This window comes from Anomaloglossus baeobatrachus, chromosome 6 (assembly GCF_048569485.1).
Source record: "Anomaloglossus baeobatrachus isolate aAnoBae1 chromosome 6, aAnoBae1.hap1, whole genome shotgun sequence".
NCBI lineage: Eukaryota > Metazoa > Chordata > Amphibia > Anura > Aromobatidae > Anomaloglossus > Anomaloglossus baeobatrachus.
Window position 1 is genome coordinate 278,754,583 of NC_134358.1, and position 72,089 is coordinate 278,826,671.

Here is a 72,089-nt window from a genome sequence, read left to right on the forward strand (position 1 = left end):
CACGAGTACAGCATGAGTATCGCGAAATTACTCGGTACCCGCCGAGTAGCCCGAGTACAGTGATACTCGTGCGAGTAGTGACAAGCGTACTCGCTCATCACTACTTGTTAGAAACATCAGCAGCAGTAGTAACAACAGCCACAAAAGCCACAACAAAGATGTCATAGACAGCAATAATACGAGATCAATGCAGCACACTGAAAACTACACCATCGCCTAGTCTTCACAGTCTGTGACTGGGGTGGAAAACTCATTGAAGATCCATGACTTGTTCATCTTGATGAAAAATAGGTGGTCTACATTCTCAGTAGACAGCTGGATGTGTTTATCCAATAGGTTACCACCAGCAGCTCTAAAGACACTTTCTGAGAGAACGCTGGCTGCCGGGCATGACAAAACTTCCAGGGCATTACTAGCGAGCTCAGGCCACTCTTCCATTTTCGATGAGCAAAATACTAAATAATCAAACCACCCTGATGGCATTGATTTTGAGCTCTAGAGAGTCAGGCACCATCATTCCCAGCTGTTCACTTAGTGTCAGACTTGCACTCTATTCTGCAGGTGCACGGGATGGGCAAACAAATGTGTTCCAAAACTCACAGAAATTGATTCTGCCGCTTAAACTGCTGCAGCAAATGTTTCTGCCATGTCAACTTGACATTCCTGGGGGTCCTAATATTGTGTGCAAGCCTACTTCTATACTACAGCAAGTGCATGTCCCTTTCCAGAGGAAAGCATCTGGCAAAATGTACTCTTTTACCATGGATCTAACAGAGTAGCAACCCAGTAATCAACACAAATTCTAATCATAACAATACAAGCATCATCATGCAGATAGCTAAACAAGACGTTGCTCATTTGTTGAAGGCTTCCTTCAGGTCCAAATCCATGGTGTGTTGGTGGTGGGGTAACACTCAAGCTTGCCTCCTCCATTTGTCCCTCAGCTCCTGCACCTTTACTAACAGTTTGTCTGGTAACATGAGCCCCTCTTGATCACTGTACTCCACTGGACCTTAGAGATATTGGCATGCCTTCTACATCTTCCTCTGCTTCCTCCTTTTCCTCTGGGATACTAACTCCTCCTGCAAACTACTATTTTCTTTTTATTCAATTTTTTTCTGTTTATTTTTTCAGTTTTATATTTTTTTAGTATTTCAACAATCCTTGATTAATATGAAACATTATTAATAAATTATAGTTTTTATTATTTTTACTGATGTTTAAACTGCACTGTCACAGAGTCAATTATCTGCTCACTTTTTTTGAATTTTCTGTAGGCGGTCCTATCATTGACACATGTACATATAGGTGTCCTTTCATGTATGTCCACGCATTGTTGATTTTCTGTGTCCCAAAGAAGGGGACTTTGATCCCTGAAACACATAAATCTATGAAATAATGAAGAATTTTATTAATGACTCGCGCACCCCAGGGCCTTAGGTGAGTCGGTGTCAGGCCGGACTAGTCCGGGATAGTCAGAGGTGGCGAGGCCCGACTCCGTGACCCTGGCGGGGTGAATTAATATGGTGCTTGTGGGGGGTGATGATTATAATAAAGTTTATGAAAGATTCGTGACGCCACCTGTGGTAAATTGCAGCTCTTTAGGGCCGCAGCTGCTGGAAGGGACCTCCAGGGCTGATGTTATAGCAGCTGACATGTTGCTTGCTCTCCACAGCTAGACGAGTACCCCGGGGCAACCTTTGTTACTTTGTAAGTTCTATGGTGTTTGTGGACGAGGTGCAGAATGAATCAGACGATACAGGGCTTGCAGTTAAGGTCTTTTACTCACTGTTTTTGAGTCCAGGTGCTAGCAAACCAGTTGCCCATAGTATGCTGGGATCCACTGTCAGGTGCCTTCGCCGATCCCGGGTAGTTCAGAGGTCAATACCAATGCACACCTCCTGTGTCTCTTTCCTGGCTTACTTCCTAGCCTTGACCGCTGTAGCTGTGCTGGTCTTGGCCTCCACCATAGGGCCTGAACAAAAGTGGCTAACCGCAGTTGTATCTTGCCTCCTTCACAGGGAATCTGTGGCAGGTTGTGGCCCCAGGCACTTGCAACCACCCCCGGGCCTTCGGTGTTACTTTTGAGGAATTGTCTTTCTTCTCTCAGTCTGGGGACCATCCCCAAACGCAGCCAGATTCCTCCACCCGATCTTTCAGTGGAACAGACCACGAGCCAATATGCCCTTCCGTGGCCCTGGGATCCTTTCTTTCTCGGTGTCACCTGGGCCTAACTAGACCCCAAGATCTCCACCAGGAACTTCCTTCTGTCACTTTCCCTTCAGACTTTACTCCTTCGCTCTATTGAGGTAACTACCTCCCTCTCCTTCTCCTTCTGTTTGCTTGTCTAACTCTCTAGACTGACTGAACTTGAACTTCCTAGTTCCTTTTTCTACTCACACTTTATGACTCCTCCCACACACCCACTGACTAGGCCCCACCCACACTATTGGGACCAGGAATGGGACTTACGGCCCCATGAATACATCTATGGGGGTTGCTGCCACTATCCCTGACCCAGTGTATGCCTACCAATTGGTGTGTGCAAGTTTAGTCTGTGGACCGGTAGGTGACCCCATTCTTACCCAGGATGGGATATCACACCTCTGGCTGAGGTGCAATGTCTCTGTGGTGACGGAAGCCTCAGGGGCGCCACATTAACTCAATAGTTTATTTATTTGGCAGCAGCACGGCATTAACCCTGTTCTTCCTCTATATCACTGAAGTTTAGCACACGTGGGGCTTCAGTAGCCACCATTATTTCACGTTTTCATAGGGGTTTTGACTTTCACAACCTTAATAGGTGAGTGTTATTTTATGAACATTTCATCTTAATACCTGATAAGACCCTATTTGCACTTTTTATCCTCAGCTTATAATAGTATGGGAAACCAATAGCTGTGCCACAATAGTGTGGCTCCACTGTTAAACAGTTGAGCTGTTTTAGCAGCTTATGGGGCCCCCTGTTTGTCGAACAGTTCAGTGAACACTGGTGAAGTTGGCGAATACGAACCAAGTCACCTTTGGAGGTTCGCTCATCTTTATTCATCACTGCAATACTCTAGAACACCATCTTGGGAAAAGTATGGAAGGCATTCATTTTGGAATTTAAAACCAGTCCTTAATCATAAGGCCTATGATTAAGGACTGGTTTTAAATGTCCCCCTTTTCTGTCCGAAACGCGTCAAGCCGCATGGCAAGCCACATGGCGTTTTTTCTGGATGACCTGTGACCATTTTAATCTATGAAATAAAGATTCCAAATTTTATTATACAGTATTGGTGCTGAGTCCCATTCCTCTGCTGTTACCTTGGATTGCAGACCTGCCTGTCCGGGGGACTACGGGCATCCACCCCAGTCTAGAGGATATTATATGGGTGAGCTGAAATCTATACATATTATTCATTTTGGAATCCCATGGATCTCTACTCTTTTGGAAGTTTATGGAGTGAGTATTTGTGAAAAAACTGTACGTGATGGACTTTTCTCGATATTTTTACTGAGTTCAGCGATTCAAAGTAGGTAAAAATCACCTTTTACTTTAAAAAAATACCCTTTAAGACTTGTGTAATTAAATGGATTGTCAAAATTGGAATATCTTCCTCTGTCCCAATAGTATATACCACTATATATACTGTATGTCATTAAAAAGCCATTTAAGTTCTTGAGAAAAGCTTAGTTGTTTGTCAGTCATGATGTCGCTTCACATAATGGTCAAATTAAGTCTTTCTTTTCACACACTTGGAGTGTTACCGCTTCTTTGTATATTTCACTCTGTCTGCCTGACTATCTACAGTGTCTAGCTATCTACCTACCTGTCTATCTCTGTCTGTCTGTCTGTCTGTCTGTCTATCTACCTATATATCTACCTAGGTGCACGGAGATGTGTGTTAATCTATGCAGATATTCAGCTATTTCTATTAACTTCTTCATGACCGCCGAAGGTATATAAACTTTGGCTTTTGCTGAGCTTTGTGCAGAGCCGACGTCATCAACGTTCTGCGGTCAGAAGGGGATCATGACAGGTTTCCGGTGCAGAACGATAGTTCTGCCCGGAGACATCACCAGGACCTTACTGGATAAGGTCCTGGGGATGTTAACCCTTTGTGATTGTCTATGTGCTGCGATCAATAATGATTTTTCATCATACTGCAGAAAAAAGTGGAATAAAAAGCAATCAAAAAGTTGAACATAAACAAAAATGGTATTACTGAAAGCTATATCATGTCCCACAAAAAAACAAGCCACCACACAGCAATGAATACAGCAATGCCCAAAAAAATATTTTTTTCTAAAAAATAGTTTTTATTGTATAAAAGCAGCAAAACATTAAAAAAAATACATACAGTAAATGTGGTATCAGTGTTACTGTACTGACCAAAAGAATAAATCTGTGTTGTTACTTTTACCAAAAACAGTGAACGGAATTAAAAAAAATCACAAAAACCAATTCCTGAATTGCTGTTTCATGTTATTCTACCTACTAAAAATGAGAATAAAAAATGATCCAAAAATGTTATGAGATCGTTACAGTCATATGAAAAAGTTTTGGCACCCCTATTAATGTTAACCTTTTTTCTTTAGAACAAATTGGGTTTTTGCAATAGCTATTTCTGTTTCATATATATAATAACTGATGGACTGAGTAATATTTCTGGATTGAAATTAGGTTTATTGTACTAACAGAAAATGTGCAATCCGCATTTAAACAAAATTTGACCGGTGCAAAAGTAAGGCCACCCTTATGAATTTCTTGATTTGAAAACTCATAACTACTTTTTACTGACTTACTAAAGCACTAAATTGGTTTTGTAACCTCATTGGACTTTGAACTTCATAGGCAGGTGTATCCAATCATGAGAAAAGTTATTTAAGGTGGCCACTTGCAAGTTGTTCTCCTATTTGAATCTCCAATGGAGAGTGGCATCATGAGCTCCTCGAAAACAACTCTCAAATGATCTGAAAACAAAGATTATTCAACATAGTTGTTCAAAGGAAGGATACAAAAAGTTGTCTCAGAGATTTAAACTGTCAGTTTCTACTGTCTGTACTGAGGAACATAGTAAGGAAATGGAAGAACACAGGTACTGTTCTTGTTATGCCCAGAAGTGGCAGGCCAAGAATAATATCAGAAAGGCAGAGAAGAAGAATGGTGAGAACAGTCAAGGATAATCCACAGACCACCTCCAAAGACCTGCAGCTTCATCTTGCTGCAGATGGTGTCAATGTGCATCAGTCAACAATACAGCGCACGTTGCACAAGGAGAAGCTGTATGGGAGAGTGATGCGAAAGAAGCCGTTTCTGCAAGCACACCACAAACAGAGTCGCCTGAGGTATGCAAAGGCACATTTGGACAAGCCAGTTACATTTTGGAAGAAGGTCCTGTGAACTGTTAAAGTTGAGGGTCACATGGATTCAACTTAGTATCAGCAGATCGTTGACAATAATGTGCAAAAATCAGTGACGAAATTGAGTTACACAGGGGATGGATATTTCAGCAAGACAATGATCCAAAACACCACTCCAAATCTACTCAGGCATTCATGCAGAGGAACAATTACAATGTTCTGGAATGGCCATCTTAGTCCCCAGACCTGAATATCATTGAAAATCTGTGGGATGATTTGAAGCGTGCTGTCCATGCTCGGTGACCATCAAACAACTGAACTGGAATTGTTTTGTAAACATGAATGGTCAAATATACCTTCATCCAGGATCCAGGAACTCATTAAAAGCTACAGGAAGCGACTAGAGGCTGTTATTTTTGAAAAAAAATCTACAAAATATTAATGTCACTTTTATTTTGAGGTGCCCATACTTTTGCACCGGTCAAATTTTGTTTAAATGCAGATTGCACATTTTCTGTTAGTGCAATAAACCTCATTTCAATCCAGAAATATTACTGAGTCCATCAGTTATTAGATATATGAAACTGAAATAGCTGTTGCAAAAACCCAATTTGTTATAAAGAAAAAAGGTTAACATTAATAGGGGTGCCCAAACTTTTTCATATGACTGTAATAGTACCAAAAGAAACATCAACTCATCCCACAAAAAACAAGACCTCACATGGATGGCTCTCCAAACGCGACATGGCATCCGCTATTTTTTCCAGACAATTGTGCGCTCTAAAATTCAAATGGTGCACCTTCACCTTCCGAGCCCTGCCGTACACACTAAATGTAGATTTCCACCACATATGAGGTATCATTGTATTCAGGAGACATTGCACTATAATTTGTATGGTGCATTTTTTCCTGATACCCTTATGAAAAAAAAGCTTCCTGCTTGAAGTAATAACTTTGTGGTAAAAAATGTATATTTTTTATTTTTATTGTTTAAAGTTATAAACATCTATGAAGCTCCTGTGGGATCAAGGTGCTCACCAAACATCTAGCTATATTTCATGAGGGGTCTAGTTTCTAAAATGGTGTCACTTGTGAGGAAGCTCCATTGTTTAGGTACCTCAGGGGATCTCCAGACGTGAAATGGCATTCGCTCAAGATTTCAGCCAATTTTGCTTTCAAAAATTCAAATGGCACTCCTTTTCTTCCGAGCCCTGCCGTGCGCCCAAACACTTTATTTTTAGGAGTCCAGCATATTATATAGCTCTGCATAACTGCTAGATTTGCAGCAGAGAAAACATTTTACCAACATGACAGCAAACAGCTCAGTAATATTCTGAATTCAACTTAATGGAGATGATATGATAATGGATCCTCCTATAAAAGAGGTTCCCCAATCCAGCAGCTTTTGTCATAAAGAAGCATTCAGGTTGTTGATACATTAGAAGCACTTAGTCGGGCTTTGCACGCTGCGACATCGGTAACAATGTGTTACCGATGCTGCAGCAATAGTCCCGCCCCCGTCGCACGTGCAATAACTAGTGAAAGCTGCCGTAGCGATTATTATCGCTACGGCAGTTTCACACGCACATACCTGCCGTGCGACGTCCCTCTGGCTGGCGACCCACCTCCTTCCTAAGGGGGCGGGTCGTGCGGCGTCACAGCGACGTCACACGGCAGGCGGCCAATTGAAGTGGAGGGGCGGAGATGAGCAGGATGTAAACATCCCGCCCACCTCCATCCTTCTCATTGCAGCCGGCGGCAGGTAAAGTGAAGTTCCTCGCTCCTGCGGCTTTACACACAGCGATGTGTGCTGCCGCAGGAACGAGGAACAACATTGCACCTGTCGCTGCACCGGCATTATGGAAATGTCGGAGGCTGCAGCGATGATATGATAACGACGCTTTTGCGCTCGTTCATCGTATCAAAAAGGATTTGCACGTTGCGATATCGACTGCGACGCCGGATGTGCATCACTTTCGATTTGACCCCATCGACATCGCACCTGCAATGTCGCAACGTGCAAAGCCGCCCTTAGCCTATTGTCCTCACACTACCTTTTGGTGGTTACATATTCTAGTACTGTTGTTTTTTATGAAAGAATGAACATTACTATATACTTATCTGTCTGCGAATACCAAAAGAGATCACATACATAATTTCTGATATTCAATTCCATATATACCCCTGATGAACATATTCTGAGAGGGGAGATGTGTCGGGTTATTTTCTTTCTTGAATTTCTTGGAATGTGTAGTTGAGATGATGGACTCAATTTAATTGACAATTATGTATCTTTGACTGAACTGAGTGACTGACAGACCAGGACAACAGTGTCCATGTTCGATTACTGAAATTGGTTTGATTGTCTCTGCGGGTGAATGTCTGGTGGTGTTAACTTATGATTATCTTGGATATTAGGACATGAGCATAAGTTAGCCAGTATTGTGATATAATTATCTTAATCCAGATATATCACCTACTCGTTTTCTTTTAACCAGCTGTTATTTTCTCCATACCCCCCTCCTTTATGAATAGTGCATTTTCTCTCCTTTGTGTTTTTTTGTTTTTTGTTTTTTTTCATTTTTTTATGTGTTTATCTTTTAATTTTGTACTTTAATAAACTATGTATTTTAGGAGGAAATTTTTTTTCTGTGATTAATTTTTTTGTTTAGTTTCTCCAACGTATCGATTCCTGTGAATATACAGAATATGCTAGACTCCTTGACAGCATGCCAAGTAATCCTCTAAAGATAATCTACTGCTGATTAAACAGTGATTTTATCAGAACGACACTAAGCAGCCCAGTAAGTGGCACATCACTGGAATCAGGATCTCTGTCTCTACATTATGCTGCTCTCAGATTAGGTGGCAAGCCCTGGTGAAAGATTCCCTTTGAATTTTTTATTCTACCTTATGTGACTTGAAATAAATTGCAACACTACAAAACTGTGACTCTCACTTTTTCATTGACTTTCTTAAAAATGTCTATATGGATTGATTTTTACTTTTTTGCAATTTGAAAAGAAAATAATCTATATTTTTTGTTTTCATGGACATAGGCATCCTTATAGTGCCTGACATGCTTTATTTAACAGACAATTCATCTTTCTTATGTTGAGGGCAGTGTCTCACAACAATTGGTATATTATATTGGGCTTCTTAATAGATATCTTTTGCCATGCTTTTTTATTTGATTGATGCTGTATTTTTCAGATGAGTTAGTATATTATTGTCAAGATCATAAATCTTTTTACATTATCAGAAGACTTATCCCATGTGCTGTCCATCAAAATATTGAGATTTAATGTAGTTTAGATGTGTGTTGGGTTTCAGGCGCAGTAAGATGTCTAAAAGATGTACTACACAATTTGAATTAATTTAATTAAACGTAGATTGGATTTTATATGGCATTTGAGCGTGTAAATTGATGGAATAGAGACAAAAGAATTGCTTTTAAGCAAACTGAATTTGCCTCAAATTTTACAAAAAAAATATCAACTGAACCCAAATGATTTTGATTTATCCTACAATTGTGCCAATATTATGCGGTGATCTACTTCTATCTAGTCATTGATGTCTTCTCTTCAAAGGCATTATCAGCAGCTCTCGTACCTGGCATTTTCACCACCTTTGGTGCAGTGTATGACCCACAATGTCATAAAGTTACGTAAGGTCTAGTCCACTCTGGAGTCAATGAAGAGGCTACAAAAATAATCAGACACAAGACAACCAGTCTGTAATGGATTGCATTATGAATCAGGTGATGGACATGTAAAATTAATTACTTAATTTATTTATTTATTTTTTTTGTTTTATTATGTTCAAAAGTTTTGAGAATGACAAAAATTTGGATTTTAGCAAAGTTTTCTGCCTCAATGCTCACTGAACTTTTTTGTTGCACTAGCACTGCTATCTATAGCACAAGTAGTCAAACTATTACAGCTCAGTTTCCCTTAAAGCTTAACTAGTAAGTACAATAATAATAATAATAATAATAATAATAATATTTTTTAATACGTATAAGAAAACAACAAATGTTTGTATCACCCATTTGCCAATTATAAATACTTAAAAAAGTAAAATAAAAATGCACATATTTGGTATTCAGAAATGTCCAATCTATGAAAATATAAAGCAAATTAAACCAATTAGTAAGCATTATAATGAGAAAAAATATCAAAATGCCAGAATTACATTTTTGTGGCTGCTGCAAAATTTCAATAAAATGCAATAAGAGGCAATCTATACATCCTATCTAAACCAAAATGTTATCCGTAAAAACATCAGCTTAGGGCAGAAAAAAAGCCCTGAGATAGAAAATGTTATGGGTAGAGATGAGCCACCCCCCTGGCGTTCGAGTTTGGTTCAGTTCGTCGAACAGAGGCCCCATTCAATGAACGTTCGACGAACTGTTTGACGAACAACTCGAACCCCATTGAAAAAAATGGGAGGCAAACACAAACCCATAAAAACACATTATACATGTACACATACAGTTAATAAACATTGCCATAACAGTTACAGGTCCCCGTGACGCGTCCTTCACTCTGTCTCCCGCTGCTTTTCCTTCCAATAATCGCTGCGTCCTCCTGGTAACCAGCACTGATGATTAGAGATGAGCGAACCGGTCCCGGTTCGGCTCGAGGTCGGTTCGCCAAACGGAGGTCCCGTTTGAGTTCGGCTCGTCGAACGTTCGACGAACCGAACTCGAACTGCATAGGAAACAATGGCAGGCAATCACAAACACAGAAAAACACCTAGAAAACACCCTCAAAGGTGTCCAAAAGGTGACAAACAACTCACAACACATGGGAAAGTGACAAGGACATATACTCATGCGAAAACAAAAGAGCTGGACAAGGAAAAAGAGGAGGACACACAGATATATGAGTATATGCAAGGAAACATCGATTCCATTAATGTGCAACTTGAGCCCTGTTCATTTTAGGCTTCCAATCTGGATAAATTGCCTGAGCTCGCCACGTATGCCTTGGGGATCTTGTCGTGTCCTGCAGCCAGCGTTCTCTCAGAACCTGTCTTCAGTGCTGCTGGGGGTCTGCTGGCAGATAAGCACACGTGTCTGTCCACTGACAATGTGGACATGGCTCTCAGAGGACTTTTCTTCCCCTGGGTCAGCCAGGGGACGGGAAAGGCACGCGTATTTTTGAGAGTGCTTCATGCAAAGCATCTTTTTCTTTTTCAAAAGGGGGCTCAATCGATGCCAGTCAAGTGGGGTGTGTGTGGCCCAATTTGTGGCAACGAGGGAGACTGTGGTTGGAGTCCCCTCGCTGTGTTTCTAAAAGAACCAAGATGAACAAGTCATGGCTCTCAGAGGACTTTTCTTCCCCTGGGTCAGCCAGGGGATGGGAAAGGCACGCGTATTTTTGAGAGTGCTTCATGCAAAGCATCTTTTTCATCTTGAAAATTGGGTCAACTGATGCCAGTCAAGTGGGGTGTGTGTGGCCCATTTAGTGGAAACGAGGGAGACTGTGGTTGGAGTCCCCTCGCTGTGTTTCTAAAAGAACCAAGATGAACAAGTCATGGCTCTCAGAGGACTTTTCTTCCCCTGGGTCAGCCAGGGGACGGGAAAGGCACGCGTATTTTTGAGAGTGCTTCATGCAAAGCATCTTTTTCATCTTGAAAATTGGGTCAACTGATGCCAGTCACGTGGGGTGTGTGTGGCCCATTTAGTGGAAACGAGGGAGACTGTGGTTGGAGTCCCCTCGCTGTGTTTCTAAAAGAACCAAGATGAACAAGTCATGGCTCTCAGAGGACTTTTCTTCCCCTGGGTCAGCCAGGGGACGGGAAAGGCACGCGTATTTTTGAGAGTGCTTCATGCAAAGCATCTTTTTCATCTTGAAAATTGGGTCAACTGATGCCAGTCAAGTGGGGTGTGTGTGGCCCATTTAGTGGAAACGAGGGAGACTGTGATTGGAGTCCCCTCACTGTGTTTCTAAAAGAACCAAGATGAACAAGTCATGGCTCTCAGAGGACTTTTCTTCCCCTGGGTCAGCCAGGGGACGGGAAAGGCACGCGTATTTTTGAGAGTGCTTCATGCAAAGCATCTTTTTCTTCTTGAAAATTTGGTCAACTGATGCCAGTCAAGTGGGGTGTGTGTGGCCCATTTAGTGGAAACGAGGGAGACTGTGGTTGGAGTCCCCTCGCTGTGTTTCTAAAAGAACCAAGATGAACAAGTCATGGCTCTCAGAGGACTTTTCTTCCCCTGGGTCAGCCAGGGGACGGGAAAGGCACGCATATTTTTGAGAGTGCTTCATGCAAAGCATCTTTTTCATCTTGAAAATTGGGTCAACTGATGCCAGTCAAGTGGGGTGTGTGTGGCCCATTTAGTGGAAACGAGGGAGACTGTGGTTGGAGTCCCCTCGCTGTGTTTCTAAAAGAACCAAGATGAACAAGTCATGGCTCTCAGAGGACTTTTCTTCCCCTGGGTCAGCCAGGGGACGGGAAAGGCATGCGTATTTTTGAGAGTGCTTCATGCAAAGCATCTTTTTCATTTTGAAAAGGGGCATCAACTGATGTCAGTCAAGTGGGGTGTGTGTGGCCCAATTAGTGGAAACGAGTGAGACTGTGGTTGGAGTCCCCTCGCTGTGTTGCTAAAAGAACCAAGAAGAACAAGTCATGGCTCTCAGAGGACTTTTCTTCCCCTGGGTCAGCCAGGGGACGGGAAAGGCACGCGTATTTTTGAGAGTGCTTCATGCAAAGCATCTTTTTCATCTTGAAAATTGGGTCAACTGATGCCAGTCAAGTGGGGTGTGTGTGGCCCATTTAGTGGAAACGAGGGAGACTGTGGTTGGAGTCCCCTCGCTGTGTTTCTAAAAGAACCAAGATGAACAAGTCATGGCTCTCAGAGGACTTTTCTTCCCCTGGGTCAGCCAGGGGACAGGAAAGGCACGCGTATTTTTGAGAGTGCTTCATGCAAAGCATCTTTTTCATTTTGAAAAGGGGCATCAACTGATGTCAGTCAAGTGGGGTGTGTGTGGCCCATTTAGTGGAAACGAGGGAGACTGTGGTTGGAGTCCCCCCGCTGTGTTTCTAAAAGAACCAAGATGAACAAGTCATGGCTCTCAGAGGACTTTTCTTCCCCTGGGTCAGCCAGGGGACGGGAAAGGCACGCGCATTTTTGAGAGTGCTTCATGAAAAGCATCTTTTTCTTTTTCAAAAGGGGGCTCAACCGATCCCAGGCAAGTGGGGTGTGTGTGGCCCAGTTAGTGGAAACGAGGGAGACTGTGGTTGCAGTCCCCTCGCTGTGTTTTACATGCTTTTAGAAGGGCATGACATGGCTTGGAGGTTGACTTTCAGCATCTGCAAACTGTTGGCTACCAAAATGCTGCCTTTCCAACACCTGTGGTTATAGACAATGAGGAACATACTGATGAAGATGAGACGCAGATACCCGATTGGGATGACAACTTAAATATTCGGTCAGGGCAAGAAGAGGCTCGGTGTGAGGGGGAGGGGAGTGCAAACACAACAATTGATGATGAAGTTCTAGATCCCACCTACTGTCAACCCACAGTCAGACACTCGAGGAGGTCAACAGAGGCGGTGGAGGAGGATGCAACCGACGACAAAGTTACCTTGCGCCTTCCTGGACACAGTCGGAGCACTGGTAGCACGTCTACAACTGCATCCTCAGCCACCACTCTGCCTCTGAGCATTATTCGGGGTGGATCAACAGGTCGCATGGCCTCTAAGCCTTGCCTAGCCTGGTCCTTTTTTGACATAGAAAAAGATCGCCCAAATTATGTGATCTGTGAAATTTGTCATGGTTCTCTTAGTAGAGGTCAAAACCTCAGCAGTTTGACAACTTCTTCCATGAATCATCACATGAATAAATATCATATGGCCTGGTGGGAAGTTCACCGTGCTGCAATGCGGCCTAGCGGAGCGAACCATCCACCGCCTGCCCCTTCCAGTGCATCCGCGCGCTCGTCATCTTCTAGGACTGTGGGGACAGCTGTCACACCTGTTTTTCCACCCACAACTTCCATCACTGTAACCGCAACAGGCAGTTTGCTTGGTAGGTCGTCAGTTGGTTTGGAAGGGGAAACAAGTGAGTGTGTACAGCTCTCTCAAACATCGATAGCACCAACGTTGGATGAAGGCAACATCATGTCTCCGCCTGCACTTTCCTCACAAACCTGCATTTTTCCAGGGACACCCTACTCAACACCGTCTACACACAGCAGCCAGATCTCTGTCCCTCAGATGTGGTCAAATAAAAGGCCACTTCCTGCGACCCATGACAAAGCTAAGAGGTTGACTCTATCCCTCTGTAAGCTGTTGGCTACCGAAATGCTGCCTTTCCGCCTAGTGGACACACAGGATTTTAGAGACCTTATGTCTGTCGCTGTGCCCCAGTACCAGATGCCCAATCACCACTGCTTTTCCAAGAAAAGCATGCCCGCGCTACACCAGCATGTCGCACACAACATCACCACTTCCTTGAGAAACTCTGTGTGTGACAGGGTGCATTTCAACACAGATACTTGGACCAGTAAGCATAGACAGGGTCATTACATGTCACTGACTGGGCAGTGGCAAACTATGGTGAGAGATGGAGAAGGGTCTGCTGTACAAGTCTTGCCGTCCCCACGAGTTGTTTCAATCCTTCTTCTGTATGTAGAAGTTAATACATTGCTTCTGCCTCTTCAACCTCGTGTGAGTCCTCCACCTTGGCGCAAACCCTGTGTGGTCAGGCCACCCTTCCTTGTAACTGCGCACAAGGACTACCACACACCTCCTTACTATGCTGGCAGCAGAGCTCAATGCCATCAGGCGGTCAAAGTTTTACTTTGAAATGTATGGGAAATGTGAGTCACACCGCTGAGAAGTTGTGGACGGTTAGCTCTGGATACCGAGTTTCATCAATGGTTGTATCCACTCATCCAGCAGCCAGGGAAGGCCGGGTGCGACAATGATGCAAACATGGGTGCGGCCCTTCGCTGTGACAATGTGACACACATGCCTTGTGTGGTTCACGTGTTAAACCTGGTTGTCCAGCAATTTTTAAAGCACTATCCTGGCCCACATGGCCTTCTGCAGAGAGCACGGTGTAATGCCTTCCTTGATCCACACACTCAGATGGGCTGTTAATGATAGGCTAGAGGGAAGCCACTCACCAAGCAGGACCCCTAGAACCCTGAAACCCTTTAACCCGTATACAGGGATTAGGAATTGCACAGGGCCCAAGGTGATTAATACCTGTGGAAGGCTGCAGTTCCAGAGAATAGTAGTCAGGCAGGGTCAAAACATTAATTGAGGAACAGGAACAGAATGGGACGGCCAGGACTTAATCAGAAAACAAGCAGAGGTGAAATGCGGATCGGCCAACAAGGTACATAAACAGCAAGCAGGAAAAGTAGTCAGGTAACAAGCACACAAAATCATAAAACTGAACTGGGGGTAAAATTAACCAGAGGTTCATAGCTATGTCTGGCAGTGGTCTGCAGACAGGATGGGCATAAAAAAGGGTGTGGTGTCTTCCCATTGGTTGTAGCTGAATGATGGTATTTCATCTGTGAGATACCCACCAGCTACATTCAGCCAGAGATTCTGCATCTGTCAAGGTAATGCAGCCCAGTGGGTGAGCATAACCTGCGTCCACCTGCGCCGCTGGCATCGACTCCTCTCCCATCATTAGCACTATGCATGAAAGGAACACGTTGTCACCTGGCGACCGGAGTACAAATTGACGGAGCGGACTCTGTTGGTGACTTAATAGCCGTTTGCGGCAATGATGCAAACCTGGCTGCGGGCCATCGTCAGGGCAATGTGACACACGTGCCTTGTATGGCTCACGTGTTGAACCTAATTCTCCAGCAATTTTTAAAACACCATCACGGCCTACATGGCCTTTTGCAGCGTGCATGCTCGCTATGTGCTCACTTCCATCGTGCGCACACAGCAGCTCAACAACTTTCGTCGCTACAGAAGTCTTTAGGTCTGGTGGTTAAACGCCTGAAATGCGATGTGCCCACACGCAGGAATTTGAATCTGCACATGTTGCAGCGTTTGTGGCAGCACCGCCGAACCCTGCTGCAATACGTTATGACATATAGCCTGGGATAACTTGATCCAGAGGTGGTGCAGATCACGCTGCTGGAGTGGTGTCAGATCAAGGACCTATGCACCCTGCTACACAGTTTTGAAATGTCGACGAAGATGTTTAGCACTGGCAATGTCATTCTCAGCGTGACAATTCTGGTCATCTACATGATGGAGCACACTGTAATTATTATTCGGAGTCAGGTGTTGGGACAAGAGGAATGGGAGGAAGTACAGGAGGAGTCATATGCGGAAGGGATAACAAGATCTACGAGGTCCAGATGGTCAGCGGCACCTATGCGGCAGTCATGGTGAGGGAGAGGGATTAACAAGGGCGCATAGTATCAGCAAAAAGTGTTGAGGGAGGTGCAGGAGCCCATGAAGAAATGGAGGACGAACTGGCGATGGGCATGGAAGACTCAGCAGATGAGTGAGCGCTTGCTCACATTTCGGTTGTGTGAGGTTGTGGGGAGAGGGCAGAGGAAGGAGGCACGATTCTCACCTCTCTGCCACCAACACACCAAGGACTTGGTCCTCCTGGATGCACAAGACACATGAGCGGCTTCTTGCTGCACTACCTACAACATGACCCTCGGATTGTACGAATTCAAAGTAATCCAGAATACTGGGTTGCCACACTGTTACATCCCCGGTACAAGACAAAATTTGGCAAAATAATTCCTGCCATAGAAATGGACGCACGTATACAGGAGTATCTGCAGAATGTGGTACGCAATCTTAGATCTACTTTTCCACTAAACACCAGTGCTGCACAGAGTGAATCTCAACGCTTTGTCATGGATAGGAGGAAATGGTCTTTTACTTGTCCACATCTGAGGGACTGAGGGCTGGCTGCTGTGCTGAGATGGCGTTGAGTACGGTGTCCCTGCACAGTTGCACTTTTGGTCATATACCAAAATGAGTTGAAAAAGGACAGATGCTGGTGGAAAGGTGAACAGATGTGTTGGAAAGGGGAAAAAAGTTTTGGTCCGTGGATTTGGTGGTTAAGCAACAGTAACATTTGCTGAAGAAACACCATCTGTTACAGTGGGACTGGCAGATTTGGATAAAGTGGTATATACTATGTTACCGCTATATAACGAAAATTAATAAGAAAAGAAAGAGAAAGGTATATATCCCCATCAGCAGTCAGCGTCCACCGTGCTCCCAGTTGGAAAAGGAGAGGTTGGCAACTGGAAGGTTTGGTGGAGGATACAGAGCTGTGTGGCTATGAAACTCATAGTAGCCTGAACCGAGTTAGACGCCATTCGGATCTGGAGACTGTGAGCCCTGTTGCGTCACAGGGTCCACATGCCCACCCAACCCAGGAACTCCCTGTTAACAACACAGGGGCCATTGAGTACGCTGACCGTGTGCGTAGGGGCCACACCTGTGGACAGCAGGCGCATCAGCAGCAGCAGGCCTGTTAATGCCACTGGGCTGCACAAGCAGGACTGGTAGGACAGGAGCTGGTCTTAACCGTTCTGCGTTACCAACTGTGGTGGTGGCCTGCATCGACACCCTATCCTTGCCTACCTCTGGCCTAAAGCCGCAATGGGTTCAACACATGGAGGTGTGCTCTTTCGGAGCATAATAGAAGACTGCGCACCTCCTTGTTGGCTCCAGCCCCTTTTATAACCTGGGTCCGCCCCAAACCAGGGTGAACCACAATACACCTCCTGGAGACAAAAGTAGAGTGACACGTCATGAGTGGCATAACTAGCGTCCTATTTGGAACCGCAACTTCAATGATGACCTCATGGCTGCCATGACCCAACCACCTCACCAGTCATCGTCTGACCATCAATAATGCGGTGACAAGTCATAGGGGTGGCCCTCTGCAAGCCATTTGGGAGGACACCTGATGCTTTCTGGTCTATATGTGCCCCCCCCACATCAGGGGCAGGGCCAAAGAGTTCATTACCGGACCTAGTCTCTGATGCAGTAAGTGCCTGAGCATTCTCAGTAGCATGAAATACAGTATCTGAAAAAAGACTATCAGCTTTAGCATGGTGTCTAGGCACAAAACAGGACTTAGACCCGGCACGTAATGCAAGCACCTGTGCAAAGAGGGTTTTCACACTTAGTGTGGGAGCATGCGCTGTATCCCAAAATGAAGACTTAGCGTCAGGAATAGCACAGTCAGGCTGAGCATACTCACTAGGCGAAACACTGTAATTAGGCTGCAGCTGGGGTAAATCGGCACACGCATGCGCGCTAGCTGCCTCTCCACACTTAGACGTGGAGGGGAAATTGCTCTTGGAGATGCTGTCTATGAACAGAAGGAAAAGCTAAAGGAAGCCTGACTTTCTATCCCTCCGAATTATCAAATGCAGCAATGAATTCCATGAGTTTGCTATAACATTAGCGTAGCAAAATGTGCATGAGGGTGTCATGTAGAGGTGCTAGAAATAGCTTGGCACCAGTGGGGCACTAATGGAATACAACAGCCAGTTCTATGATGCCACTAAATGGCAGTATTTTTTGCTATCATTATAGCTTATTAAAAACAGAGCAGGAGGGTGTCATGCAGAGGTGCTAGAAATAGCTTGGCACCAGTGGGGCACTAATGGAATACAACAGCCAGTTCTATGATGCCACTAAATGGCAGTATTTTTTGCTATCATTATAGCTTATTAAAAACAGAGCAGGAGGGTGTCATGCAGAGGTGCTGCACATAGATTTGCACTAGTGTGACTAGACAAAAGTCCAATAGCCACGTTTAGGATGCCACTAGGTACACTGACTGTTTGCTAGTATAATGGCTTAGTTAAAAAGAGTTGGAGTGTGCAATGCAGGCAGACGTGCTGCAAATATCTTTACAATAGTGTGAATAGACAAAAGTACAATAGCCACGTTTAGGATGCCACTAGGTACACTGACTGTTTGCTAGTATAATGGCTTAGTTAAAAAGAGTTTGAGTGTGCAATGCAGGCAGACGTGCTGCAAATATCTTTAAAATAGTGTGAATAGACAAAAGTACAATAGCCACGTTTAGGATGCCACTAGGTACACTGACTGTTTGCTAGTATAATGGCTTAGTTAAAAAAAGTTTGAGTGTGCAATGCAGGCAGACGTGCTGCAAATATCTTTACAATAGTGTGAATAGACAAAAGTACAATAGCCACGTTTAGGATGCCACTAGGTACACTGACTGTTTGCTAGTATAATAGCTTAGTTAAAAAGAGTTGGAGTGTGCAATGCAGGCAGACGTGCTGCAAATATCTTTACAATAGTGTGAATAGACAAAAGTACAATAGCCACGTTTAGGATGCCACTAGGTACACTGACTGTTTGCTAGTATAATGGCTTAGTTAAAAAGAGTTGGAGTGTGCAATGCAGGCAGACGTGCTGCAAATATCTTTGCACTACTGTGACTACACAAAAGTCCAATAGCCACGTTTAGGATGCCACTAGGTACACTGACTGTTTGCTAGCATAATGGCTTAGTTAAAAAGAGTTGGAGTGTGCAATGCAGGCAGACGTGATGCAAATATCTTTGCACTACTGTGACTACACAAAAGTCCAATAGCCACGTTTAGGATGCCACTAGGTACACTAACTGTTTGCTAGCATAATGGCTTAGTTAAAAACAGTTGGAGTGTGCAATGCAGGCAGACGTGATGCAAATATCTTTGCAATAGTGTGACTAGACAAAAGTACAATAGCCACGTTTAGGATGCCACTAGGTACACTCACTGTTTGCTAGTATAATGGCTTAGTTAAAAAGAGTTGGAGTGTGCAATGCAGGCAGACGTGCTGCAAATATCTTTGCACTACTGTGACTACACAAAAGTCCAATAGCCAGGTTTAGGATGCCACTAGGTACACTGACTGTTTGCTAGTATAATGGCTTAGTTAAAAAGAGTTGGAGTGTGCAATGCAGGCAGACGTGCTGTAAATATCTTTGCAACAGTGTGACTAGACAAAAGTACAATAGCCACGTTTAGGATGCCACTAGGTACACTGACTGTTTGCTAGTATAATGGCTTAGTTAAAAAAAGTTTGAGTGTGCAATGCAGGGAGACGTGCTGCAAATTTCTTTACAATAGTGTGAATAGACAAAAGTACAATAGCCACGTTTAGGATGCCACTAGGTACATTGACTGTTTGCTAGTATAATGGCTTAGTTAAAAAAAGTTTGAGTGTGCTATGCAGGCAGACGTGCTGCAAATATCTTTAAAATACTGTGAATAGACAAAAGTACAATAGCCACGTTTAGGATGCCACTAGGTACACTGACTGTTTGCTAGTATAATGGCTTAGTTAAAAAGAGTTTGAGTGTGCAATGCAGGCAGACGTGATGCAAATATCTTTGCAATAGTGTGAATAGACAAAAGTACAATAGCCACGTTTAGTATGCCACTAGGTACACTGATTGTTTGCTAGTATAATGGCTTAGTTAAAAAGAGATGGAGTGTGCAATGCAGGCAGACGTGCTGCAAATATCTTTGCACTACTGTGACTACACAAAAGTCCAATAGCCACGTTTAGGATGCCACTAGGTACACTTACTGTTTGCTAGCATAATGGCTTAGTTAAAAAGAGTTGGAGTGTGCAATGCAGGCAGACGTGCTGCAAGTATCTTTACAATAGTGTGAATAGACAAAAGTACAATAGCCACGTTTAGGATGCCACTAGGTACACTGACTGTTTGCTAGTATAATGGCTTAGTTAAAAAGAGTTTGAGTGTGCAATGCAGACAGACGTGCTGCAAATATCTTTGCACTACTGTGACTACACAAAAGTCCAATAGCCACGTTTAGGATGCCACTAGGTACACTGACTGTTTGCTAGCATAATGGCTTAATTAAAAAGAGTTGGAGTGTGCAATGCAGGCAGACGTGATGCAAATATCTTTGCAATAGTGTGACTAGACAAAAGTACAATAGCCACGTTTAGGATGCCACTAGGTACACTGACTGTTTGCTAGTATAATGGCTTAGTTAAAAAGAGTTTGAGTGTGCAATGCAGGCAGACGTGATGCAAATATCTTTGCAATAGTGTGAATAGACAAAAGTACAATAGCCACGTTTAGGATGCCACTAGGTACACTGACTGTTTGCTAGTATAATGGCTTAGTTAAAAAGAGTTGGAGTGTGCAATGCAGGCAGACGTGCTGCAAATATCTTTGCACTACTGTGACTACACAAAAGTCCAATAGCCACGTTTAGGATGCCACTAGGTACACTGACTGTTTGCTAGCATAATGGCTTAGTTAAAAAGAGTTGGAGTGTGCAATGCAGGCAGACGTGATGCAAATATCTTTGCAATAGTGTGACTAGACAAAAGTACAATAGCCACGTTTAGGATGCCACTAGGTACACTGACTGTTTGCTAGGATAATGGCTTAGTTAAAAAGAGTTGGAGTGTGCAATGCAGGCAGACGTGCTGCAAATATCTTTGCACTACTGTGACTACACAAAAGTCCAATAGCCACGTTTAGGATGCCACTAGGTACACTGACTGTTTGCTAGTATAATGGCTTAGTTAAAAAGAGTTGGAGTGTGCAATGCAGGCAGACGTGATGCAAATATCTTTGCAATAGTGTGACTAGACAAAAGTACAATAGCCACGTTTAGGATGCCACTAGGTACACTGACTGTTTGCTAGTATAATGGCTTAGTTAAAAAAAGTTTGAGTGTGCAATGCAGGCAGACGTGCTGCATATATCTTTACAATAGTGTGAATAGAAAAAAAGTACAATAGCCACGTTTAGGTTGCCACTAGGTACACTGACTGTTTGCTAGTATAATGGCTTAGTTAAAAAAAGTTTGAGTGTGCAATGCAGGCAGACGTGCTGCAAATATCTTTACAATAGTGTGAATAGACAAAAGTACAATAGCCACGTTTAGGATGCCACTAGGTACACTGACTGTTTGCTAGTATAATGGCTTAGTTAAAAAGAGTTTGAGTGTGCAATGCAGGCAGACGTGATGCAAATATCTTTGCAATAGTGTGAATAGACAAAAGTACAATAGCCACGTTTAGGATGCCACTAGGTACACTGACTGTTTGCTAGTATAATTGGCTTAGTTAAAAAGAGTTGGAGTGTGCAATACAGGCAGACGTGCTTCAAATATCTTTGCACTACTGTGACTACACAAAAGTCCAATAGCCACGTTTAGGATGCCACTAGGTACACTGACTGTTTGCTAGCATAATGGCTTAGTTAAAAAGAGTTGGAGTGTGCAATGCAGGCAGACGTGATGCAAATATCTTTGCAATAGTAGGACTAGACAAAAGTACAATAGCCACGTTTAGGATGCCACTAGGTACACTGACTGTTTGCTAGTATAATGGCTTAGTTAAAAAAAGTTTGAGTGTGCAATGCAGGCAGACGTGCTGCAAATATCTTTACAATAGTGTGAATAGACAAAAGTACAATAGCCACGTTTAGGATGCCACTAGGTACACTGACTGTTTGCTAGTATAATGGCTTAGTTAAAAAGAGTTTGAGTGTGCAATGCAGGCAGACGTGATGCAAATATCTTTGCAATAGTGTGAATAGACAAAAGTACAATAGCCACGTTTAGTATGCCACTAGGTACACTGACTGTTTGCTAGTATAATGGCTTAGTTAAAAAGAGATGAAGTGTGCAATGCAGGCAGACGTGCTGCAAATATCTTTGCACTACTGTGACTACACAAAAGTCCAATAGCCACGTTTAGGATGCCACTAGGTACACTGACTGTTTGCTAGCATAATGGCTTAATTAAAAAGAGTTGGAGTGTGCAATGCAGGCAGACGTGATGCAAATATCTTTGCAATAGTGTGACTAGACAAAAGTACAATAGCCACGTTTAGGATGCCACTAGGTACACTGACTGTTTGCTAGTATAATGGCTTAGTTAAAAAGAGTTTGAGTGTGCAATGCAGGTAGACGTGATGCAAATATCTTTGCAATAGTGTGAATAGACAAAAGTACAATAGCCACGTTTAGGATGCCACTAGGTACACTGACTGTTTGCTAGTATAATGGCTTAGTTAAAAAGAGTTGGAGTGTGCAATGCAGGCAGACGTGCTGCAAATATCTTTGCACTACTGTGACTACACAAAAGTCCAATAGCCACGTTTAGGATGCCACTAGGTACACTGACTGTTTGCTAGCATAATGGCTTAGTTAAAAAGAGTTGGAGTGTGCAATGCAGGCAGACGTGATGCAAATATCTTTGCAATAGTGTGACTAGACAAAAGTACAATAGCCACGTTTAGGATGCCACTAGGTACACTGACTGTTTGCTAGGATAATGGCTTAGTTAAAAAGAGTTGGAGTGTGCAATGCAGGCAGACGTGCTGCAAATATCTTTGCACTACTGTGACTACACAAAAGTCCAATAGCCACGTTTAGGATGCCACTAGGTACACTGACTGTTTGCTAGTATAATGGCTTAGTTAAAAAGAGTTGGAGTGTGCAATGCAGGCAGACGTGATGCAAATATCTTTGCAATAGTGTGACTAGACAAAAGTACAATAGCCACCTTTAGGATGCCACTAGGTACACTGACTGTTTGCTAGTATAATGGCTTAGTTAAAAAAAGTTTGAGTGTGCAATGCAGGCAGACGTGCTGCAAATATCTTTACAATAGTGTGAATAGAAAAAAAGTACAATAGCCACGTTTAGGATGCCACTAGGTACACTGACTGTTTGCTAGTATAATGGCTTAGTTAAAAAAAGTTTGAGTGTGCAATGCAGGCAGACGTGCTGCAAATATCTTTACAATAGTGTGAATAGACAAAAGTACAATAGCCACGTTTAGGATGCCACTAGGTACACTGACTGTTTGCTAGTATAATGGCTTAGTTAAAAAGAGTTTGAGTGTGCAATGCATGCAGACGTGATGCAAATATCTTTGCAATAGTGTGAATAGACAAAAGTACAATAGCCACGTTTAGGATGCCACTAGGTACACTGACTGTTTGCTAGTATAATGGCTTAGTTAAAAAGAGTTGGAGTGTGCAATACAGGCAGACGTGCTTCAAATATCTTTGTACTACTGTGACTACACAAAAGTCCAATAGCCACGTTTAGGATGCCACTAGGTACACTGACTGTTTGCTAGTATAATGGCTTAGTTAAAAAAAGTTTGAGTGTGCAATGCAGGCAGACGTGCTGCAAATATCTTTACAATAGTGTGAATAGACAAAAGTACAATAGCCACGTTTAGGATGCCACTAGGTACACTGACTGTTTGCTAGTATAATGGCTTAGTTAAAAAGAGTTGGAGTGTGCAATGCAGGCAGACGTGCTGCAAATATCTTTACAATAGTGTGAATAGACAAAAGTACAATAGCCACGTTTAGGATGCCACTAGGTACACTGACTGTTTGCTAGTATAATGGCTTAGTTAAAAAGAGTTGGAGTGTGCAATGCAGGCAGACGTGCTGCAAATATCTTTACAATAGTGTGAATAGACAAAAGTACAATAGCCACGTTTAGGATGCCACTAGGTACACTGACTGTTTGCTAGTATAATGGCTTAGTTAAAAAGAGTTGGAGTGTGCAATGCAGGCAGACGTGCTGCAAATATCTTTGCACTACTGTGACTACACAAAAGTCCAATAGCCACGTTTAGGATGCCACTAGGTACACTGACTGTTTGCTAGCATAATGGCTTAGTTAAAAAGAGTTGGAGTGTGCAATGCAGGCAGACGTGATGCAAATATCTTTGCAATAGTGTGACTAGACAAAAGTACAATAGCCACGTTTAGGATGCCACTAGGTACACTGACTGTTTGCTAGTATAATGGCTTAGTTAAAAAGAGTTTGAGTGTGCAATGCAGGCAGACGTGATGCAAATATCTTTGCAATAGTGTGAATAGACAAAAGTACAATAGCCACGTTTAGGATGCCACTAGGTACACTGACTGTTTGCTAGTATAATGGCTTAGTTAAAAAGAGTTGGAGTGTGCAATGCAGGCAGACGTGCTGCAAATATCTTTGCACTACTGTGACTTTACAAAAGTCCAATAGCCACGTTTAGGATGCCACTAGGTACACTGACTGTTTGCTAGTATAATGGCTTAGTTAAAAAGAGTTGGAGTGTGCAATTCAGGCAGACGTGCTGCATATATCTTTACAATAGTGTGAATAGACAAAAGTACAATAGCCACGTTTAGGATGCCACTAGGTACACTGACTGTTTGCTAGTATAATGGCTTAGTTAAAAAGAGTTGGAGTGTGCAATGCAGGCAGACGTGCTGCAAATATCTTTGCACTACTGTGACTACACAAAAGTCCAATACCCACGTTTAGGATGCCACTAGGTACACTGACTGTTTGCTAGTATAATGGCTTAGTTAAAAAGAGTTGGAGTGTGCAATGCAGGCAGACGTGATGCAAATATCTTTGCAATAGTGTGACTAGACAAAAGTACAATAGCCACGTTTAGGATGCCACTAGGTACACTGACTGTTTGCTAGTATAATGGCTTAGTTAAAAAGAGTTGGAGTGTGCAATGCAGGCAGACGTGCTGCAAATATCTTTGCACTACTGTGACTACACAAAAGTCCAATACCCACGTTTAGGATGCCACTAGGTACACTGACTGTTTGCTAGTATAATGGCTTAGTTAAAAAGAGTTGGAGTGTGCAATGCAGGCAGACGTGCTGCAAATATCTTTGCACTACTGTGACTACACAAAAGTCCAATAGCCACGTTTAGGATGCCACTAGGTACACTGACTGTTTGCTAGCATAATGGCTTAGTTAAAAAGAGTTGGAGTGTGCAATGCAGGCAGACGTGATGCAAATATCTTTGCAATAGTGTGACTAGACAAAAGTACAATAGCCACGTTTAGGATGCCACTAGGTACACTGACTGTTTGCTAGGATAATGGCTTAGTTAAAAAGAGTTGGAGTGTGCAATGCAGGCAGACGTGCTGCAAATATCTTTGCACTACTGAGACTACACAAAAGTCCAATAGCCACGTTTAGGATGCCACTAGGTACACTGACTGTTTGCTAGTATAATGGCTTAGTTAAAAAGAGTTGGAGTGTGCAATGCAGGCAGACGTGATGCAAATATCTTTGCAATAGTGTGACTAGACAAAAGTACAATAGCCACGTTTAGGATGCCACTAGGTACACTGACTGTTTGCTAGTATAATGGCTTAGTTAAAAAAAGTTTGAGTGTGCAATGCAGGCAGACGTGCTGCAAATATCTTTACAATAGTGTGAATAGAAAAAAAGTACAATAGCAACGTTTAGGATGCCACTAGGTACACTGACTGTTTGCTAGTATAATGGCTTAGTTAAAAAAAGTTTGAGTGTGCAATGCAGGCAGACGTGCTGCAAATATCTTTACAATAGTGTGAATAGACAAAAGTACAATAGCCACGTTTAGGATGCCACTAGGTACACTGACTGTTTGCTAGTATAATGGCTTAGTTAAAAAGAGTTTGAGTGTGCAATGCAGGCAGACGTGATGCAAATATCTTTGCAATAGTGTGAATAGACAAAAGTACAATAGCCACGTTTAGGATGCCACTAGGTACACTGACTGTTTGCTAGTATAATGGCTTAGTTAAAAAGAGTTGGAGTGTGCAATACAGGCAGACGTGCTTCAAATATCTTTGCACTACTGTGACTACACAAAAGTCCAATAGCCACGTTTAGGATGCCACTAGGTACACTGACTGTTTGCTAGCATAATGGCTTAGTTAAAAAGAGTTGGAGTGTGCAATGCAGGCAGACGTGATGCAAATATCTTTGCAATAGTAGGACTAGACAAAAGTACAATAGCCACGTTTAGGATGCCACTAGGTACACTGACTGTTTGCTAGTATAATGGCTTAATTAAAAAAAGTTTGAGTGTGCAATGCAGGCAGACGTGCTGCAAATATCTTTACAATAGTGTGAATAGACAAAAGTACAATAGCCACGTTTAGGATGCCACTAGGTACACTGACTGTTTGCTAGTATAATGGCTTAGTTAAAAAGAGTTTGAGTGTGCAATGCAGGCAGACGTGATGCAAATATCTTTGCAATAGTGTGAATAGACAAAAGTACAATAGCCACGTTTAGTATGCCACTAGGTACACTGACTGTTTGCTAGTATAATGGCTTAGTTAAAAAGAGATGAAGTGTGCAATGCAGGCAGACGTGCTGCAAATATCTTTGCACTACTGTGACTACACAAAAGTCCAATAGCCACGTTTAGGATGCCACTAGGTACACTGACTGTTTGCTAGCATAATGGCTTAATTAAAAAGAGTTGGAGTGTGCAATGCAGGCAGACGTGATGCAAATATCTTTGCAATAGTGTGACTAGACAAAAGTACAATAGCCACGTTTAGGATGCCACTAGGTACACTGACTGTTTGCTAGTATAATGGCTTAGTTAAAAAGAGTTTGAGTGTGCAATGCAGGCAGACGTGATGCAAATATCTTTGCAATAGTGTGAATAGACAAAAGTACATTAGCCACGTTTAGGATGCCACTAGGTACACTGACTGTTTGCTAGTATAATGGCTTAGTTAAAAAGAGTTGGAGTGTGCAATGCAGGCAGACGTGCTGCAAATATCTTTGCACTACTGTGACTACACAAAAGTCCAATAGCCACGTTTAGGATGCCACTAGGTACACTGACTGTTTGCTAGCATAATGGCTTAGTTAAAAAGAGTTGGAGTGTGCAATGCAGGCAGACGTGATGCAAATATCTTTGCAATAGTGTGACTAGACAAAAGTACAATAGCCACGTTTAGGATGCCACTAGGTACACTGACTGTTTGCTAGGATAATGGCTTAGTTAAAAAGAGTTGGAGTGTGCAATGCAGGCAGACGTGCTGCAAATATCTTTGCACTACTGTGACTACACAAAAGTCCAATAGCCACGTTTAGGATGCCACTAGGTACACTGACTGTTTGCTAGTATAATGGCTTAGTTAAAAAGAGTTGGAGTGTGCAATGCAGGCAGACGTGATGCAAATATCTTTGCAATAGTGTGACTAGACAAAAGTACAATAGCCACCTTTAGGATGCCACTAGGTACACTGACTGTTTGCTAGTATAATGGCTTAGTTAAAAAAAGTTTGAGTGTGCAATGCAGGCAGACGTGCTGCAAATATCTTTACAATAGTGTGAATAGAAAAAAAGTACAATAGCCACGTTTAGGATGCCACTAGGTACACTGACTGTTTGCTAGTATAATGGCTTAGTTAAAAAAAGTTTGAGTGTGCAATGCAGGCAGACGTGCTGCAAATATCTTTACAATAGTGTGAATAGACAAAAGTACAATAGCCACGTTTAGGATGCCACTAGGTACACTGACTGTTTGCTAGTATAATGGCTTAGTTAAAAAGAGTTTGAGTGTGCAATGCATGCAGACGTGATGCAAATATCTTTGCAATAGTGTGAATAGACAAAAGTACAATAGCCACGTTTAGTATGCCACTAGGTACACTGACTGTTTGCTAGTATAATGGCTTAGTTAAAAAGAGATGAAGTGTGCAATGCAGGCAGACGTGCTGCAAATATCTTTGCACTACTGTGACTACACAAAAGTCCAATAGCCACGTTTAGGATGCCACTAGGTACACTGACTGTTTGCTAGCATAATGGCTTAATTAAAAAGAGTTGGAGTGTGCAATGCAGGCAGACGTGATGCAAATATCTTTGCAATAGTGTGACTAGACAAAAGTACAATAGCCACGTTTAGGATGCCACTAGGTACACTGACTGTTTGCTAGTATAATGGCTTAGTTAAAAAGAGTTTGAGTGTGCAATGCAGGTAGACGTGATGCAAATATCTTTGCAATAGTGTGAATAGACAAAAGTACAATAGCCACGTTTAGGATGCCACTAGGTACACTGACTGTTTGCTAGTATAATGGCTTAGTTAAAAAGAGTTGGAGTGTGCAATGCAGGCAGACGTGCTGCAAATATCTTTGCACTACTGTGACTACACAAAAGTCCAATAGCCACGTTTAGGATGCCACTAGGTACACTGACTGTTTGCTAGCATAATGCCTTAGTTAAAAAGAGTTGGAGTGTGCAATGCAGGCAGACGTGATGCAAATATCTTTGCAATAGTGTGACTAGACAAAAGTACAATAGCCACGTTTAGGATGCCACTAGGTACACTGACTGTTTGCTAGGATAATGGCTTAGTTAAAAAGAGTTGGAGTGTGCAATGCAGGCAGACGTGCTGCAAATATCTTTGCACTACTGTGACTACACAAAAGTCCAATAGCCACGTTTAGGATGCCACTAGGTACACTGACTGTTTGCTAGTATAATGGCTTAGTTAAAAAGAGTTGGAGTGTGCAATGCAGGCAGACGTGATGCAAATATCTTTGCAATAGTGTGACTAGACAAAAGTACAATAGCCACCTTTAGGATGCCACTAGGTACACTGACTGTTTGCTAGTATAATGGCTTAGTTAAAAAAAGTTTGAGTGTGCAATGCAGGCAGACGTGCTGCAAATATCTTTACAATAGTGTGAATAGAAAAAAAGTACAATAGCCACGTTTAGGATGCCACTAGGTACACTGACTGTTTGCTAGTATAATGGCTTAGTTAAAAAAAAGTTTGAGTGTGCAATGCAGGCAGACGTGCTGCAAATATCTTTACAATAGTGTGAATAGACAAAAGTACAATAGCCACGTTTAGGATGCCACTAGGTACACTGACTGTTTGCTAGTATAATGGCTTAGTTAAAAAGAGTTTGAGTGTGCAATGCATGCAGACGTGATGCAAATATCTTTGCAATAGTGTGAATAGACAAAAGTACAATAGCCACGTTTAGGATGCCACTAGGTACACTGACTGTTTGCTAGTATAATGGCTTAGTTAAAAAGAGTTGGAGTGTGCAATACAGGCAGACGTGCTTCAAATATCTTTGTACTACTGTGACTACACAAAAGTCCAATAGCCACGTTTAGGATGCCACTAGGTACACTGACTGTTTGCTAGTATAATGGCTTAGTTAAAAAAAGTTTGAGTGTGCAATGCAGGCAGACGTGCTGCAAATATCTTTACAATAGTGTGAATAGACAAAAGTACAATAGCCACGTTTAGGATGCCACTAGGTACACTGACTGTTTGCTAGTATAATGGCTTAGTTAAAAAGAGTTGGAGTGTGCAATGCAGGCAGACGTGCTGCAAATATCTTTACAATAGTGTGAATAGACAAAAGTACAATAGCCACGTTTAGGATGCCACTAGGTACACTGACTGTTTGCTAGTATAATGGCTTAGTTAAAAAGAGTTGGAGTGTGCAATGCAGGCAGACGTGCTGCAAATATCTTTACAATAGTGTGAATAGACAAAAGTACAATAGCCACGTTTAGGATGCCACTAGGTACACTGACTGTTTGCTAGTATAATGGCTTATCTAAAAAGAGTTGGAGTGTGCAATGCAGGCAGACGTGCTGCAAATATCTTTGCACTACTGTGACTACACAAAAGTCCAATAGCCACGTTTAGGATGCCACTAGGTACACTGACTGTTTGCTAGCATAATGGCTTAGTTAAAAAGAGTTGGAGTGTGCAATGCAGGCAGACGTGATGCAAATATCTTTGCAATAGTGTGACTAGACAAAAGTACAATAGCCACGTTTAGGATGCCACTAGGTACACTGACTGTTTGCTAGTATAATGGCTTAGTTAAAAAGAGTTTGAGTGTGCAATGCAGGCAGACGTGAAGCAAATATCTTTGCAATAGTGTGAATAGACAAAAGTACAATAGCCACGTTTAGGATGCCACTAGGTACACTGACTGTTTGCTAGTATAATGGCTTAGTTAAAAAGAGTTGGAGTGTGCAATGCAGGCAGACGTGCTGCAAATATCTTTGCACTACTGTGACTTTACAAAAGTCCAATAGCCACGTTTAGGATGCCACTAGGTACACTGACTGTTTGCTAGTATAATGGCTTAGTTAAAAAGAGTTGGAGTGTGCAATTCAGGCAGACGTGCTGCATATATCTTTACAATAGTGTGAATAGACAAAAGTACAATAGCCACGTTTAGGATGCCACTAGGTACACTGACTGTTTGCTAGTATAATGGCTTAGTTAAAAAGAGTTGGAGTGTGCAATGCAGGCAGACGTGCTGCAAATATCTTTGCACTACTGTGACTACACAAAAGTCCAATACCCACGTTTAGGATGCCACTAGGTACACTGACTGTTTGCTAGTATAATGGCTTAGTTAAAAAGAGTTGGAGTGTGCAATGCAGGCAGACGTGATGCAAATATCTTTGCAATAGTGTGACTAGACAAAAGTACAATAGCCACGTTTAGGATGCCACTAGGTACACTGACTGTTTGCTAGTATAATGGCTTAGTTAAAAAGAGTTGGAGTGTGCAATGCAGGCAGACGTGCTGCAAATATCTTTGCACTACTGTGACTACACAAAAGTCCAATACCCACGTTTAGGATGCCACTAGGTACACTGACTGTTTGCTAGTATAATGGCTTAGTTAAAAAGAGTTGGAGTGTGCAATGCAGGCAGACGTGCTGAAAATATCTTTGCACTACTGTGACTACACAAAAGTCCAATAGCCACGTTTAGGATGCCACTAGGTACACTGACTGTTTGCTAGCATAATGGCTTAGTTAAAAAGAGTTGGAGTGTGCAATGCAGGCAGACGTGATGCAAATATCTTTGCAATAGTGTGACTAGACAAAAGTACAATAGCCACGTTTAGGATGCCACTAGGTACACTGACTGTTTGCTAGGATAATGGCTTAGTTAAAAAGAGTTGGAGTGTGCAATGCAGGCAGACGTGCTGCAAATATCTTTGCACTACTGTGACTACACAAAAGTCCAATAGCCACGTTTAGGATGCCACTAGGTACACTGACTGTTTGCTAGTATAATGGCTTAGTTAAAAAGAGTTGGAGTGTGCAATGCAGGCAGACGTGATGCAAATATCTTTGCAATAGTGTGACTAGACAAAAGTACAATAGCCACGTTTAGGATGCCACTAGGTACACTGACTGTTTGCTAGTATAATGGCTTAGTTAAAAAAAGTTTGAGTGTGCAATGCAGGCAGACGTGCTGCAAATATCTTTACAATAGTGTGAATAGAAAAAAAGTACAATAGCAACGTTTAGGATGCCACTAGGTACACTGACTGTTTGCTAGTATAATGGCTTAGTTAAAAAAAGTTTGAGTGTGCAATGCAGGCAGACGTGCTGCAAATATCTTTACAATAGTGTGAATAGACAAAAGTACAATAGCCACGTTTAGGATGCCACTAGGTACACTGACTGTTTGCTAGTATAATGGCTTAGTTAAAAAGAGTTTGAGTGTGCAATGCAGGCAGACGTGATGCAAATATCTTTGCAATAGTGTGAATAGACAAAAGTACAATAGCCACGTTTAGGATGCCACTAGGTACACTGACTGTTTGCTAGTATAATGGCTTAGTTAAAAAGAGTTGGAGTGTGCAATACAGGCAGACGTGCTTCAAATATCTTTGCACTACTGTGACTACACAAAAGTCCAATAGCCACGTTTAGGATGCCACTAGGTACACTGACTGTTTGCTAGCATAATGGCTTAGTTAAAAAGAGTTGGAGTGTGCAATGCAGGCAGACGTGATGCAAATATCTTTGCAATAGTAGGACTAGACAAAAGTACAATAGCCACGTTTAGGATGCCACTAGGTACACTGACTGTTTGCTAGTATAATGGCTTAGTTAAAAAAAGTTTGAGTGTGCAATGCAGGCAGACGTGCTGCAAATATCTTTACAATAGTGTGAATAGACAAAAGTACAATAGCCACGTTTAGGATGCCACTAGGTACACTGACTGTTTGCTAGTATAATGGCTTAGTTAAAAAGAGTTTGAGTGTGCAATGCAGGCAGACGTGATGCAAATATCTTTGCAATAGTGTGAATAGACAAAAGTACAATAGCCACGTTTAGTATGCCACTAGGTACACTGACTGTTTGCTAGTATAATGGCTTAGTTAAAAAGAGATGAAGTGTGCAATGCAGGCAGACGTGCTGCAAATATCTTTGCACTACTGTGACTACACAAAAGTCCAATAGCCACGTTTAGGATGCCACTAGGTACACTGACTGTTTGCTAGCATAATGGCTTAATTAAAAAGAGTTGGAGTGTGCAATGCAGGCAGACGTGATGCAAATATCTTTGCAATAGTGTGACTAGACAAAAGTACAATAGCCACGTTTAGGATGCCACTAGGTACACTGACTGTTTGCTAGTATAATGGCTTAGTTAAAAAGAGTTTGAGTGTGCAATGCAGGCAGACGTGATGCAAATATCTTTGCAATAGTGTGAATAGACAAAAGTACATTAGCCACGTTTAGGATGCCACTAGGTACACTGACTGTTTGCTAGTATAATGGCTTAGTTAAAAAGAGTTGGAGTGTGCAATGCAGGCAGACGTGCTGCAAATATCTTTGCACTACTGTGACTACACAAAAGTCCAATAGCCACGTTTAGGATGCCACTAGGTACACTGACTGTTTGCTAGCATAATGGCTTAGTTAAAAAGAGTTGGAGTGTGCAATGCAGGCAGACGTGATGCAAATATCTTTGCAATAGTGTGACTAGACAAAAGTACAATAGCCACGTTTAGGATGCCACTAGGTACACTGACTGTTTGCTAGGATAATGGCTTAGTTAAAAAGAGTTGGAGTGTGCAATGCAGGCAGACGTGCTGCAAATATCTTTGCACTACTGTGACTACACAAAAGTCCAATAGCCACGTTTAGGATGCCACTAGGTACACTGACTGTTTGCTAGTATAATGGCTTAGTTAAAAAGAGTTGGAGTGTGCAATGCAGGCAGACGTGATGCAAATATCTTTGCAATAGTGTGACTAGACAAAAGTACAAAAGCCACGTTTAGGATGCCACTAGGTACACTGACTGTTTGCTAGTATAATGGCTTAGTTAAAAAAAGTTTGAGTGTGCAATGCAGGCAGACGTGCTGCAAATATCTTTACAATAGTGTGAATAGAAAAAAAGTACAATAGCCACGTTTAGGATGCCACTAGGTACACTGACTGTTTGCTAGTATAATGGCTTAGTTAAAAAAAGTTTGAGTGTGCAATGCAGGCAGACGTGCTGCAAATATCTTTACAATAGTGTGAATAGACAAAAGTACAATAGCCACGTTTAGGATGCCACTAGGTACACTGACTGTTTGCTAGTATAATGGCTTAGTTAAAAAGAGTTTGAGTGTGCAATGCATGCAGACGTGATGCAAATATCTTTGCAATAGTGTGAATAGACAAAAGTACAATAGCCACGTTTAGGATGCCACTAGGTACACTGACTGTTTGCTAGTATAATGGCTTAGTTAAAAAGAGTTGGAGTGTGCAATACAGGCAGACGTGCTTCAAATATCTTTGTACTACTGTGACTACACAAAAGTCCAATAGCCACGTTTAGGATGCCACTAGGTACACTGACTGTTTGCTAGTATAATGGCTTAGTTAAAAAAAGTTTGAGTGTGCAATGCAGGCAGACGTGCTGCAAATATCTTTACAATAGTGTGAATAGACAAAAGTACAATAGCCACGTTTAGGATGCCACTAGGTACACTGACTGTTTGCTAGTATAATGGCTTAGTTAAAAAGAGTTGGAGTGTGCAATGCAGGCAGACGTGCTGCAAATATCTTTACAATAGTGTGAATAGACAAAAGTACAATAGCCACGTTTAGGATGCCACTAGGTACACTGACTGTTTGCTAGTATAATGGCTTAGTTAAAAAGAGTTGGAGTGTGCAATGCAGGCAGACGTGCTGCAAATATCTTTACAATAGTGTGAATAGACAAAAGTACAATAGCCACGTTTAGGATGCCACTAGGTACACTGACTGTTTGCTAGTATAATGGCTTAGTTAAAAAGAGTTGGAGTGTGCAATGCAGGCAGACGTGCTGCAAATATCTTTGCACTACTGTGACTACACAAAAGTCCAATAGCCACGTTTAGGATGCCACTAGGTACACTGACTGTTTGCTAGCATAATGGCTTAGTTAAAAAGAGTTGGAGTGTGCAATGCAGGCAGACGTGATGCAAATATCTTTGCAATAGTGTGACTAGACAAAAGTACAATAGCCACGTTTAGGATGCCACTAGGTACACTGACTGTTTGCTAGTATAATGGCTTAGTTAAAAAGAGTTTGAGTGTGCAATGCAGGCAGACGTGATGCAAATATCTTTGCAATAGTGTGAATAGACAAAAGTACAATAGCCACGTTTAGGATGCCACTAAGTACACTGACTGTTTGCTAGTATAATGGCTTAGTTAAAAAGAGTTGGAGTGTGCAATGCAGGCAGACGTGCTGCAAATATCTTTGCACTACTGTGACTACACAAAAGTCCAATAGCCACGTTTAGGATGCCACTAGGTACACTGACTGTTTGCTAGTATAATGGCTTAGTTAAAAAGAGTTGGAGTGTGCAATGCAGGCAGTTGTGATGCAAATATCTTTGCAATAGTGTGACTAGACAAAAGTCCAATAGCCACGTTTAGGATGCCACTAGGTACACTGACTGTTTGCTAGCATAATGGCTTAGTTAAAAAGAGTTGGAGTGTGCAGAGGACAGGAAGGTACAGTGCCAGGATTGTGGGGCTCTGGGTAGAGGAATGGAAGCCTGCCTTTCTATTCCCTCCTAATGGGGAAATGCAGCGACGAAATCCCTGACCTTGGCTACACAGACGCTGTCTCTGTTTTCAGGACCTGTCACCTATGGCTCTGACCCTACCGGTTTCAGCCCTTAAAAGGACTGATAGAAAGTGCTCTCCCTAAGCTGTCTAACGCTGTGTATGGAGCGCATACAGCTGTATCGGCGATAGGACTCAGGAGGACGGAGCTGCGACAGTGATGTCTGACACCAAAGACGCAGAAGAGATAATGGCGTCCTGGAGGAAAATGTCCGGTTTTATAATGCAGGGACATGTGACAAGGACATCCTATCACACATGCCGTTGCTTCTCTGGCTAAAAGTCCACTTAGCTGTGTGTGTGTCTGGGATTGGCTGACATGCTGGCCCGCCCCACTACACGCGCGCGCTTAGGGAAGGAAGACAAGGAAAAAAAAAAAAAAATGGCGATCGCCATTATAGAAACAGCAGTGATCTGAAGGCGCTGTTCACGCACACTATACACTGAAATGTCATAATAGTGTGATTCACAGAGTGACTTACACTATTACAGCGGAAACCAAGCTAGGATTTAGCTGTTTTTTTGCTGCTAGAACCGTTCTCGAACGTTTCTAGAACTATCGAGCTTTTGCAAAAAGCTCGAGTTCTAGTTCGATCTAGAACAGGCCCCAAAATCACTCGAGCCTAGAACTGGAGAACCTCGAACCACGAACCGCGCTCAACTCTACTGATGATAGGACCTATCGTGACGTCAAAATAGCATGTGACCAGTCACGTGTCTATTATCTCATTGGCTACAGACTGGTCACATGGCTAGACGTCATTGCTAGGTCCTGTCAGTGCATCTCTACAGTACGCGGTGCTCGTTTGATCATGTCCGTGTACCAGCGAAATGGTCTGGCACATGGTCGACTCCCCGTTCCTGCATGTGTGCACTCTTTACAGAGTCAGCCCACATGCAGGGACTAGCTGTCACAGGTGGTAAATAGCGGCACCGAGAATCACGTGATTGCAGCACCATTGCTATGGTAACCTGCCTGTCAGCGGTGATGTCACCGCTTACAGCACGCAGCTTCTGCTCACTGACTGAGTGAATAGACTGCACGGGAAGCAGCAGCGTTTTCCTCCCATGCTGTGCTGTCTTATGTAGCAGAGCTGCATGGGTTGAAGGAGAAAGAAGACAGAAGACCAGGATTGTGGAGGGATGACAGGGAGTAATAAACATGGAGTCTCTAAGTGTGTCTGTGTTTTTATTTCTATTAAAGTATTTTTTCTCTGTGTGGTGTCTTTTTTAACCCTTTATTGGAGATTCTTTATGGCCGGGTCAAACTTGGCCTGACATTAAGAATCTCTGGCTTAATATTAGCTAGTAAAACAAAGCTAGTATTAACTCATTATTACGCAGCAGGCCACCTTGCTTCAAGGCTGCTGGAAAAGTGAAAGCGACATTTTCTGGGGTGGCTGCTGACTGCAATTTGCAGCAGAGGGGCCCAGTTGCCTAGTTGCTCCTGGCTGGACACAAAAATGGGGCGAAGCCCACGTTGTTTTTTTTTTTAATTATTTCATGAAATTCATGAGTGCAGACCCTCCATATGAGGAGTGTGGGTGCAATGAATCTGCTTCCACTCTCCCCATGTCCACAGCAGCAGAGTCTATGTCGTAACTGTTGCTACCAAAGCTGCAATGCCCTGCTCATGAGGTAAGGACATGCCTAATCAGGAGAACTATTCTACATTTCCAAATATTGGTATTTGCTGATATTATTGCTATTCCACCGACTATATTGGGGATAGGATCTTGGAGATGGAATACCCTTTTAAGTCCAGTTATCCAGCTGAATGAATACTAAACAACAGAGCTCGCTATTTAGACATGTTTTCTTGTGGCGTATAACGAACTGTCATGTTTGGTAGTCGTTCAGCTTGGCAACTAAAAAATCAAATACCTCCATTTGGAAATGTAGTATAACTATTTTCCATACCTCATGAGCAGGGCATTGCAGTAGCTTACAGATGCATGGTTACCGCCACTCACTGTGTCTGAACACAGGAAGCTGAGCTGACAGCCGCTCTGTGCATGAGGCAGCGTCTATTGGGAAGGAGGGGGCCGCAGGGGATCAACGCTGCACAGTTACCGTGGGACACCGGGGAACACCGGTGGCGTTATAGGGGGTGACCTGGCAGGGCCTGGGGAGGAGTTTTCTGTTGCATGTGTCATGGCACATGTGACAGAAATCAGAGGAGTAGGGTGAATGCGGCTGACGCCCTGCTGTGCGCACGGCCATCTTGGATTTCCGGGAGGGGGAAGGGGGGTGGCCCTTTGGCGACACCGGGGGACCGGTGGGGACCGGGGAGGAGATTTATCTCCCATCTGACATGTTTGTTCATGCGAGATGGGAGATAAATAATTTTTTACCGGTGCTGTCATTTACTGTAACGTGATCATCGGTATACGGTGTATACCAGTGATCACGTGAAAGGGGACTGGAAAAACTGGCCTGAATCATGATCTCCAGGGTCTCAGCTACCCCCTGAAACCCCGGTGAGTTTCTGACGCTGGGGGCGCTATTCACTTATTTCTGCCTGCTGTTTATAAACGGCAGATCAGAATAAAGCTACATTCACACGAACTATTCATTTTTGCGGTCCGCAAAAAATGGACCGTTTTTTTCATGGATGCATCCATGTGGCATCCGTTTCCGTTCCGTATACGGTACGTATGTAATCCATTTGTCATCCGTGTGCCTTCCATTTTTTTGTGTACTGCAAAAAAACTAAAGGAGGCAAAATACATAAATTTACCCAGGATCCATAGCTTCTACATACATGAGGTGGTCACATGTTCACTCCAGTGCCCCATTCTACTGCTTTTCACAGCGTAGAGCGCTCTAGTGATTTTCTTGTGCTTCTACACTTCATATCAGTCTTTTCTGTTAGTATAATGGCAGAAAATCACATATTGTCCCATTCTCCTGCATTTTGTAATTTTGCACCCTTTGGTGCCTTTCATGTGGCACTAAGGGGTGCTTAGCCTTGTATTTAGCCAAAAAAAAAATAAATTAAAAAAAAAATGACGTAGGGTTCCCCCTATTTTTGATAGCCAGCTAGGGTAAAGCAGACGGCTGCAGCCTGCAGACCACTACTGGCAGCTTCACCTTGGCTGGTAATCCAAAACTGAGAGCACCCCACGTTGTTTTTTTAAATTAAATACATAATTTAAAAAAAAAAAACACATGGGGGTCCCCCCAAAATTGGATCACCAGCCAAGGTAAAGCGGACAGCTGGGGTCTGATAGTCTCAGACTAGGGAGGTCCATGGTTATTGGACTCTCCACAGCCTAAAAATACCACGCCGCAGCCACCCCAGAAGTGGTGCATTCATTAGATGCGTCAAACCTGGTGCTTCGCTCCAGCTCATCCCGTTGCCCTGGTGCGGTGGCAAATGAGGTAATATATGGGGTTAATACCTGATGTGTAATGTCACCTGGCATCAAGCCCTGAGGTTCATGATATCAGGCGTCTATCAGGTACCCGACATCACCAACCCAGTCAGTAATAAAAAAAAAATAGATGACAAACATTTTTATTTGAAAAAACACTCCCCAAAACTTTCCCTCTTTTACCAATTTATTAGAAAGAAAAACAAATCCAGGTCTGGTGTAATCCAAGGGGGTCCCATGATGATCCATACCATAGTCCCTGTCCCAGTCAATGAAGAACAGAATGTTCCATATTGGCTGGGAGAGCAATGCAGTGACCTGAGCTAACATCAATAGGTCAGCCCAGGTCACTGCAGGGCATGACAAGTGCTGCTGTTAGGAGGATAGCGAGGTACATTTCCTGCAGTGATCGCTGCACTCCTGATAGCAGAGCTGTCACTGCAGGGCATGAGGAGTGCTGCTGTTAGGAGGTTAGCGAGGTACATTACCTGCGGTCATTGCTGCACTCCTGCCAGGGGATGTCATCCCAGACTCGCATGAGTCTCGCTTCAAATCAAGCAGCACAGCCCCACATTTTCCTGACAGGAGTGGGTAAGCCGCATGTGTCTCTATGTACCTGCACGCTTATGTTTGGAGAGTAGCAGGCAGTGCCAGGTGATGTAATGCCAGACTCGCATGAGTCTCGCTTCACATCAAGCAGCACAGCCACACACTCTCCTGACAGGGGCGGGTAAGCTACATGTGTTTTTATGTACCTGCACGCTCATGTTTTGGGAGTGGCAGGCCATATCAGGTGATGTCATGTCAGACTCACACGAGTCCCACATTGCATCACCTGGCAAAGCCGCACACTTCCTGACAGGAGTGGTCAGCCACATATGTTTTTATGCCCGTGTCGCACAAACTCGGTAACCCCCGTCACACATATTTACCTCCCAAACGACCTCGCTGTTGGCGGTGACCATCCTCTTCCTGAAGGGTGTTACGTCCGGGTGGTGGAAACACTGGACCGTACGCCGGATTCCCCTGGTGAGGCAGCCAGGCCGGTCATCCCGCCAAAGGGCCTTTATGCACGGCAGCCGAAGCACTACTAATAGCAAGATAGTCCATATAGAGAGCTGGAAAGTAGATGTCCCTGGGAACACAGAGTTCTAGACAGTAGTCCGGGTGACGGGGCTCAGGGTCCGAGGCCGGGTTGTAAGGTCAGGCGGAATCCGGAACCAGCTGAGCAAGATGGCAGGTCACCAAACGGAGCCAGGGACCGGAGACTGGCAGAACTGAAGAGGTGGTGGAACATTAGCCGACAGTCACCGTCAGGAGTATTGGAGCAGACAAGGTCAGGACCGGATGGCGTGGCAGGACAGGCTCTGCGAGACAGACAGGGGTTAATACTGGGCAAAGCAATATGGGGACCTGAACTCCTAGCTTACTAAACACGTAGAACAGGCCCCGCCCACCAGGAAAGAGAATCCACTTATACCTTGTACCTGTCTATGCAATATCCTGTTTCTAGACGCTGGCCCTTTAAGAGAGGGTCAATGACCCTAATGCGCATGCGCGAGGCCCGTGTGCCAGAAGTCAGAGCAGGAAACGGTGCAGAAGAAGCAGGAGTGCCCGGCAGTGTGTCCTGCGTTGCAGAGGGGCGCCGGGAGCGGGGAGCAGAACGCATGGAGGGCGCAGGCAAGGGAGAGGAAGCAGGGACCGGAACGGTGAGCAGGGGGCGCCATCGGGGACCGGAGAGCAGGGCATGGGAACCGGGGAGCGGGCCACGGGGACCGGAGTGCGTGACAAAGGGTGAGGGACGTTCGGCGTCACAGCGACGTCACACAGCGGCCAGCCAATAGAAGCGGAGGGGTGGAGATGAGCGGGACGTAAACATTCCGCCCACCTTCTTCCTTCCGCATGGCCGGCGGCCGCAGGTAAGCTGCAGTTCATCGTTCCCAGGGTGTCACACCGAGCGAAGTGTGCTGCCTCGGGAGCGATGAACAAACGGAGCACAGAAGGACGTTCGATTTTTGAAAATGAGCGACGTGTCTACAAGCAACGATAAGGTGAGTATTTTTGCTCATTCACAGTCGCTCATCTGTGTTACACGCTACGATATGTCAAAAAAGGCTGGATGTGCATCACTAACGACGTGACCTCGACGACATATCGTTAGATATATCGTAGCGTGTAAAGCGGCCTTGACAGATACTCAGGATCCAATATTCAGTAGAAGAAGAAATCGGGTGTAGGCCGTGCTATCACCACGGAATCCAATGTTAATGTAATTCCTTTATTTTTCATACAAGTATTCAACACAAAATGCTGACCTTTCGTTCATCTACGTGATCCAAAAACTTTCCTAACAAAGACTATCCTACTTGCCAGTCTGACTATGTGGTATATCTCATTGATTGTGACTGTAGAAAACAATATGTGGGAGAACGACACAAGCGCTTCATAGTAGACCACAGGTATAATATTAAAAATGTTTTTTTGCTGCATGGATTTTCGAGACACTGCACACTGATACACAACAAAAGTGTGTCCTTTAAAATCCTTTAAAATCACTCCTATTGAATATATCTCTCCAAATGTTCCAAATAGACTAGAAACACTTAGTAAAAAAGAAACTTTCTGAATCTATAAATTGAATTCTCTTAAGCCCTCAGGTCTCAATGAAGTGACAGATTTATTCTACTAGTAATTTTTATGAATTGTTTACACCGCATTTTATTTATTATGTTATATCAATATTTTTATCAATTTTGTCATGCTTGTAATTTTATTAATTATATATTTCACATTCTTTGCTTACACGTTGTACAGGTACACGCTATGCTATTTTTAATTGTTTTTATAGAATAATTGATTTTTGATTAGTAATTATTATCCAATAACTTTGTAATCAGAAATTCATTATTCGGTTATTTTCTACTCCATTTTTTTGATTAATATTTATCTTTAATTTCCTCACGTCCTTTTGTCCTCTCTTTAGTAACAACTATTGAGTTTTTTCCTACTTTATACATTCTAAAGGTATGCCTGCTTTAGGCATCCCTCCATTATCTGAATTGACTCTAGTCTTGCGCCTGTGCATTTTACAATTTTCCCATGGTTTTGAACTCTGTTTACCCCTACGCATGCTCTCTACCCCTTTTTCCCATGGTTCTGAACCTTTGTTACCTTCTCCACATATGCACAATTCCACGGCACTCTGGCACTTGCTTCCTTCATGTAGATGTATATTTATTCCATAGCCCACTGTCCTCTTCTATGTTGCTTGTCTTTGTTGAAGGCACAGATATAAATAGACATTTCTAAGCCCCCCAATCTTCACTCATTCTCATTTTTTTAATTGATTTCTAATATAATCTTAGGATTATAATTATTACTATATTTTTTTTATATATCTTCATTTGCATTTATGTAACCCCACGTACTACAAGTTGTTTCTTGAATTAAGTTATTTTTTTCCCTTTTTTCACTGGCTAATTTTTACCATTATACTCTAGTCCCCAATTTTTATTCACTTACCACTATAATGATGACACATTCAATTTTTAGTTGTTGAATTGCTTAATCATAACACGAAAACAGATACCTTCAACAAATATAAATTTTGCATCTCTTTTCTCGCCCCATATAAGGACTGAATTCCCATTCCTTAAGCATTTTTCATCTCTCTTCTGTAGGGTTGTGGAAATAGCTCTCAGTGATAGCATGATCCTGTACATATTTTGGAGTTCTAGACTCACTCCTCCTTCCCTCCCACTTTCCTTTATCTTTTTCTGTTCTGCTTTTAGATAATTAATTTTAACTTTTTCTTATCTCTAAATATACTGCTTTTTAAAAATCCATGATCTAGGATCGACAGGTCTAAAAAAAACCCTAAAAAACCCTGGTTCAGACCCAGAATCAGAATTGATAACAGATATCAGGCAGGATGCTGGTCTCCATATAAGTCAATGGGGGATTAGAATATGATGCTTTAAAATGGTGGTAGAAAGAATAAGGGTATTGGAGAAAATGAATTATACTTACCAAGTCTTGGCTACTTATGGGGCCGCTCATTATCCCTTATGCATATGCACTGCTTTCCTACCCACTGGCAGTCACCACATTGCTGATTGGCTGCAGTCAGGTGCATTCACACCTTGTGTGACAGCATGTCTGACTGATTTCAATCAGAGGCACTTTGTGTGCCCCTCTACTTCTGTACAAATAAATACATCAAAAAATTGGCATAAGGTCCCTCATATTATGATACCCACCATCCATGATAAAGCATATAGCTAAAGGTTGCAGCTCCCAGCTGCGTGCTTATCTTGGCTGCGTATCAAAATAAGAGGGACCACAAGTGGCTATTTTTAAATTGGCTTGCGGTCTCCCCCAATATTGATATCTAGCCATGATAAAGCAGACAACTGGGAGCTGATATTCAAAGGCTAGGGAGACCCATGCTAATTGGCCCCACCAGCCTAAAAGTAGCAGTTTTAAGCCTTCCAGGATTGTGGCATGAATTTGATGTGATAATCCCAGAATTTGCCTGGCTCATCTTGATTGCCTTGGTGCGCTGGCAATAGGGGTAATAAGGGGTTAAAAACAACTCACTTCTGCCAGTAAGCCCTAGATCAGTAATGGGAGATATCAATGAGACCTCCATTATTAATCTGTAAGGGAAATAAACACAAACCCCGTAAAAATTATTTATTTGCAATAAAATACAAAAAACACACCCTCTTTTACCACTTTATTAACCCCAAAACACCCAGGTTTGAAATAATCTAAATGAGCTTCCACGATGATGCCAGCTCTTCTAAATCTGAAGTGACAGCACACAGGCATAGAACATGACCACCTACTGTGACCTTTAGGCAGAGAATCAGAGCCTCAGTGATGAGCGATGATGTCACTCAGGTTATTTGCGGTCACCGCTGGATGTTCCCACAGTACTTCACCAGTGATCGCAGGTAACCTGACCTCAGGTTATGTCATTGACCACAGCACCTGATTGGTTGCAGTCAGACACATTGTCACAAAGGCTGAGGGGGGCACTGTTTGAAATCAACTCAGAAATCAAATCAGAGACACCTGGACTGGCAGTGGGCAGGGAAAGCAGTGCATATGGCTGAAGATAAAGAGTGATCCTGGAAGTAGAGTGAGCTGACTGGAAGCAGAGTTACAGACCTGCAGGTACCGATAAGAATAAAATGCTTTCTTTATTATTTTCTTTGTTTAGTCTCAGATTTTTTTTTTGTTACTCTGGTGGCCATAACCGGATTGTTACCCAGAGGTCCCTAAAAACTCAGGGCCGGAAGTCGGTGCTTAGGTTCTTTTAAACCCACGCAGACACAGAGTTTTACAATTCACCCATCATTAATATTTTTTGGACTATTTATAGAATAAAAATAAGATATAATGTCTAAAACTGCTGATTGTGGTTAAATTGGGTGCTGGTTACCACTGCCTAATATCCATTTTCCACTGGCCAAAAAGGTTGATGTCACTTGGGCTCCAATGGGTTCAATAGACTCCAATGGAAATTCAGAGTGTTATACATGTATTTTCCATGCAATTAGAAGCTTTTTAATTATATGAGATTCATACATATTAAAATTTTGGGGAAAATTCGGCCAAGCAGGAGAATTTAAATTTCAAAAGATGTGCTCAGTTTTAGTTACTACCATTTTGAAGTAGACAACTCCACAAAACAACTAGGTCAAATCCAAATTAATTCCTTTGCAGAATAACAAGCCATTATTGCTTAAACTACTATAACAGATTAGCACCCCTTCTACAACTATAGGAGAATCTAAGAACAACAAATCCAACCCCTCTTCCCAAATAAAGATGTCCTGATGGATCCTTCATTGATTAAAATAATATATTCTACCTTTTGCTTTCTTATTTGAGATTTCATTTCCATTATTTTCTCAAAACAGATGAATTTAATAAAGATGTTTTATCTATACTGATCAATCCCAATCTTTGAATATTGCCTGACCCCCTTTTGAATTTTCAACTTAATTACTGTATATATAAGGCAAAAAATTGAAAACCTGTCTGAATGATCATGACTAAAGAGTGCTTTACACGCTGCGACATTGCTAACGATATATCGTCGGAGTCACGGTGTTGTGACGCACATTCGGAGTCGTTAGCGACATCGCAGCATGTAACACCTCTGAGCGACCTAACACGATCGCAAAAGAGGTAAAAATCGTTAGTATTGGAGAGGTCACTCCAATACCAAAATTCGTTGACAGGTGAGTAGCGAGGTTGTTTGTCGTTCCTGCGGCAGCACACATCGCTATGTGTGACACCGCAGGATTGAGGAAAATCACCATACCTGCGTCCCGCCGCAATTAGGAAGGAAGGAGGTGGGCGGGATGTTTGGCCCGCTCATCTCCGCTCCTCCTCATCTATTGGGCGGCCACTTAGTGACGTTGCTATGACGCCGAACGAACTGCCTTCTTAGAAAGGAGGCAGTTTGCCGGTCACAGCGACGTCGCTAGGCAGGTAAGTAGTGTGACGGGAGTAGGCAATGTTGTGTGCCATGGGCAGCAATTTGCCCGTGTCGCACAATCGGTACCGATATCGCAGCGTGTAAAGTACCCTTAAGATTGCTCCGGCAATTGAAATGTGTTGATAAGGGTTTTCACTGCTTATTGTAACTGCCATGATGTGCACTAATATGGATGAATAAATTGCACCTTGGATGTGGAGAACTGGATACGTTTATTTTATTTATTGGATGGTTGGTCGTTGACGAGGCTGGATTCTTTAATCCTCTCTAAGGAGGGACAGAACCACGTGGTGAGCTGGACTTTTCTTTTTTTATTGTCTGAATTATATTTTATATCTCTGTTGTTGGAAAATTTAACACAAACTAATAATTTGGCTTATTTTGTCTAAATTTGTAATTGACGCCATGACTGTTATAGGGCTAAAGGTTCAAACTAATTTACTATGTTGGTTTTCTCATGAAGCTTGTGGTTTTGAGGAAGTTCTTCGAATTGCTTACCTGTTCACAATAACTAATTTCGACTAGGGATAGCCAAACTTTTACATGTCACTGAACTTCTTTTCATGTCTAAAATGTAAAATGCAACAATCAAACAACCCCTGGCAAAAATTATGGAATGACCTAGCTCTGAGGATGTTCATTTAGTTGTTTACTTTTGTTTAAAAAAAAAGCAGATCACAGACATGACACAAAGCTAAAGTAATTTCAAATGGCAACTTTCTTGCTTTAATAAACACTAAAAAAAATCATGAAAACATAAAGTGCTAGCCAGTAACGGTTACTTTTCAAGACCAAACAGGGGGAAAAAATTATGGAATCACTCAATTACAAGGAAAAAATTATGGAATCATTAAAAACAAACAAAAGAATACTCCAATACATCACTAGTATTTTGTTGCATCCCCTCTGGCTTTTATAACAGCTTGCAGTCTCTGAGGCATGGACTTAATGAGTGACAAACCATACTCTTCATCAATCTGGCTCCAACTTTCTCTGATTGCTGTTGCCAGAACAGCCTTGCAGGTTGGAGCCTTGTCATGGACCATTTTCTTCAACTTCCACCAAAGATTTTCAATTGGATTGAGATCCGGACTATTTGCAGGATATGACATTGACCTTATCTGTCTTCATTCAAGGAATGTTTTCACAATTTTTGCTCTATGGCAGGATGCATTATCATCTTGATAAATGATTTCATCATCCCGAAACATCTTTTCAATTGATGGGATAAAAAAAGTGTCCAAAATTTCAATGTAAACTTAGGCATTTATTGAAGATGTAATGACAGCTATCTCCCCTGTGACTTTAGCTTACATGCAGCCCCATATCATCAATGACTGTGGAAATTTATATGTCTTCAGGCAGTCATCTTTATAAATCTCATTGGAATGATACCAAACAAAAGTTCCAGCATCATCACCTTGCCCAATGCAGATTAGCGATTCATCACTGAATGTGACTTTCATCCAGTCATCAATAGTCTATGATTGCCTTTCCTTAGCCAATTGTAACCTTATTTTTTTCTGTTTAGGTGTTAATGATAGCTTTTGTTTAGCTTTTCTGTATGTAAATACTATTTCCTTTAGGCATTTTCTTACAGATCGGTCACAGACATTGACTCCAGTTTCCTCCCTTTCATCCCTCATTTGCTTTGATGTGCACTTCCGGTTTTGAAGACATATTGCTTTAAGTTTCCTGTCTTGACGCTTTGATGTCTTTCTTGGTCTACCAGTATGTTTGCCTTTAAAAACTTTCCCATGTTGTTTGTATTTGGTCCAGATTTTAGACACAGCTGACTGTGAACAGCCAACATCTTTTGCAACATTGCATGATGATTTACCCTCTTTTAAGAGTTTGATAATTCTCTCCTTTGTTTCAATTGACATCTCTCATGTTGGAGCCATGATTCATGTCAGTCCACTTGGTGCAACAACTCTCCAAGGTGTGATCACTCCTTTCTAGATGCATACTAACAAGCAGATCTTATTTGATGCAGGTGTTAGTTTTTAGAATGAAAATTTACAGGGTGATTCCATAATTTTTTCCTCAGAATTGAGTGATTCCATATTTTTTTCCCACTTGGTCTTGAAAAGTAACCGTTACTGGCTAGCACATTATGTTTTCATGATTTTTTTGTGTTTCTTAAAGCCAGAAAGTTGCTGTTTGAAATGACTTTAGTTTTGTGCCATATCTATGATCTGCTTTTTTTAAACAGAAGTAAACAACTGAATGAACATCCTCAGAGCCAGGTGATTCCATAATATTTGCCAGAGATTGTATTAAACAAATTGAAAGGATGGATATATCATATTATAAAAATGCCTTTAAAATTAATTTCACAGTTAGAAATATTAACGCAACAACAGCTGATACAGAAATTCAATATTATTTGATTGCCTGAAAGAAAACAAATGACAAACTACTTATGTTTCTTGGATTAAAAATTTATTGCACACTCAATTCTACAGTTATCAAGAAAAGCTGAGGATTTATTGTTGTGGGTGAACAGATTTAACAAGCATCTACAAACCCTTAGTGACGAAAACGCAAACAGTGACATGAGAAAAGTTACTACTCTGCCTTGAAATTTATGAGTTACTGTCCACATTATATATTTTGAGTTTACCAACACTTGTTGCAGGCATGTAGACATATCTTTAATTTTCTCTGCTCTATATACAATATAGTAAGTCTACAGAAGACCACGAGACACTTAGAACACTTCATATACTGTTTGGATATTGCAACTAACATTTTGTTATTTACAGGACATGAGTTCAATTTGTCTATTAAACAAGTTTCGTAAATTAAATTTATTAAAAATGAATTGTATTAGCTATTTGATTATATGGTTTTAAACTTTATACTACTGCTTATTCTAATTCTCTGCGTTAGGCCCGTTTCACACGTCAGTGAAAAACACTGACGTTCTTCACTGACGTGCAAAACACGCACAAGTCCCTCCATGTTCCATGATTCACGGCACACGTGGGTTGTCCATGTGCAATCCGTGATCCGTGATTGCATATGGACATTACTCACCTGCCTTCGCTCCTGCTGGCCATGGTTCTGAAGGCTCCAGCTCTGCAGCGTCCGCCCACTGCTCTCAGCACCTTCTTCCTGGTCGGGTTTTCCTGATCTCATGAATATTCATGAGCCAGGCAGGAGCTTCCAAGAATAGAGGCTGCACAGCGAATAGCAGGCAAGGTAAGTTGAAAATATTTAATATGTCCTTGATTTTCTGGTACGTGTTTCACTGATCACACACGGATCACACCATAGTGTGGTCCGTGGGTCATCAGTGATGCCAGAAAAAAACTGACTTGTCTCCGTGCAGAATCACGGCCACTGGTGTACGCTGCACGGAGACAAGTTCAGTGAAAAATCACTGATGTGTGAGCAGACCCATTGATTATAATGGGTCTGCGTATGTCAGTGATTCTGGTATGTTTAAAAAAAAGCACAAACGTACCAGAATCACTGACGTGTGAAAGGGGCCTTAAGAACACAACTGAATAACACGGTGAAGAGTACAGAACTGATGATGACTGTGCAATATTGGAAATATAGATTATCTCAAACCTAGTGATATCACTAAATCAAATGCAGTTATGTAATTTCTTAGCTTGTCTTTTGGCTCAACATATCATGACATTTGTAATGCAAGTTTGCCTTTATAATTAACCCTAACTTTGAGTTGTTCAGTCATGAGACTTGTTGGTTACCCGTGCTTGTGATGGCAGCAGCAAAGTCTCCAGGATTTTGCTAGCATGTAGCCATATTGTATGGAATTAATGTAAAGAATAATAATCAAATTCGATTTTTGGTGAATTTTTCCCCAAAAATGTGATTGGTGTCAAATTTATTGCCAAAAGTCCAATTGACTTGGAACAGTGTGTAGAATACCATGTCATTTTGTTAGTAAAGCTTTAGGAGAAAGAGATAATAAGAATAAAGTACAGTAAACAATTATACTGGCACTGCTTCTGTTACCTGCCATATCTCTCCGGCTCTCTCTCCGTATGCAACTGAATGGTATTTGACACACAAAACATTATTTGTTCCATTTCCTACCCCTATGTGGATGAACAATATACCTCTATAACTGCACTATAAAAGGAAAAAATTGCACTATGAATTTATTTTAAAACACAAGCAAAAAGGATGAGCTCATCCAATCCAGAAGACTATCTTCAGCACGGATCCTGGTGTGCCACCAGGGGATACATTGCAAGTAATGTGAAAAATTCCAGCGAAAAAATCTTCTAAAATCCAAGACTATAATTAATCCATTAAAAATGTATCTCCATTAAAATACGTGCATAAAAACAAGAAGGAAAAAATTCCGACGCCACATCATAAGGATCCAGACACAGACATGTTTTGGATCAATCTCCTTTCTCAATGTGTTTCTTACACATTGAGAAAAGAGGTTATTATTATTATTATTATTATTATTTATTATTATAGCGCCATCAATTCCATGACGCTTCAGATGTGAAAGGAGTGTACATAATAGGGACAAGTACAATATTCATAAACAATACAAGACACAGACAGGTACAGGAGGATAGAGGTCCCTGCTTGCTAAGGCTCCCAGTCTACAAGGGATAGGTGAGGATACAGTAGGTTAGGGTAGAGCTGATTGTGCGGCGCTGTATCAGACTGAGGGTTCTGGCAGGTTGTAGGCTAGTCGGAAGAGGTGGGTCTTCAGGTTCCTTTTTAAGCTTGTCAAGGTAGGCGAGAGTCTGATGTGTTGAGGCAGAGCATTCCAGAGTATGGGGGAGGCACGGGAGAAATCTTGGATGCGATAGTGGGAAGAGGAGATGAGAGGGGAGTAGAGAAGGAGATCTTGTGAGGATCGAAGGCTACCGGGAGACTAGGTCAGAGATGTAGGGAGGAGACAGGTTGTGGATGGCTTTGTAGGTCATGGTTAGGGTTTTGAACTGGAGTCATTGGGCAATGGGAAGCCAGTGAAGGGATTGTCAGAGGAGAGGTCGGGGGAGGGCGGGGGGACAGGTGGATTAGTCGGGAAGCAAAGTTTAGAATAGATTGTAGGGTTCAAGACTGTTAGAAGGGAGGCCACAGAGCAGCGAGCACGTGGCACTGGGGAAAGTGAGCAGCCATTGACATTGATGGATATGTCAGGTGGCGGGGGTTGAGTGATGAGGAGGAAAGACAATGAATTCTGATTTGTCCATGTTCAATTTTAAGAATCGAACAGAGAAAAGGATGAAAGAGCAGACAGACATTGTGGGACTCTGTTTAGTAGGGAGGTGATGTCAGGTCCAGAGAGGTATATCTGCGTATCATCAGCGTAGAGATGATACTGAAAACCGTGGGACTCTATCAGCTGTCCCAGGCTGAAGGTGTAAATGAAGAACAGCAGGGGTCCAAAAACTCAACCTTGGGGGACCCCGACAGATAGGGGGCGAGATGAGGAAGTGGTGTGAGAGTGGGAGATGCTGAAAAATTGGTTGGTTAAGTATGAGGAGATCCAAGATAGGGCCAAGTCTGCGATGCCCAGAGATGAGAGAATTTGTAGTAGAAGGGAGTGGTCTACTGTGTCAAAGGCAGAGGACAGGTCCAGGAGGAGGAGGGCAGAGTAGTGTCGCTTGGAGTTTGCGGTTAGTAGGTCGTTAGTAGAGTTGAGCGCGGTTCGCGGTTTGCGGTTCTCCAGTTCGCGGTTCGAGTGATTTTGGGGGGTGTTCTAGATCGAACTAGAACTCAAGCTTTTTGCTAAAAGCTCGACAGTTCGAATTACGTTCGAGAACGGTTCTAGCAGCAAAAGCAGGGCTTTTTACAGCCACAGTGTGCAGGGAGCCATCGCTGGCAGCCTGCGGTAAGCTGGTAACAAAGATAAACATCGGGTATCCAAGCAAAGTGCTTTGGTTAGTAACCCGATAGTTATCCTAGTTACGTGTGCAGGAAGCCGACACTTCCCAGCTCAGCTCGCTCCACCCCCCTCCTGCACGCGGCATGTACATGTACACACACAAACACACACTCACCTGTCCCCAGCCATGCAGTCCACGACATTGACGTCCTCAGCACCACATGGCCCCACTAGGCTCCGCTCACCTGGCACTCTGCGCACATGGCCCCGCTAGGCTCTGCCCACCTGGCACTCTGCACACATGGTCCCGCTAGGCCCCGCCCACCTGGCCCTCTGCACATATTACCCCACTAGGCCCCGCCCACCTGGCCCTCTGCACATATTACCCCACTAGGCTCCGCCCAACTGGCACTTTGCACACATTACTTCACTAGGCTCCGCCCACCTAGCAATCTGCACACATGGCCCCGCTAGGCTCCGCCCACCTGTCACTCTGCACACATGGCCTGGTAAGCTCCGCCCACCTATCACACTGCACACATGGCCCCGCTAGGTTCCGCCCACCTGGCACCCTGCACACATGGCCCTGCTAGGCTCCGCCTACCTGACACTCTGCACACATTACCCCACTTGGCTCCGCCCACCTGGCACTCTGCACACATTACCCCGCTAGGCTCCGCCCACCTGGCACTCTGCACACATGGCCCCGCTAGGCTCCGCCCACCTGGCACTCTGCACACATGGCCTTGCTAGGCTCCGCCCACCTGGCACTCTGCACACATGGCCCCGCTAGGCTCCACCCACCTGGCACTCTGCACACATTACCCCGCTAGGCTCCGCCCACCTGGCACCCTGCACACATGGCCCTGCTAGGCTCCGCCTACCTGACACTCTGCACATATTACCCCGCTAGGCTCTGCCCACCTGGCACTCTGCACACATGGCCCCGCTAGGCTCTGCCCACCTGGCACTCTGCACACATGTCCCCGCTAGGCTCTGCCCACCTGGCACTCTGCACACATGGCCCTGCTAGGCTCCGCCCACCTGGCACTCTGCACCCATGACCCTGCTAGGCTCCGGAGACCTGGCACTCTGCACACATGGCCCCGCTAGGCTCCGCCCACCTGGTACTCTGCACACATGGCCCCGCTAGGCTCCGCCCACCTGACACTCTGCACACATGGCCTTGCTAGGCTCCGCCCACCTGGCACTCTGCACACATGGACCTGATAGGCTCCGCCCACCTGGCACTCTGCACACATGGCCCCGCTAGGCTCTGCCCACCTGGCACTCTGCACACATGGCCTTGCTAGGCTCTGCCCACCTGGCACTCTGCACACATGGCCTTGCTAGGCTCCGCCCACCTGGCACTCTGCACACATGGCCCCGCTAGGCTCTGCCCACCTGGCACTCTGCACACATGTCCCCGCTAGGCTCCGCCCACCTGGCACCCTGCACACATGGCCCTGCTAGGCTCCGCCCACCTGGCACTCTGCACACATGGCCCCGCTAGGCTCTGCCCACCTGGCACTCTGCACACATGGCCTTGCTAGGCTCCGCCGACCTGACACTCTGCACACATGGCCTTGCTAGGCTCCGCCCACCTGGCACTCTGCACACATGGACCTGCTAGGCTCCGCCCACCTGGCACTCTGCACACATGGCCCCGCTAGGCTCTGCCCACCTGGCACTCTGCACACATGGCCTTGCTAGGCTCTGCCCACCTGGCACTCTGCACACATGGCCCCGCTAGGCTCTGCCCACCTGGCACTCTGCACACATGTCCCCGCTAGGCTCCGCCCACCTGGCACTCTGCACACATGGCCCTGCTAGGCTCTGCCCACCTGGCACTCTGCACACATGGCCCCGCTAGGCTCCTCCCACCTGCTATTCTGCACACATGGCCCCGCTAGGCTCCGCCCACCTGACACTCTGCACACATGGCCTTGCTAGGCTCCGCCCACCTGGCACTCTGCACACATGGCCCTGCTAGGCTCCACCCACTTGGCACTCTGCACACATTACCCCGCTAGGCTCCGGAGACCTGGCACTCTGCACACATTACCCCCACTAGGCTCCGCCCACCTGGCACTTTGCACACATTGCCCCGCTCAGCTTACCTGCGGTGATGAAGTCCCGCCCTCCCGACCTCAGTGCAGTCACTGTCCTCCATGGCCGCCGCTTGTCACATCACCTTCTCTCGCTTCTGACCCGAGACTGTGACTAGCGGTGATGTCACGGGCCGCTCACGATACTTGGCTGTGAAGGTCATTAAACTCAGTGACAGGTCTGCTGTCAGCAGTGCAGGAGATCAGCGCAAGTAATGTACCTCGCTGACAGCAGCACTTGACATGCCATGCAGTGACCTGGGCTATTGATGTTAGTTCAGGTCACTGCATTGCTCTCCCAGCCAATGGGGAACATCCTGCTATTCATTGATTGGGACAGTGTGGATCGTCATGGGAACCCCTTGGATTACAGTAGACCTGGATTTGTTTTTCTTTCTAATAAATTGGTGAAAGAGAGAATGTGGGGAGTGTTTTTTCAAATAAAAATGTGTTTGTCGTCTATTTTTTTTTATTACTGACCGGGATTGGTGATGTCGGGTATCTGATAGACGCGTGACATCACTAACCCCAGGGCTTGATGCCAGGTGACATTAAACATCTGGTATTAACCCCATATATTACCACGTTTGCCACCACACCAGGGCACGGGATAAGCTGGGGCGAAGCATCAGGATTGGCGCATCTAATGGATGCGCCACTTCTGGGGCGGCTGCGGCCTGCTATTTTTAGGCTGGGGAGAGTCCAATAACCATGGACCTCCCTAGTCTGAGAATATCAGACCCCAGCTGTCTGCTTTACCTTGGCTGGTGATCCAATTTTGGGGGGACCCCCACGTGTTTTTTTTTTTTATTATTTATTTAATTTAGAATAACAGCGTGGGGTGCCCTCAGTTTTGGATTACCAGCCAAGGTGAAGCTGCCAGCTGTGGTCTGCAGGTTGCAGCCGTCTGCTTTACCCTAGCTGGCTACAAAAATAGGGGAAACCCATGTCATTTTTTTTTATTTTTTTGGCTAAATACAATGCTAAGCACCCCTTAGTGCCACATGAAAGGCACCAGAGGGTGCAAAATTACAAAATGCAGGAAAGTGGGACATTATGTGTCTTTCTGCCATTATAATGACAGAAAAGACTGATATGTAGTGTACAAGCACAAGAAAATCACCAGAGCGCTCTACGCTGTGAAAAGCAGTAGAAAATGGTACTTGAGTAAACATGTGACCGCCTCATGTAGGTTGAAGCTATGGATCTCTACCACCCTGGGGGCTCGGCTGCTCTCCACCGAGCCGCTCGGATCCGGGCTCGGGTTGTTGGTGGCTCGAGCGCCTCCGGACTGGGGGCCACGTCGCTCTGGAAAGGGGGGGTTTGGTTGTTTGGTTTGGGGTGGACCGGTTTCACGGCCGGAGCCGCGGTGATCGGTAACAGTTCGTGACGCCACCCACGGGTCGTGGTGAGGTGATGGGCACCACCGCTGCGGTGAGGGTGCGGGAGCTCGTTTGGGATTGGTGGTGGGTCGCAGCTAGGTGTTGAACCCTCCGTGGGTAGGGGGTTTGTTGGTCCCGGAGCCAGGTGGCAGGAGCGGGGGGTTGCAGGTTTCAGGGGCTCGATTGCAGCGCGGTGCCTGATGGCACTGGTGTACTCACGATTAAACCACACAGAGTCAATGGTAAACCAAGTTTGGTGTAGATCGGTGCCCGCAGCCGGCTGCGTGTGTCCTCAGTGAGGTTGGTGATGTCGCCTTTCTCCTGCACATTTAAATTTGCTATAGTGACTCCTATGCTTCAGCAACGGTAGTCCGCTCCCCGACTTTTGGGTACCGGAGGAGTCATTTTGCCCACAGGCGCTGGCCTTTTGGATTTCTGGCCCTTGGCGTTTGCTCTTATCTGGAATCAGTGGGCTGTTGCCATCTATCGGGACTTTGGGTGGGAATGAACCCCTGAGGTCCAGACCGTAATCAGTAGATTTGTCTGAGCCCGGTTGCTTCTGGGCTAGAATGGGGTCTGAGTACCCTGCCGGGTGCTCCGGTTGATTTGTTAGCTCCCCGGTTCGGGTCCGAAGGGTCACCACCCTCTTCTCGATCCCTACGGTTCCGCAGTTCAGTCCCTGACCGGACTCCTGCAGACGGCCACCACCGTCTGCCTGCCTGACCGTCCTAGGCCCCTGACTCTCAGCTCGCTACTTTTACTCCCCTCACTACACTTCTCCCCACTCGACTCACTGGTCCTTTCCCTGCCTCAGGCCAGCAGACTCCTCGGAGGTCAAGCCTATCTGCCTGGCTCCGCCCACCTGGTGTGCCTTGCTAGACCTGAGGGAGGCGGTCAGGACTTGTTGGCTGCTGGTGCCTCATTGGGGTGGGGGTGTGTGTGGTGTTGTGTGTTGTTACTTGTCACCCCTGGGGGTCCAGGGCATCACAAATCCTGGGTAAATTTATGTATTTTCCCTCCTTCAGTTTTTTTGCAGTACGCAAACAAACGTAAGGCACACGGATGACATACAGACCGTATATGGAACAGAAACGGATGCCACACGGATGCACCCGTAAAAAAAGTGAACCGTTTTTTGCGGATCGCAAAAACGGTTCGGTCATGTAAATGTAGCCTTATTCTGATCTGCCGTTTATAAACAGCAGACAGAAATAACTGAATAGCGCCCCCCCAGCGTCAGAAAATCTCCGGGGTTTCAGGGGGTAGCTGAGACCCTAGAGATCATGATTTAAGCTGTTTTTTCCGGTCCCCGCTCACGTGATCACCGGTATACACCGTATACCGATGATCACGTTACAGTACATGACAGCGTCGGTAAAAAATTATTTATCTCCCATCTGGCATGAACAAACATGATAAATCTCCTCCCTGGTCCCCTCCGGTCCCCCGGTGTCGCCAAAGTGCCCCCCCGACCCCCTCCCAGAAATCCAAGATGGCCGCGCGCACAGCCGCATTCACCCTACTCCTCTGATTTATGTCGCATGTGCCATGACACATGCGACAGAAAACTCCCCCCCAGGCCCTGCCAGGTTACCCCCTATAAACCCACCAGTGTTCCCCGGTGTCCCACGGTACCTGTGCAGCGTTGATCCCCCGTGGACCTCGCCTTCACAATAGACGCTGCCGCATGCATAGAGCGGCTGTCAGCTCAGCTTCCTGTGTTCAGACACAGTGAGTGGTGGTTATGCATCTGTAAGCTAAATGGGTGGCACGGTGGCTCAGTGGTTAGCACTGCAGTCTTGCAGTGCTGAGGTCCTGGGTTCAATTTCCACCAAGGACACCATCTGCAAGGAGTTTGTATGTTCTCCCTGTGTTTGCGTGGGTTTCCTCTGGGTACTCTGGTTTCCTCCCACAGTCCAAAGACATACAGATAGGGAACTTAGATTGTGAGCCCCAATGGGGACAGTGTTCCCAATGTATGCAAAGCACTATGGAATTAATAGCGCTATATAAATGAATAAATTATTATTTTTACTGCAATGCCCTGCTCATGAGGTAAGGAACATAGTTGATCGGGAGAGCTATATACTACATTTCCAAATGGAGGTATTTGATTTTATAGTTTCCCTGCTGAACGACTACCAAACATGAGAGTCCGTCATATGCCACAAGAAAACACATCTAAATAGCGAGCTCTGTTGTTTAGTATTCATTCAGCTGGATAACTGGACTTAAAGGGGTATTCCATCTCCAAGATCCTATCCCCAATATATAGTAGGTGGAATAGCAATTATATCAGCAAATACCAATATTTGGAAATGTAGAATAGTTCTCCTGATTAGGCATGCCCTTACCTCATGAGCAGGGCATTGCAGCTTTGGTAGCAACCGTTACGACATGGACTCTGCTGTGGACCCGGGGTTTGTGAGTGCAGATTCATTGCACCCACACTCCTCACATGGAGGGTCTGCACTCCTAGAAAATGGGGGATATGTTCCCTGAGTGTCTCCCCCCATATTCTAGACGGTCCAGAGTCGTCGTGGGACCCCCCTTTTTTTTTTCTTACAATAAATTGGTGAAAGAGGGAATGTTTTGGGGAGTGATTTGTCAAATACATTTTTTTGTTGATTTTTTTTGTTAGTACTGACAGTTTATGATGTCGGGTATCTGATAGACGCCATGACATCACAAACTGCTGGGCTTGATGTCAGGTGACTTTACAGCTAGTATCAACCCCATTTATTACTCCGTTTACCACTGCACCAGGGCACGGCATGAGCTGGGGTGAAGCGCCAGGATTGGCGCATCTAGTGGATGCGCCACGTCTGGGGTGCCTGCAGCCTGCTATTTTTAGGCTGTAAAGGGCCAATAACTATGGACCTTCGAACTCTGAGAATACCAGACCACAGCTGTCCGCTTTACCTTGGCTGCTGATCTAATTTAAGGGGGGACCCTACTTTTTTTTTGTAATTATTAATATTTATAAAATAATTATAAAAAAAGAGCCTGGGGTGACCTCCACATTGGATCCCCAACCACGGTAAATCTGCGAGCTGTGGTTTTGAGGCTACAGCCATCTGCTTTACCTTAGCTGGCTATCAAAACGGGGGGGACCAAACATCATTTTTTTTTAACTATTTTTTAAATAGAAAAAAATTATTGGGCTTCCCTGCATTTTGATTGCCAGCCAAGGTAACGGCAGGCAGATGGGGGTGGCAACCCATAGCTGTCTGCTTTATCTGCACTGAGAATCAAAAATACCGCGGAGCGCTACGTCATTTTTTTTAAAGATTTATTTTTACAGCTCTGTCATGTCAGGCAATCAAAATACAGGGAGGCCCTTTTTGTTTTTAGTTATTTAAATGAATAATAAAAAAAAATATATATGGTCTCCCGCTGCATTTTTTGTATTGCTAGCTAAGGGTAATCCAAGCAACTACTGGCTGCAAAACCCCACTGCCTGGTGTTACCTTCACTGGCAATGGAAAATCCAGGGAAGCATTTTTTATTTTTTTTGCCAAAAAACGACAAAAAAAATGACGTGCGCTTCGCCATATTTTTGTATGCTAGCCAGGTACAGCAGGCAGGTACGGCTACAACTAGGCAGCTGGGGATTGGAATCCACAGCACAGGTTAGCCCGAGGTTTCTGGGCCCCTCTGCTGCAAATTGCAGTCCACAGCCGCCCCAGAAAATGGCGCTCTCATAGAAGCGCCATCATCTGGCGCTGTATCCAACTCTTCCAACAGCCCTGGCTTTGTTTTGCTAGTTAGATTTAAGTCAGAGATTCTTAATGTCAGGCATGTTTTACCCGGCCATTAAAAATCTCCAATAAAGGGTTAAAAAAAACACCACACAGAAAAAAATACTTTAATAGAAATAAATACACAGACACATTAGTGACTCCATCTTTATTACACCTCCTCAGCTATCCACGATTCTGCTCTTCTGTCTTCTTTCCCCTTCAACACATGCAGCTCTGTCTGCTTCATCAGACAGTACAGCTGCATGAGGGAAGACGCTGTGCTCCGTGCAGAAATCATTCTGTGACCACAGGCTCCCGGCTGTAAGCGGTGGCACGGGTTGCCATAGCAACGCAGCTCCGATTACATGATTCCGGTGCCGCTGCGTGCTGGTTGCGGGACGTCCCCGTCACCGCTACCAAGCGCGTTGCTATGGCAACGGTGATCTCCGTTATTGACCGGCTGTGTCAGCCGGTCAGGAGCCGGCTTTTGCGGATGCTGGCAACTACGGTAAACATCGGGTAACCAAGAAGCCCTTACCTTGGTTACCCGATGTTTACTTTCGTTACGCCGCTCTCATGCTGTCAGTGCCGGCTCCCTGTACACATAGCCAGACTACACATCGGGTTAAATTAACCCGATGTGTACTGTGGCTAGGAGTACAGGGAGCCAGCGCTAAGCGGTGTGTGCTGGTAACCAAGGTAAATATCGGGTTAGTTACCCGATATTTACCTTAGTTACCAAGCGCAGCATCGCTTCCACGCGGCGCTGCTGGCTGGGGGATGGTCATTGGTTGCTGGTGAGATCTGCCTGTGTGACAGCTCACCAGCAACCCGTGTAGCGACGCTCCAGCGATCACTGCCAGGTCAGGTTGCTGGTGGGATCGCTGGAGTGTCGCTTAGTGTGACGGTACCTTAAGGGAACGTGGAAGAAGAGCGGGAAGTCGACCATGTGCTGGAGCATGTCGCCGGTACACGGCGATACACAAATGTGCACCGTGTAACAGAAAGATGCAATGACAGGTCCTAGCATGAGGCGTCATAGTCATGTGACCAGTCTGTAGCCAATGAGATAACAGACACGTGACTGGTCACATGCAATTTTGATTGCGTCACGTAGGTCCTGCATCACTGCTGGTTAACAGGAGGACGCAGCAATTATCGGGAGGTATAGCAGCAGGAGACAGAGTGCAGGACGCATCCCGGGGACAGGTAAGTGTTATGGCAATGTTTATTAACTGTATGTGTACATTTATAATGCGTTTTTATGTGTTTGTGATTGCCTCCCATTGTTTCCTATGGGTTCGAGTTGTTCGCCAAACCGGTTCGCTGAACCAAACTCGAACCAGACCTCAGTTCGGCGAACCGAGCACGAGCCGAACCGCGACCGGTTCGCTCATCTCTAGTCGTTAGTGACTTTGGTTAGGGCAGTTTCAGTGGAATGATGGGGTCAGAAGCCAGGTTCATTCCAAACATGTCTGTGTCTGGATCCTTATGATGTGGCTTCGGAATTTTTTGCTTCTTGTTTTTATGCACATATTATAATGAATATATTTTATTCTGTCTGTGATAATTACCCATTATTGAAAACGCTAGTGTTGCGGGTGGGGGCCGCTTCTCTGGGCCCGCTCGGATCCGGGGTTCGCTGCTGCGGCTCGAGTGGTGACCGGACCCGGGCTCACACGGCCATCCGTCCTCACAACCATCGTCAAGGGGGGATACTTACAGGGGATTTGTTGTGTCGGTGACTCCACCCATGGGTTGCAGTGAGGGATGGTAACATTGCCGCTGTGTGGTGATGGGGCGCCCAGGGCTTATGGAGCAGGGCAGCAAGATGTGATGCCCTCCATGGGTAGGGGAGGTGTAGTCCCGGGGCTCATGGTCGGAACATAAAAGTGATGGCTGCTGGAAGGGGCGTGCTGGATTGGACCGGGGGACAATGGTGTACTCACAGTTCAGTAATTTCATACAAGTCCAGTGGTAAACCAAATTGCTAGTGACCGGCGACTGATGGCGGGTGTATTTGGGTCTCACACCCAAGTTAGTGAACAGGTGTCCCTTCCTCCTGCAGGTTATTTTTGTCTCTCCTGTTAGATGAGTTTGCATGGAACGGAGAAGTCAACTCCCGGTTCTGTGTGTATTTGGGAGCTGTGGCCCGTGAAATCTGACCCTTGGGATCTCTGTGGGTCCTGATGAACACCCTGTCCCCCATGTTGGGCTTCCGTTTTGCTCTCTGGGCTTTGGGAGAACAAGGCCTGAAACCTCGTCCTCTGCTGATGAATTAACAAGAGGCATGCAACCTTCCTCGTCCTAGGGTCCAGGCACCCCGTCTGTGCACGGCCTCCGGACCAGATTCCCGCTGTTGGCACCGGCAGGCTACGACCCTGCCCCGGTCCACTTAAGGTTTCCTGCAACCATACCTCTGTCTCCTGTGGCGCTGTTCACTGTCTGACACCTAGCCAGGTAGTCCCGGGGCCCCTACCCCTGATTCCACTGCTGTCCAAACTAAACCTTTTCTGTGACCCAACTGACCTCTTTTTTCTTTCTCTCACTCTGTTGTGTTCCCGCCCCTGACACCTCGGGACCCCTAGGTGGGCATTCTCATCCACCTGATCCCGCCCACTGGTGTGTCCTTATTATAATGAGTGGGTGACTAGGCTTTAATGGCTGTGTGTTGTATCTGGGTGTGGGATTTTGGTGGTGACAAGGAGGATGGACACTTTTGTGACTACCTGGTTTTGCCAGGGCATCACACTAGACTATGTTATGTAATAGCTGAAGGCATCTGCTGCCGCACTCACCATCAGTCACTGTGCCCCTGCATCTGCCACCACACTCACCATCAGCCACTGCGCCCCTGCATCTTCCACCGCACTCCACCATCAGCCGCTGTGCCCCTGCATCTGCCACCGCACTCCACCATCAGCCACTGCGCCCCTGCATCTGCCACCACACTCCACCATCAGCCACTGTGCCCCTGCATCTGCCACTGCACTCACCATCAGCCACTGCGCCCCTGAATCTGCCACTATACTCCCCCTTCAGCTGCTGCACCCCTGCATTTGCCACTACACTCCCCCATCAGCCACTGCCCCTCCCCGATCTGCTTCTTGCTCTCTCCCATCCCCTAAATCCTCTGACCCCTCTCCCACCTCTACCCCTCCCGGATCTGCTGCCTCCTCCATCTGCTGCGATCCTGCTGCCTAGATCCATCCTGTAAGGTAGCTATCCCCAATCTCACCTCCCACTCTCCTTTTACCCTCCCCATCCCCTGCCGCTTCTGCATCCGTTGCGCCCTCACCCATCCTCCGCCGCTCCTGCATCCATTGCACCCTCTTCCATCCTCCGCCGCTCCTCTATCCACCGTGCACACCCCCATCCTCCGCCGCTCCTCCATCCGCCGCACCCTCTCCCATCCTCCATCCATCTTTTTTTCCATCCCATCTAGTCCCCCCCCTTTTTGCAGCACATACATTTGTGCGTCTTGATTTTTTTTTTGTAAACTAAGAAAGAAATACAAATAAACTTAGTTTAGTACCAGTAAAATTATACTGTAGTAATTGTCAACTACAGTATTTTATACTGAATATTATAAGGGTCAGCACAGTGCCACACATAAGAGCGATGCACGAGTCTCAAATCGCATCATCCGGCACGGTCGCTCTTTTCCAGACAGGAGTGTGCGGCTGTGCAGGATGATGCGATGCGAGATTCGTGCATCACTCTCACGTGTGACACTTGCCTTAGGGGTACTTTGCACGCTGCGACATCGCAGGCCGATGCTGCGATGCCGAGCGTGATAGTACCCGCCCCCGTCACAGCAGCGATTTCCTTGTGATAGCTGCCGTAGCGAACATTATCGCTACGGCAGCTTCACATAGACTCACCTGTCCTGCGACCGTCGCTCTGGCCGGCGACCCGCCTCCTTGTTAAGGGGGCGGGTCGTGCGGCATCATAGCGACATCACACGCCAGGCGGCCAATCGGAGTGGAGGGGCGGAGATGAGTGGGATGTAAACATCCCGCCCATCTCCTTCCTTCCGCATATCCTACGGAAGCCGCAGTGACGCCGGTAGGAGATGTTCCTCGCTCCTGTGGCTTCACACACAGCGATGTGTGCTGTCGCAGGAGCGAGGAACAACATCGGACTGTCGTGTCAGCGTAATCATGGATTACGCCGACGCTGCACCGATGATACGATTATGACGCTTTTGCGCTCGTTAATCGTATCATCTAGGCTTTACACACTACGATGTCGCATGCGATGCCGGAAGTGCGTCATTTTCAATTTGACCCCACCGACATCGCACCTGCGATGTCGTAGTGTGCAAAGCCCGCCTTAGTGTCAGTTGCAGACGCTCATATTTTTTTTCTTTTACTGACGTCCGTATTTTTTATTTTGCCAAACTAATTTTTTTTGTATGGGGGGTCTAGTTTTCAAAATGGCATCACATGTGGGGGAGCTCAACTGTTTGGGCACATCAGGAGCTCTCCAAACGCAACATGGTGTGGCTAACGATTCCAGCTAATTTTCCATTTAAAAAGTCAAATGACGCTCATTCCCTCTGGAGCTCTGCCGTGCACCCAAACAGTGGTTTTCTGCCAAAGGTATGAGGTATCAGCATACTCAGAACAAATTGCCCAACAAATTTTGAGGTCCATTTTATCCTATTACCCTTGTAAAAATTAAAATAATTGAGCTTAAAATAACATTTTGGTGGAAAAAAAAAGTACTTTTTCGTTTTTATGGCTCAATGTATGAAGCGCGTGAGGGTTCAAAGTGCTCACTAAACATCTAAATTTATGACATGGGGGGTCTAGTTTCCAAAATGTGGTCACTTGTGGGGGAGCTCCATTGTTTAAGCACCTCAGGGGGTCTCCAAACGCAACATCGCATCCGCTAATGATTCCAGACAATTTTGCCTTTAAAAATTCAAATGATGCTCCTTCCCTTCCGAGCCCTGCTGTGCACCCAAACAATTGATTTCTACCACATATGAGATATCAGTGTACTCAGGAGAAATTGCATTTCAATTTGCAATTAATTTTACGATGCATTTTTTCCTGATACTCTTGTGAAAATGCTAAATTTAATGGCTAAAGTAACATTTTTGTGTAAAAAAGTAAAATTTTCATTTTTTCTTTCCACATTGCTTTGGTTGCTGTGAAGCACCTAAAGGGTTAATAAACTTTTTGGATGTGGTTTTGAGCAGAGTGAGAGGTGCAGATTTTAGAATGGGGTCACTTTTGGGTATTTTCTGTTGCCTAGGTTTCTCAAATCACTTCAAATGTAAAGTGGTACATAACATTTTTTTTTGTAAATTTTGTTGGAAAAATGAAAAATTGCTGATGAACTTTGACCCCTTCTACTGTAGCTTTCTACCGATAAAAAAAATTGTTTCTAAAATTGTGCTGGTGTTAATTAGACAGGTGGGAAATGTTATTTAGTAACTATTTTGTGTGACATATCTCTCAGATTTATGGGCATAAAATTTCAAATTTTGAAAACTGCAAAATTTTCAAAATTTTTGCCGAATTTCCGAAATTTTCACAAATAAAAGCAAAATATATCGTCCTAAATTTACCACTGACATGAAGTACAATATGTCACGAAAAAACATTGTCATAATCGCCAGGATCCGTTGAAGCGTTCCAGAGTTATAACCTGATAAAGTGACACTGGTCAAAATTGCAAAAAATGGCCTGGTCTTTAAGGTGAAAACAGGCTGGGGGTTGAAGGGGTTAAAAGATAAACCCTCATTCTTTTTTTTAATCATGACATTGGGAATCACTAAGAGGCATAGTAAAAAAAAGACATTAAAAAATAACTATAACTGTTAAAGCGTATTTCTTATGTCAAAAGTGTTTGGTCATGAGAGAGGAAATTTCATTAAAATACCTTTGGTTACTATGAAGTCTTAAGGGTGCTTTACACGCTGCGACATCGCTAACGATATATCGTCAGGGTCACGATGTTTGTGATGCACATCCGGCGTTGTTAGCGACATTGCAGCGTGTGACAGCTAGGAGTGGCGATCAACGATTGCAAAAACGTCAAAAATCGTTGATGGTTGACACGTCGCTCCTTTTCATAATATCATTGGTGGTGCATGCCACTGGTTGTTCATTGTTACTGTGGCATCACACATCGCTATGTGTGAAACAGCAGGAACGACGAACATCTCCTTACCTGCGTCCACCGGCAATGAGGAAGGAAGGAGGTGGGCGGCATGTTCCGGCCGCACATCTTCTCCCCTCCTCTTCTATTGGGCGGCCATTTTGTGACGTCGCTGTGACGCCGAACGTACCTCCCCCTTGAAGGAGGGATTGTTCAACAGCAACAGCAACGTCGATGAACAGGTATGTGAGTGTGACGCTGCCGTAGCGATATTAATCGCTACGGCAGCGATCACCACATATCGCACGAATGACGGGGGCGGGTGCTATCGCTCGCAATATTGCTAGCAATCGCTAGCGATGTTGCAGCGTGTAAAGCACCCTTTAGAATGTCGATCAACCATAGATGTATAGCAAAAAATGCAGAACAGCCACCTCTGCACTGTTGTCAGTCTGTGATGGGGCGTGGATGCAGCTGCCCACACTGTATACTGAGCAGTGACTGAACCACTCCAACCATGGCTCTATAACTGAAATCACAAGGCTGCTGGGTGGAATAAAGATAATTTTTTCCCATTAGCTGGGCTAAGTGTGGCAGCCAGGGTTAATCTGCTGATTAACCCATATCTGCAAATTAACACTAGAACTACCGGAGGGGGTCATTTTGACCCTTTTGCTATTTATTTTTCCTATAATTTCTAAAATTTTAACAAATGAGTTCTGAGTTTTTGTGACTTTTATTTACTCATGGTAGTGTATATTTTAGGACACAAAAATGAATTGTAACTTTTTCAGGTGCCTGGATTTTACAATTCATACCTATAAGTATTGAAGGGGTCAATTTGACCCCATACATAAAAGTAGTAGTAGGCAAGTCACCTAATATTACAGAGTACAGAAAATCACAGTGCTTCTCCCTAGTTGTAGAGTGTAATTGTATCTTTGCATATCAGGGATGAGTCAGCATTTTGTTTTGTCTAAACTTGTCTGAACATTTTTGATCCATGTCTCTTGTAGCGATTTCTGTCTGCACTTCAGTAGCAAACATTACAGTTGAAGCTACAACTCTGCATGTTTGTACAGTGTCGTTTTATTACTTCTGCAATCTTACATGTCCCTTTTTGTGATGTATATTTGAAGCATGAGTAAGCAGAGGGGTCTGACAAGTGATAAAATTTTGAAATATCTTCAGAATTTATCTGAAAATGAGTCAGAAGAAGAAAGTCAGGAACAAATAGACCCAGAGTCTGATGAAGAATATTTTCCTCATGATATTTCAGAAGAATCAGATTAAGCAGTAACAGTGATATAATTGACGATATCGAAGATGTTTGTGTTAACTGTTGGACACCGCATGCTATGACCATGTTACATAGTTACATAGTTACTTAGGTTGAAAAAAGACCTAGGTCCATCTAGTTCAACCTTCCTCCACCAGTTCTACATTTAGTCACTAAGTCATTTCATGTGAAAGGAAAATGTGTTTAAACTGCTTTACTTGATCGTAACACTTTTCCTACTAAGTTAAAATAAATGATCTTTAATTTGTTGGCAATAAAAAATTTATTTTTACTCTAGAGTCAGTACTTTTGAATGGGGGTCAAAATGACCCCTAATGGTAGTTTTAGGTATTATGAAACATGCAGTAGTTCTATATTCATATTTTTTTACTAGATAGGTTTCCTTAAAATATAAACCCTTATGCATTTTTAATTATGACTCTTTGAATTGCTAGAAGGTAAATTAAAAGAAATTAAAAAATAACTATATGTTTTGAAGTATATTCTATATATCAATAACAATTGGTCATCAGAAATGAATTTTCATTGGAATGCCTTGGGATACTGTGAAGTCTTAGGGGTACTTTGCATGCTGCGACATCGCAAGCCGATGCTGCGATGTCGAGCCCGATAGTCCCCGCCCCCGTCGCAGCAGCGATATCTTGTGATTGCTGTCATAGTGAACATTATCGCTACGCCAGCTTCACATGCACACACCTGTCCTGCGACGTCGCTCTGGCCGGCGATTCGCCTCCTTCCTAAGGGGGCGGGTCGTGTGGCGTCACAGCGACGTCACACGGCAGACGGCCAATAGCAGCGGAGGGGCGGAGATGAGCAGGATGTAAACATCCCGCCCACCTTCTTCCTTCCGCATTGCAGCCGGGACACAGATAGAAGATGTTCCTCGCTCCTGTGGCTTCACACACAGCGATGTGTGTTGCCGCAGGAACGAGGAACTACATCGTACCTGTCGCTGCACCGGCATTATGGAAATGTCAGACCCTACACTGATGATACGATAACAACGCTTTTGCGCTCGTTAATCGTATCAAAAAGAATTTGCACACTACGATATCGACTGCGATGCCGGATGTGCATCACTTTCGATTTCACCCCACCGACATCGCACCTGCGATGTCGTAATGTGGAAAGCCCCCCGTAGAAAGGCCACCATCAATAGATCTATAGATAAAATGAAGGTCAAGCAGTGATAACTAGCAGTGATAGTTTTCTCAGTTTCTCCATTATAAAGCAGTAATACTTTAAAGACAATAAACATAGGTGGCTCTCAGTGCTTCTCTATGATTAGCCAGGTATCTTCTTAAACTATAGTTTAAAGCAGGGTTCCCCAACTCCAGTCCTCAAGGCCCACCAACAGTGCATGTTTTCAGGATTTCCTTAGCATTGCACTGCTGTTGGAACCAGCACCTGGGCAGGTAATTGCATTAACACCTGGGCATTACTAAGGAAATCCCAAAAACCTGCACTGTTGGTGGGCCTTGAGGACTGGAGTTAGGGACCTCTGGTTTAAAGGAACCTATCAGGTGCATTATGCACCCAGAACCACAAGCAGTTCTGGGTGCATATTTCTAATCCCTGCCTAACTGTCCCTGTAACTAGTAGCATAGATAAAGAGATCTTTAGAAAAAGTATTTCTAAAGATCCTTTATGAAATGTTAATCAGCGCATGAACTAGTCGTAAGGGCATTAGTTCCTGTGCTCATTCTGCCCTCTTAGTATGTTAGCACGCCCACAGGGGCATGCTCACATGATATTCAATCCACATGGCCCAGCGTCATCATTGACAGTAACATGTGTACCTGTGTCCATTACATCGCCTCACATGCTGAGCTTAGGGTCAGTGTGCATGGATCAGAAGTCACCGCACTTCCGGTCATGCAGGCTAGATCTCTCTAAAGCCGGGCTTCATAGTTTGCATGACCAGAAGTGTGGGGCATTCTGACCCGTAAGCTCGACGTCTGAGGCGGTGCAATAGACACAGGTGTGTGCGTCACTAATGACAATGACGATGGGCCATGGGCATTAAATAACATGTTATCACCCCCTTTGGGGGTGACAACATGCTAAGAGGGCAGAATCAGCGCAGGAATTAACGCCCTTGCAACTAGTCCCTGCATTCATTAGCATATCAGAAAAGATTTTTAGAAATACATTTTCTAAAGATCTCTTTATGTATGCTACTATATACAGGGACAGTTAGGCAGGGATTAGCAGTATACACAAAGAACTGCTCATTCTGAGTGAATATTGCACCTGACAGGTTGCCTTTAAGTAAAAATGTGAAATGGCATAAAGCTTAAAGGGTTCTTTTCTAGTTGTCTTTTGAGCAGCTCAGAAGTATACAGTCTTTTTACAGTCTCATTACTTTTAGGTGGGGCGGACACTCCTTCTTGAGTGACAATTATTGAAAAGAGAACTGTCGTATCAGGACAACTGTTAAGCTCAGCGCACATTATACTGTAAGGCTATGTGTGCATGTTGCGTAATGGCCCTGCAGAAATTTCTGCAGCGATTTAAAGAACACACGTGCGCAGAAACAAAAGCCGATTTCATGCGCTCTGTATGTAGCCCCTCCCAGCCCCTCCCATAGACAGAGCAGGGACTTCATGCAGAGCACACGGAAAAAGTGACATGTCACTTCTTAGAACGCGCGCTTCTGGCAGCAGCCGAAGCGCTGCGCTCTAATACGCCATGTGCGCACGTCTCCTGCACAATCTCCATAGATTGTGCTGAGGACACAGGACGCATGCAGTTACGCTGCGGTGCAGATCGCAGCGTAACTGCATGCAATTACGCAACGTGCGCACATAGCCTAACACATTCAGCTATCATTGGTTTTCTCACGACTATCACTATATTTTCACATAGAGATAACAGTGCATTTGAACAAGCACAGGGCTGAATATAGTGAAAGCTGAGAACCCTAATTAAGAAAGTCGCTGTTGCAGTCTGGTGATTTCATAATATTTACAACAGCATTTTGTCTGGAGCTAATAGGGAGAGAGAGGGAGGTGAGCAGATATCTGCTGTATAGAAATCAATAGATTGGAGAGAGGAGGGTTACATGATAACTCCCCGGGAATGTAACATCTATGTACTTTCTGCCAATGTCATTACAGCAGATAGAAAAAGCAAGTCAGTTGCAAACTTGCTTAATTTCATGTTATCTAAGTAATTAAAGTAATTTAACATCTTGCATGTACTCCTTTATGTATTCTATAAATAAGCTAGGTGTTAAATCCTCTGATGTTACAGAAACTGTATCCATTTACAAAGCAGGTAATAAGAAAAGGCACTTGTGCTCATGAGAGTGTACAAGAAGCAAAATTGCATAAAAGAAAAAAAATTGAAATGTCATTCCATTTGTGTAGTCTCAGGAAATGGACAAAAATATGTAAGTGCTGCGAAGGTTTATGATTATGGTACCAGTTGTCATGCTACAGGATGAGTAATGTAGATGATTACACTTTAAAGGCGATTCACCTGACATTGTCACATTTCCTTCATAATCTATACATTCAATCTGTGTACATGTGCACATGCAGGCTTTTAAAAGGTATGTGTCCTACAATGTTCTTGTATGTTTATTTTAATAGGTTATATCAACTTTAGAATTATAGGATGCCAAAAAAAGACCCAAATGTTCCTGAAAACCTTACAAACATTAATGTTCAATTTTACTGAGATATAGCTGTGTTTGTTGTCAGACATTTCTAATGAAATGTCCTATAGTCAATTATTATTACAACTGAAAAAGTGAAGGGAGATTGCAGTAGAAAATAGATGCACAGACACATGACAGCAGATAAAGGCCCCTTATGACTGTCTTGTCATTCACTTTCCTGTTGTTCTCACTTCCTATTTAGAAATCAAGATTTTCTATACTGTTCAGATGATTAAATTAATTCCTTTTCCTTTAGGGAGTAGAGGGTTAATGACAGGTTTTCTTCCAGCAGCTCCTGACTCCTGGACAGGTGCTTCTGGTTGGGACCACTCCCAGGTTCTATAAATACCCTGTACATCCACCAGAGGGTGCCGGTTATTTTGTATCATCAGGAAGATTGGCGAGGAGGTGGAAGGAGCTGTGTTGATACTCTCTTTCAGTTGTTCTGTTAGCTGCAGCATTCTCGGTGTGTTTGTTTTGGTTTTGAAGTTACCCAGTAGTCTGTTCATTCCCCTTTTGTGTTGTCTCCCCTTGTGCACTTTATTTTAGGGGCTTCTTTGTGCATGGTAGCCGCATGTACGAGTAGTTGTTGTTTTGTTGTTACCCCTATTTGTCCATTCGTTGGTAAACTCCTATTCTTACCCTTTCCCTCCAGGTTGTGGAGGGGGCCCTAGCATCAGGTACAAAGACAGGAGATATGGCCTAGCTTGGAGGCCCGGACCTCCCTAACATTAAGGGTACCTCCAGGTCTTACGGTGAGCTCAGGGGTCCCAGCCTTAGGGCCAGTATAGGCTTCCCTGACTTTACCAAAGTCACTCTATGACAGTCCATCCCAATAGAATGTAAGAAAAGCTTCTTGAAAAATATTTTGCATCAACAAACATTTGTAATTAAATGCAAAAGGGTAAAAGCAAAGTTTAGGCCCAATAAACGAGCCGTTCCCCATCACTAACATGTGTTATACATAACACATAACAATATCTAAAAACAAAGGCACATGTGTTATACATTCAAGGTGACCATACAGTTGGTCACACTTCCACTAGATGTTTTCAATAGGAAGTTTTTCACATCAGTATTTGTAAGCTAGAAGCAGGAGTGGGACAATGAAAAGAAAAAATTAATAGAAACACTTGAACTACTTTTGTATTTTTTAGTTATTCTTTTTTCTTTAATCATGTAACATACTGACCAAATATTGAACGTGTGAACACGGCCTAAAGGTACCGTCACACTAAGCAACATCGCTAGCAACATCGCTGCTGAGGCACAACTTGCTAGCGATGTTGCTGTGTGTGACATCCAGCAACAACCTGGCCCCTGCTGTGAGGTCGTTGTTTGTTGCTGAATGTCCTGGACCATTTTTTAGTTGTTGCTCTCCCGCTGTGAAGCACACATCGCTGTGTGTGACAGCGACAGAGCAACAACTAAATGTGCAGGGAGCAGGGAGCCGGCTTCTGCGGACGCTGGTAACCAATGTAAATATCGGGTAACCAAGAAGCCCTTTCCTTGGTTACCCGATATTTACCTTCATTACCAGTGTCCGCCGCTCTCAGCTGTCAGTGCCGGCTCCCTGCACACGTAGCTGGAGTACACATTGGGTAATCAACCCAATGTGTACTGTGGCTAGGAGTGTAGGAAACAGGGAGCCGGCACTGGCAGTGTGAGAACGGCGGACGCTGGTAACGAAGGTAAATATCGGGTAACCAAGGGAAGGGCTTCTTGGTTACCCGATATTTACATTGGTTACCAGCGTCCGCAGAAGCTGGCTCCCTGCTGCCTGCACATGTAGCAGAGTACACATCGGGTAATTAACCCGATGTGTACTGTGGCTAGGTGTGCAGGAAGCCAGCGCTAAGCGGTGTGCGCTGGTAACCAAGGTAAATATCGGGTTGGTTACCCGATATTTACCTTAGTTACCAAGCGCAGCATGCTTCCACGTGTAGTGACGCTCCAACGATCCCTGCCAGGTCAGGTTGCTGGTGGGATCGCTGGAGCGTCGCTTAGTGTGACATCTCACCAGCGACCTCCTAGCAACTTACCAGCGATCCCTATCAGGTTGTATCGTTGTTGGGATCACTGGTAAGTTGTTTAGTGTGACTGGGCCTTAAGGTTGGTACAGGTATGACATATGGCACCAAAAAAGATTTGCTTATTAACTCTTTCAAAACCTCTCTCTTTTTGTTTTCAGATTATTTTTCCTTTTTGCTTCCTCTTCTTCAAGAGCATTATTTTTTTTTATATTTCCATGTACTCAGCCAAAAGAGGGCTTGTTTTTTTATGAGATGCATTCTAATTTGGAATGATTCTTCTAATTTTATTCTATAATATCTTGAAAAATGGGAAACAAATTCTATGTTGGGGAAATGGTAAAACAATGTAAGGCTATGTGCGCACTGGGAAATGGAATTTTCTTGAGAAAATTCCGCATGCTCTCAAAGATTACCGCACTCGCAGTAAAAAACCGTGGGAAACCGCACCCGAAAACCGCATGCGGTTTGCCGCGGTTTGCTGCGGTTTTACAGCGGTATTGTTCGCGGTATTGCCGCGGTTTTGCCGCGTGCGGGTTGGGATGTGCTTTATTGCATTCAATGCAATAAAGCACATTGAAAAAAAAAAAAAAGTCATTTAATTCTGAGATAGTAGATAGATAGACAGAAGAATAGATAGAGGGATAGATAGATAGACAGACAGATAGAGGGATAGATAGATAGATAGGGGACAGATCGCTGCATTTCCCACGGTCGGCAGTGAGTTCACATTACCGGCCGTGGGAAATGACCGGTAATTACCTCTGCTGTCTGCTGCATTCATTCAGCGCTGTGTCTGTGACAGTCGCGGCTGGATGTAAGCAGCGCAGGACCTGTGGATTACGCCGGAGCGGTGGATTACGCCGGAGCTTTGGTGCGGGAGGGGTTAATAAAATGGTGAATGAGGCTTGTTTGTTTTATTTAAAATAAAGGATTTTTCTGTGTGTGTGTT